At 51.7% G+C, this 52,083-nt stretch overlaps 4 protein-coding genes and 1 non-coding gene across 10 annotated transcripts; 3 read left to right on the top strand and 2 right to left on the bottom strand.

Moving 5' to 3' along the window:
• Positions 1-8,813: 8,813 nt before the first annotated feature.
• On the top strand, positions 8,814-17,469 carry ZNF629 (zinc finger protein 629). Of its 2 annotated transcripts, none has more exons than XM_069571293.1 (3): positions 8,814-8,974; positions 11,383-11,490; positions 11,646-17,469. In XM_069571293.1, exons 2-3 carry the CDS (start codon positions 11,418-11,420, stop codon positions 14,177-14,179), a joined length of 2,607 nt encoding a protein of 868 aa, XP_069427394.1. In that variant the 5' UTR covers positions 8,814-8,974; positions 11,383-11,417; the 3' UTR covers positions 14,180-17,469. The 2 variants fall into 2 exon arrangements, with proteins under 2 accessions (XP_069427394.1, XP_069427393.1); XM_069571292.1 differs by lacking the exon at positions 8,814-8,974 and adding an exon at positions 9,526-9,660.
• A 3,474-nt stretch (positions 17,470-20,943) lies between these two features.
• RNF40 (ring finger protein 40) lies at positions 20,944-33,532 on the bottom strand. The gene is made up of 20 exons (XM_069571291.1): positions 33,467-33,532; positions 33,155-33,358; positions 32,577-32,744; positions 32,017-32,158; positions 31,162-31,368; positions 30,516-30,637; positions 30,252-30,398; positions 30,079-30,153; positions 28,862-28,981; positions 28,586-28,765; positions 28,263-28,398; positions 27,324-27,445; positions 26,810-27,237; positions 26,606-26,723; positions 26,331-26,480; positions 25,930-26,142; positions 25,724-25,849; positions 24,492-24,632; positions 24,298-24,399; positions 20,944-22,210 (listed from the first exon to the last, which is right to left on the bottom strand). Exons 2-20 carry the CDS (start codon positions 33,284-33,286, stop codon positions 22,034-22,036), a joined length of 3,006 nt encoding a protein of 1,001 aa, XP_069427392.1. The 5' UTR covers positions 33,287-33,358; positions 33,467-33,532; the 3' UTR covers positions 20,944-22,033.
• A 103-nt stretch (positions 33,533-33,635) lies between these two features.
• On the top strand, positions 33,636-41,012 carry CFAP119 (cilia and flagella associated protein 119). 4 transcript variants are annotated; one of them, XM_069570754.1, is made up of 10 exons: positions 33,925-34,247; positions 34,577-34,608; positions 35,183-35,248; positions 35,425-35,594; positions 36,116-36,186; positions 36,381-36,497; positions 36,578-36,647; positions 36,725-36,814; positions 37,569-37,727; positions 40,708-41,012. In XM_069570754.1, exons 1-10 carry the CDS (start codon positions 34,044-34,046, stop codon positions 40,911-40,913), a joined length of 1,185 nt encoding a protein of 394 aa, XP_069426855.1. In that variant the 5' UTR covers positions 33,925-34,043; the 3' UTR covers positions 40,914-41,012. The 4 variants fall into 4 exon arrangements, with proteins under 4 accessions (XP_069426857.1, XP_069426858.1, XP_069426855.1 ...); XM_069570756.1 differs by lacking the exon at positions 40,708-41,012 and having other exon boundaries at positions 33,636-34,247; positions 37,569-39,407; XM_069570755.1 differs by lacking the exon at positions 36,381-36,497.
• On the bottom strand, positions 37,871-47,318 carry PHKG2 (phosphorylase kinase catalytic subunit gamma 2). 2 transcript variants are annotated; one of them, XM_069570753.1, is made up of 10 exons: positions 47,132-47,318; positions 46,616-46,728; positions 42,997-43,172; positions 42,685-42,739; positions 41,465-41,530; positions 41,218-41,381; positions 38,973-39,063; positions 38,719-38,872; positions 38,521-38,646; positions 37,871-38,423 (listed from the first exon to the last, which is right to left on the bottom strand). In XM_069570753.1, the coding sequence occupies exons 2-10, from the start codon at positions 46,708-46,710 to the stop codon at positions 38,130-38,132; spliced, it is 1,221 nt and encodes a 406-aa protein (XP_069426854.1). In that variant the 5' UTR covers positions 46,711-46,728; positions 47,132-47,318; the 3' UTR covers positions 37,871-38,129. The 2 variants fall into 2 exon arrangements, with proteins under 2 accessions (XP_069426854.1, XP_069426853.1); XM_069570752.1 differs by having other exon boundaries at positions 47,059-47,310.
• A 1,562-nt stretch (positions 47,319-48,880) lies between these two features.
• LOC138429807 (U6 spliceosomal RNA) lies at positions 48,881-48,987 on the top strand. Its single transcript, XR_011252897.1, has one exon. It is a non-coding gene; the product is annotated as a U6 spliceosomal RNA (small nuclear RNA).
• Positions 48,988-52,083: the final 3,096 nt, after the last annotated feature.

Here is a 52,083-nt window from a genome sequence, read left to right as displayed (position 1 = left end):
TGATTCCTTGGAGAAGGAGGTACAACAGATAGACGAATGAAATCACAATTTTCAAAAATGGGAAAAGATGTTAATAATACAAACCAAAGTCCAGCAGTCTTGATGTTTAACTCAGCTGGAATTCTCAATCAGACCATCCAGTGGATGACTTGTGAGTACAATGGCATGGTGTAGGGAAGAGGAAAGACATTGAATCCCATCAGGCTGCAATAATCACAGCTCTTACCTAACCAGGTGACCTTGGGCAGCTACTTCATATATTTCTGAACTTCTACCTCTTCGGCATAAAATAGGGGCAACCATAGCCACCTGCCAGAACAATGGCAAAAACTAAAATAACTCATGGAAATACTTGGCGCCGACTCTTGGGAGTTCCCTGGCAGTCCAGTGGTTAGGACTTGGAGCTTGCACTGCTGTCAGTGGGTTCAGTCCCTGGTCAGGGAGATACGATCCTGCAAGCCATGGCCAAAAAAAAAAAAAAAAGCATGTTAATATGGAAGGAAAGAGGTCAAACCTGAGCCCCAGACATCTGAGAAAAGAGGAAGAAGGCTGGACAGATAAGCTGGAGATTGAGTAGCTGGAAGCCAGAACAACTTGATTGCCCCTATAAAAGGCAGTCTTTTTCCAAATCTAGTGATCAGATCTCAAGTGTGAAAAATCAGACAAACAAACCTCCAAGGGACTTCCCTGATGGTACAATTGTTAAGAATCTGCCTTGCAATGCAGAGGGTGAAGGTTCGATACCTGGCTGGGGAACTAGGTTCCACATGCCACGGGACAACTAAGTCTGTGCACCATAGCTACTACAGCAAAGATCCAGTTTGCAGCAACTAAGACCCGATGCACCCAAATAAATAACTACTGAAAAAAAAAAAAAACCCTTCAAATACTGGTTTTGTTTTAAGCCATCTTCTTATCAGCTAGGATTTCTTTTTTTTTTTTCTTTTGGCCAAGCTGCATGGCATGCAGGATCCCAATTCCCTCCAGGGATTGAACCCAAGCCCCCCTGCAGTGGAAGCGCAGAGTCTTAACCACTGGACTGCCAGGGAAGCCCTATATGCTAGGTATTTCTAGGGCCACCATTTCATTTTTTGTGTATGGCCCCTGGAGCTGACAAGGAAGAGATACTATCTACCAACCCCAAAGAGCCAAAAGGCACATGTTGTAGCTAATCCCCTTATTGAGATTGTTTATGACTGGGATGTGTAATCTGTAACGGTGTCTTTAAAACTGGTTGAATTTACAATAGCCATGCTGTGTATCCTGCCCCACTGGGGCTTTGTTTGCCATCTGTCTCTGTGTTGGACTGGATCCAGAATTAGCGGATGGGGTGAGGGTAATATGACCCTTGGCATCATAAAACGTCACCTTGGTGAGCACTCACAGGAGAACTTTCTCCCAAACCTTATATGAATTTTTAAATTATTTTTGGATGTAGTGGGTCTTCATTGCTGAACACAGACTTTCTCTCTGGTTGCGGCAAGCAGGGGCTACTCTTCATTGTGCTGCGAGGGCTTCGCGTTGCGGTGGCCTCTCTTGTTGTGGAACACAAGCTTTAGGTACCCTGGCTTTAGTCGTTGCAGCATGCAGGCTCAGCAGTTGCAGCTCGCAGGCTTTATAGCACAGGCTCCATAGTTGTGGCCCATGGACTTAGTTGCCCCGTGGCGTATGGAATCTTCCTGGAGGAGAGATCAAACCTTTGTCCCCTGCCCTGACAGGTGGATTCCTATCCACTGTGCCACCAGGGAAGTCCTCATATGAATTTTGTAACCAATATTTGCTGGGGCCTCTAGAAAGCTCAGCAAATCTATAACCCACTTTTAAAAAACATTTTTATTGGAGTAGAGTTGATGTACTAAAACCCACTTTGAGCAATTATACAAACAAAACTTTATACATATGTATTGTACACCAAGCCTGGATTCATGTTATCATTTCTCCACTTATTTTCCGTTTGCCATTTTATTTTTTATCTTGATCATGATACTCTGCTACCACAGCTACAATTGGTAATGATGGCCAGCATTTTAATAGCTGGGAGGCTTACTAGATGCCAGGCACCTGCTGTAATACTTCAAGTCCTTTTTTGAAACCAAGCAAGGTACAAATAAAGAAACAAACACAACTGCCAGATTCCCTTATCTCCCTTATGGTTTGTTGTGATCCACACAGTTAAAGGCTTTAGCATAGTCAATGAAGCAGAAGTAGATGTTTTTCTAGAATGCCCTTGATTTCTCTATGATCCAGCATATGTTGGCAATTTGATCTCTGGTTTTTCTGTCTCTTAGAAACCTAACTTGTACATCTGGAAGTTCTCGGTTCATGTACTGCCAAAGTCTAGCTTGAAGGATTTTGTGTATAACCTTGCTAGCGTGTGAAATGAGTGCAACTGTATGGTAGTCTGAACATTCTTTGGCATTGCCCTTCTTTGGAATTGGAATGAAAACTGACCTTTTCCCAAGCTGTGGCCGCTGCAGAGTTTTCCAAATTTGCTGACATATTGAGTGCAGCACTTTAACGGTATCATCTTTTAGGATTTTAAAGAGCTCAGCTGGAATTCTGTCACCTCCTTGGACTGCAAGGAGATCAAACCAGTCAATCCTAAAGGAAATCAGTCCTAAATATTCATTGGAAGGACTGTGGCTGAAGCTGAAGCTCTAACACTTTGGCGACCTTATGTGAAGAGCTGATTCACTGGAAAAGACCCTGCTGCTGGGAAAGACTGAAGGCAAAAGGAGAAGGGACGGAAGAGGATAAGATTGGTAGATAGCATCATTGACTCAATGGACATGAGTCTGAGCCAACTCTGGGAGACAGTGGAGGACAGAGCATCCTGGGATGCTGCTGTCCATGGGGTCGAAAAGAGTTGGACTCAACTTAGTGACTGAACAATAACAACAACTCTTATGGTATCAACTTGAAAAAGATGTTGTTTAATATCTGAGGCCATAAATCTTAGAGAAAGGCTACATATCTGATTTCACAGTTCTCCCACATGAAGCAGTATTTGGAAATAAACAAACCTACAGAGCAAAACAAGGATCTCTCAGCAGTCCAAAGGCATCAGTTAGGGACTTTCACTTACCTGGTGGTCCAGTGGTTAGGACTCCATATTTCCACTGCAGAGTTCCTGCGTTTAATTTCTGGTCAGGGAAATAAGATCTTACATGCCATGTAACATGGCCAAAAAAAAAAAAAAGAGGGCATCAGTCAAGTGATAATAACTTTACAAAGCTCAACCCTTAAGGTTCCCATAGGACAGTGGTGATCATTAGGAGCCCACAAAGAACCATAGAACCAGACAACACTCATGTCACTTACCCAGTGAATACAAGAATAGGGATTGACAATGACACAGTGCTCATTCATTCTGAACCCTGGTCTAAAAGGTGTCATGCATGGTCTTAGCAATATCTTTCTAGATATGACTCCTCAGACAAGAAAAACAAAAGCAAGAATAAAGCAATAGGACTACTAAAGAGTTTCTGCACAACAAAGGAGACCATTGATACAATGAAAAGACAAGCTACATGGTTCAGTGATTAAGAATCTGCCTTCCAATGTGGGGGTTGTGGGTTTTATCCCTAGTGGGTGGCGCTAGTGGTAAAGAACCCGCCCACCAGTGCACAAGACTTAAGAGAAACGGGTTTGATCCCTGGGTCAGGAAGATCCTCTGGAGAAGGAAATGGCAACCCACTCCAGTATTCTTGCCTGGAGAACCCCATGGACAGAGGAGTTTGGAGAGCTACGGTCCATAGCATCACAAAGAGTCGGACACAACTAATGTGACCACACGCACACAGGGAACCAAGATCCCACGTGTTGCAGAGAAACTAAGCCTGCATGCACCACTCCAGAGCCTGTGTGCCACAACTAGAGAGCCCACACCAGTCGATTTAAACAACGGGCAGAGGAGCTGAACAGATATTTTCCCAAAGAAGCCGTACAGATGGTCAACAGGCACATGAAAAGATGTTCAACATAACTGATTATTAACGGAAAGCAAATCAATGCAACAGTGAGCTATCACCTCATGCCTGTTTGTGGCTGTTATCAAAAAGGCAAGAAATACTATAGTTGGGATTTTGCACTAGAAAAGTAGTATAGCCATACTAAAAAAATATGTGAAAATCAAATCATACACCTGAAAATCACACAGTATTGTAAGTCAACTGTACTTTAGTTAACAAATTAACTCACTCGTTTTTTTACCTGCCCCTAGTTCAACCATTTTTGCCTATTGTTATATTTCCTCCTTCTGTTTTTCTAAGCTTTAAAAACATAGTTGTCAGTTTTTGCTTCTTCATTGTCTTCACAGTCATATAGTTTAAAAATGGTTTTATTTATTTATTTTTTGTTGCTCTGGGTCTTTGTGGCTGTGCGTGGGCTTTCCCTACTTGCAACAAGTGGGGGCTATTCTTCCCTGAGGTGCACAGGTTTCTCACTGTGGCGGCTTCTCTTGTTGTGGAGCACAGGCTCCAAGCACACGGGCTTCAGTAGTTGCAGCATGCAAGCTTGGGAGTTGTGGTGCACGGGCTTAGTTGCTCTCTGCATGTGAAATCTTCCCAGACCAGGAATTGAACCTGTGTCCCCTGCATTGGCAGGCGGATTCCTATCCACTGCACCATGCGGGAAGTCGTTCACAGCCACACTTTTAATAGCTGTATGTACAATTCCTTCCATACGTACCACCTATACCATATTGTGCTGAGTTATTTTTCCTGTGGTTGAATATTTACATTGCCTCAATTTTGTGCTCTTACATGTAAAACTTTAATGAACATCTCTGAGAATACATGTCACCCAATTTTTTTTGTTGTTGTTCAGCTGCATGACTTTGGGGATTTTTGTTCCCCAGCCAGGGCTTGATGGGGAAATAGGTCCTTGCTCTCAAAGCTTCTCATGAATGCTTCTCCTCAGTCTCCCATCGCCTCCCTTTCCTAAGTAATAACTGCTTGAATCTGCCCACTGGAACCGAGGGAAGGTCATGGAGGCTGAATGAAAGCTGTTTGCTGTAATCAAAGAAGTGGGAGACACAGAAAGGCTTGGTGCTCAGGAGCCCCACAGGGCCCTGCACGCCTCCAGCATGCATATCTTGGGGGTGGAAGGGCCCATCCTTTTCGAGTGGCAGCGTCTGGCAACCTTTCTGCCTGTGGCTAGAAAGGTGTCCTCATGGCAAAGTGCCTGGGGTGGTGAGGTGAGTGGCCTCCTCTGGCTTCACCTTCCCAGCCCTTGCCTCCTGCCTTGAGAGCATCCCTATCCACAAAGCAGGGGACTGGAGTGTCTAGTCATGGCTCCACATCCTCCCAGATGACCCAGGACATGGTTTCCAGATTCCTGGCTCTCCTGCCCACCAGGCTGAGGGCTGGGCACTCTGACAAGGAAGACTGAGGCAGACCTGGCTAGAGTTGGTCAGCTCTGAATTCTAGCATCACCTCAGGTAACCCTCCCGTCCCTTGGAAAACAAGACTCATCCTCTTTCCAAAGAAGAGGTAGCTAAATCTCTAAGAGGCAAAGTGAGTTGCCCAAGACCCCACTGGCAGTGAAGATGGAGCAGGGTTTGGACCAGGATCCACCTCCAGGGAATCACAGGGTGGCAGCAGTGATAAAGAACCTGCCTGTCAACGCAGGAGACACAAGAGACCCGGGTTCAGCCCCTGAGTCGGGAAGATCCTCTGGAGCAGGAAATGGCAACCCACTCCAATATCTTTGTCTGGAAAATTCCATGGACAGAGGAGCCTGGCAGGGTGCAGTCCATGGGGTTGCAAAGAGTTGGACATGACTGAACACAGACACACACCTAACCACCTTCAGGACCTTACTGCTCTCAGCGTAACCTGGGCCTCGGGGCACAAGGCCGTGTATTAAGGGGCTGCACGGGAGGCTGGTGAGCTGCAGCCAAGAAGAACATGGCAGTGGGCTGTCCATGAAAGGCAAGGAGTCAGTCCTCATCCTTCCAGAAATTTCCCTGGCAGGAGGGTCTCCTTCGTGGCTACTGTGCCAGCTGACTATAGGCAACAGAACAGCACACCCCCGCCTTCAGAGCACCCTTTGCCTCCCTAGAAGTGGGACAGGGAACCACCCAGGGTGCCCCGCCTTTCCCAATTCCTCTCTCCAGCTTCTGGAGCTAATGGAGGAGAGAATGGTGGGGTTGAGAGGTTTACCCTGTGGTTCCAGACACACGCACACACACACAGACACACACACACATACACAGAGCCAACCTGAGTCCTGGTTAAGAGCCATGATGTTTCTGAAGTCAGTATGCCTGGGTTTAAATCCATCTCATTCCTAGAAAGTTGTGTCCCAGTGACTCACTCTATCCTCAAATAATAATAATAATGATTGCATGAGTTGTTGTGAAGGTTTGTGGAATTACTACATGTCAACCCTTGGGACAGTGCCTGGCATCATCAATGCAACCATGTCAGCAGATATCATCCTCCTATTTATTATTCTGAACCTGGTGAACCTAGAGCAAGGGGTACAGAATTAATAGCTACTATTATGTGGGTGCTGGAGCAACAATGAAAGATGATTAATATATTGAAACTACCTTTCAGTCTCACAGTTGGGGACACAATGGAGTGACAAGGACTGTGACAAACTGAAAAGTCAATGTCCTACTAAAGATGGACCCGACCACCCAGCCAGCTGTCACCATGTGAAAATTTGGGTGATGTTGCCACATCTTTGGATTTTCCAAAATTCGAATTTTTATATGAAATGTACCAATTTGGGGGTAATCATTTAAAAGTGCATTTATTTTTGGTTGCACTGGGTCTTCGTTGCTGTGTGGGCTCCTCTCTAGTTGCAGTGTGTGGGTTTCTCATTACAGCGGCTTCTGCTGTTGTGCACAGGCTCGGGTGCAGGCACTTCAGTAGCTGCAGCACATGGGTTTAGCAGTTGTGGCCCCCAGGCTCTAGAGCACAGGCTCAGTAGTTATAGCACACGAGCTTAGTTGCTCTACAGCGTGTGGGATCTTCCCAGATCAGTGTCTTGCATTGTAAGGCAGATTCTTTACCACTGAGCCACCGGAGAAGTCCTGAAATGTACCAATTTTTTAAAGGTAGCAATTTATTCAGTTAAAAAAAGAGAGAGAGAAAAACCTTGTAGGTCAAATTCACCTCTTTCTGTGAGCCTCTAGGGTACAGCTTTCCCGTCCACCATTGCCCCAGGGCCCTGTCAGACTTTTGTAGCCCTGGGAGGGCTGGAGAGAGCCTTGGAGGTCAGATCTGCCCACCAGCCTTTCTGATTCCATGTGGGCCTCCCTCTCACACGTCCCTCAGAGAGAGGGGGCGAGAGTGGGGACGTCTGCGAATGAATGTGACTGTGCCCTGGCGGATCTACCCACCTCTGCCCCATCTGTCCAGCTTGGGGATTGATCCAGAAACAGATAGAAGAGGCAGGAGGATGACTTCACTTTGTGCACTGGGCACCTACTACCTGCCAGTTACTGCTCTAGATGGCAGTGATGACAAGAGGCCAGGCTCCTGCCTGGATGGAGCTGATCTTAACCCCCATGCGTGCAGGAGAGGCTGATAGTGTTGGGGTGAAACATGCTGCGAGAAACACAGGGGAAGGGGGCTCAGGAGGAGCAAAGACCCTGAGGTGACAGCGAGGTATCAAAGGTGTTGGAAGCCAAGGATAAGATGGAGATATGGCTGCTAGAGAAGGTGGAAGATGACAGTGCTGATAAGGAACAGAGGCAAGCCCAGCGGGGCCTCCTGTCCTGCTGGCCACACTCTCTAAACAGCAGACGTAGGCCCAGAGAAGCTGCATCCACTATAGCAATTTCTGACAGTTTGTTCCTCCTCTTTCTCCAGCTCACTCACGTCTCTGAACAGACAGAACTCACGTTCTCCTGTAATTCCTTTGTGTTTAACACACACACACACACACACTCAAACCTTCTGAGTTCTTGAGGGTAGAGAGCCCAGCTTTTGTTCAGCTCCGAGGTCTCCCCACCTTTCTGTTCCCCACAGTGCCCAGAGGTAATAGGCTTCCATATACAAATGTGTTAAATTGAAATAGTGGCATGGCCTCACATCTCACACCTTAGTTTCCTGTCCTGTAAAATGGGGATGTTCGTGGATTGGAGTGAGGAGGAAAAGAGATCAAGGCTATAAACATTGGGAGTCCACATAAACTGGCCTTGGGAGGCCACCTGGGTTTTTCTCTTGCTCTGAGCTGGGTGCCTCAGGAGCTACTGGGAAAGGCTGTGGCCCTCCTCCCTCCCGCCACAACCAGGCCTCAGTTCCCTCCTGTAAGGAGAGCTAATTGGGGCCAAGGGGGTGGGCACACACTTGCCAGGGAGGCACAGGTTGCCACAAATCCCTCCTGGCTGTGCTGGTCCCCTCAGCCCAAATGCTTGCTGCTGTGACTTATTTCAACTAAGCCGTTTTTTTTGGTCTGTAGATGTTCCATCTCCAAGTGTGGCCGGCCAGCCCCTGCTCCCAACCCACAACCCAGGCATCCAAGCCCCTTTTGTGGGTCTGAATCCCAACAAAGGCAGGCCCCAGGGGACCAGCAGCCACCAAATCAGAGCTCGGGCTTTCTGGGAGCGGCAGGCGGAGCCCCTGCGAGATGAAGGGTGGCCAGAAATCCCGAGCCCCTCACTGGCATCTCGGTTCCCCCGAGAACCAGCTCCCACTGGAGACGGAGAGAGGGGTGCTGTCTCCAAACCTCCCGGCTTCCCCGTCCTCCTTTTTTTCCCAGGCTGTGGGAGGCAAAGGGTTAAATCCCATAGAGCTGATGCTCTGACTCCAGGCTAGAGGGGCCCGGGAAGCTGGGGTCACTTCCTGCTCCGTCCCAGTCACCCTGAACTGGTCCCCGGGTCCTCAGCTTGGGATCACCCCTTGAGAAGGACCCTAGAGTCCTCGGCATCTAGCCCGCCCCCCGAGGCAGGGCATTCAAGGGGTTAAGTCCCCTGGGGCTGGATCCTGCCTTCCGGCCTTTCCCAGACCCCAGAGCCGTGAGTGGGGGACGCCTGGGTTCCCGGGGGGGTGGCCTGGAGGGCCCGGGACGGCCGCTGGGGAACAATGGGGCGCGGGAGGCCGGGGGCCCGGGCCCGGGCGTGAGCCCCCTCCCCCGCCCCCCGGCCGCCCGGGGTAGGGGTGGGGGCCGGGCAGGGGCCGCGAGGGCCGAGGATTCTGGGAAGAGCGCGAGGGTCTGGCTGTGGGGGAGGGGAGGGCGTGAGCATTCTGGGAAGAGGGAATTCGGCCGGCGGGCCGGGGGCTGGGGCGCCGCGGGGGAGCCGGGAATCTTGGGTGCCCCCGGGGGTGGAGGGGAGGGGAGGATGCCGGGCTCAGGGTTGGAGAAAGGAAGGAGGGTCGCGGGGACCGGCTGGAGCCGGAGTCCAGGGTCTGGGCCGGTGCGGGCGTGGGGGGAACCGGGGCCAGGGTGGCTGCATTCCCGCAGCTGCCTCCATGTCAGGGTCACCCTGGGCCGCTCTCCACACCTCTCTGGGAGGCAGCCTCCTCCTCTTCTGCCCTCCCTCTCCCTTCGCAGTGGGGCTGGCCTGAGATCGAGGCCCGTGCAGGCCCGAGCACCTCTCACCTCCCTCGGTTTCCCCACTTTCCTGCTCCATGTCGGCCTTGTCATTAACCCTTTCCCTTCTACCCCGGACCGCTGAGTTTGAATTTCTCCAGAGACATCAAGGTACATGAGTGCTCACCTGTCCTCAGCAAACACAGCAGGCCTCTTCAAAATAGGCAGCCAGCCCCCAGCTTGGCAGAGGTCCCGGCTGCCACCTCCCCACAGACGCTTACGGATGGGGGTGGGGGATTCTCAGAGCCTAAGAAGCGGCAGGGATGAAGAAATTCATTTACTTCCTAAAATCTAACTCCTGTCTCTCCTGGGTTCAGCTAGCTCCTGCTTCACTTTGGTTACCACCCCACAGCCTCCTCTGGGGTCTTTGCACATGACCACCCAAAGCCCAGGCCCCCACAGGGTCTCTCTTAAGGGTCTAAACTTTGTGGGGAGTTCTCCTCGCACTTAGCTCCTGAGGCCCTGTTCCTTCATCCGGGAATCTTATCACCGTTTTGGGAGTGAGAGCTGACTGTGTTTCACTCTGAGCTCCTGTTCCTCTGCTGCCATCCTCTCCAAAGCACTGGACCAAAGAGGTTCTGTAGGAGCAAGGGGCATCTCATTCATTCATCCAGAATTTACCGAACACCCAGTACGTGTTAGGGATGGAGTACAGCAGCAACAAAAGAGAAAATGGATTAGAAAGGATGCCAGGATGGAACCATAGTGGAAGGCTTCAGCCGGGAGTGTTCTGTTTCTTGTTCAGAGCTCTGGGTTGTCAGGATCCAACCCTTTCTTTAATAGCCAGGGAAACCTTCTGGTCCCAGGAATTTCTCCAGCCCTTTCCCATGGCCAGTAGGCTCTGACTGAGCTGTCTTTCCCCATCTGCCCACGTTTGTGAGTTTCACATGACTTTCAAGGTCATCTCCCTCTCTTAGAGGCCAGGACATGCCAGACACAGAATCTTGCATTTCTGGTCTTAGCTCTGCCACTTCCCATCCTGTGACCTTGAAGAAATCTCACTGGGCATTGGTTTCCTAACCAGGAAAATGGACAACCTGATTCCTGGGTCTCCTCACAGGACTTGGGGGTGAGATGATGAGGATCATATGGCAGGCACTGCGTCTACTGGCACATGCCAGGTGGTCTGCATGCATTCATCCTGTCTCTCTTTTCCTTTCCATTTCCCTCTCAAAGTAGTTTCTGCAGAAGCCCCTGATGGCTTTAAACTGCCCCTTCTCCCTACCTCTAGCGGGAGCTTCCTCTTTCTTTCTGTGCTTAGATAACGGGAAAGTGCTCCAGTCTTTTGGAATGCCCTGTCTGCTGTCCCCTCAGGGAAATCAGGGTGGTTATTACTTTTTTTTTTTTTTTAACTCTTTAAGTGTTCCAGCTAGTCTTGGTTCTCTGTGGGGCTCATAAGCAAAGTTTATTGGTCCCAATTAGCAGCCCCATTAAGGAGGAAAATTAGAGTCTTAATGAGCTTCCTCTGATTAACAAAATAACAGGTTTCCCAGCCTCTGGGCATCCGAGGGGTGGGGTGAGTGCCTCCTTTTCCGAGGGCGTCAGATGCTTCTCCAGCCCCCAGTCTGGGTTCAAAGGGTTATGACTGACAAGCTTTTAATTACACTCTTAAATTCACCTACTTGCTTAGTGGTGATCTTAAGCTCTGGAGCAGAAGGCAGGCCTGCAGGGGGAGGGGGTTGCGGTGAGAACCGAGGCGCAGAAAAATGGGGAGGTAGGAGACTACAGTTCACATCAGGAGGAATAAGGGCTGGGGATGGGGCAGATAGGGGAGTGGGGGTGGGGGAGTCAAAGCAGGCCGGAGCTCAGCTCCCTGCCCCACCCCACCCCCAGGGTCCCTGGAGCACTGCACAGCCCTGAGTTCCGGGATGGAACCTGAGACGGCGCTCTGGGGCCCAGATCTGCAGGATCCTGGACAGAGCCCGGACGATGCTCACCCAGGTGAGGGACGCAAGAAGGGACAGCGGTCCTGAGGAGAGAGTGGCCCCATTCAGGGAGGGGCGCAGGCTCTGGGAAAAACCTGGGGAGGAGGGAAGTGAGGCCTGCCCCGGGTTCTGAAAGGAGATGGGGGCTGGAGACTCCCTTTCTCTCTGTAGGTGCAGAGAGTGGGAACGAAGAGGAGAACGCTCAGCAGGAAAGTTCTGGGGAGGAGGTCATCTTGGGAGATCCAGATCAGAGCCCAGAATTCAAGGACCCATCAGAGATGCCCCTGGAGACACCCTCCCAGGATGCCTCCGGCCCCCAGGATGCCCCGGCCCCGCTGGGTCACTCCAGCCCCTCGGACCACCAGACCCCTCTGGACACCCCTACTCCCGAGGTAGTCCCGACCCCGTCAGACTGGACCAAGGCCTGTGAGGCCAGTTGGCAGTGGGGGACTCTGACCACCTGGAACAGCCCTCCGGTGGTCCCAGCCAATGAGCCCAGCCTGCGGGAGCTGGTGCAAGGCCGCCCGGCCGGCGCCGAGAAGCCCTACATTTGCAACGAGTGCGGCAAGAGCTTCAGCCAGTGGTCCAAGCTGCTGCGGCACCAGCGCATCCACACGGGCGAGCGGCCCAACACCTGCTCCGAGTGCGGGAAGAGCTTCACGCAGAGCTCGCACCTGGTGCAGCACCAGCGCACGCACACAGGCGAGAAGCCCTACAAGTGCCCCGACTGCGGCAAGTGCTTCAGCTGGAGCTCCAACCTGGTGCAGCACCAGCGCACGCACACGGGCGAGAAGCCCTACAAGTGCACTGAGTGCGAGAAGGCCTTCACCCAGAGCACCAACCTCATCAAGCACCAGCGCTCGCACACGGGCGAGAAGCCCTACAAGTGCGGTGAGTGCCGGCGGGCCTTCTACCGCAGCTCGGACCTCATCCAGCACCAGGCCACCCACACGGGCGAGAAGCCCTACAAGTGCCCCGAGTGCGGCAAGCGCTTCGGCCAGAACCACAACCTCCTCAAGCACCAGAAGATCCACGCCGGGGAGAAGCCCTACCGCTGCACCGAGTGCGGCAAGAGCTTCATCCAGAGCTCGGAGCTCACCCAGCACCAGCGCACGCACACGGGCGAGAAGCCCTACGAATGCCTGGAGTGCGGCAAGAGCTTTGGCCACAGCTCCACGCTCATCAAGCACCAGCGGACTCATCTGCGCGAGGACCCTTTCAAGTGCCCGGTGTGTGGCAAGACCTTCACACTGAGCGCCACGCTGCTGCGGCACCAGCGCACGCACACGGGCGAGCGGCCCTACAAGTGCCCTGAGTGCGGCAAGAGCTTCAGCGTCAGCTCCAACCTCATCAACCACCAGCGCATCCACCGCGGCGAGCGGCCCTACATCTGTGCCGACTGCGGCAAGAGCTTCATCATGAGCTCCACCCTCATCCGCCACCAGCGCATCCACACGGGTGAGAAGCCCTACAAGTGCTCCGACTGCGGCAAGAGCTTCATCCGCAGCTCGCACCTGATCCAGCACCGGCGCACGCACACGGGCGAGAAGCCCTACAAGTGTCCCGAGTGCGGCAAGAGCTTCAGCCAGAGCTCCAACCTCATCACGCACGTGCGCACGCACATGGATGAGAACCTCTTCGTGTGCTCCGACTGCGGGAAGGCCTTCTTGGAGGCGCACGAGCTGGAGCAGCATCGGGTGATCCACGAGAGGGGCAAGACCCCGGCCCGAAGAGCTCAGGGCGACGGCCTCCTGGGGCTCGGGGACCCTGCCCTGCTGACCCCACCCCCTGGAGCCAAACCCCACAAGTGTCTGGTCTGCGGGAAGGGGTTCAACGACGAGGGCATCTTCATGCAGCATCAGAGGATCCATATTGGCGAAAACCCCTACAAAAATTCGGACGGCCTCCCCGCCCACCCTGCTCCCAAGCCGCCTCAGTTCCGGTCCCCCAGGCTCCCTTTTGGAGGGAATTCCTTTCCCGGTGCTGCGGAGGGCAGAGCCGACCCGCCCGGACAACCCTTTAAAATGCCCGACGGGCAGGAGAGTTTCAGCCACAGGCTGGGGCTGCCCTCCTCCAAGTCCTACATCTGTTCGCACTGTGGCGAGAGCTTTCTGGATCGCTCGGTGCTCCTCCAGCATCAGGTCACCCACGGCAATGAAAAGCCCTTTCTCTTTCCCGATTATCGGATTGGCCTCGGGGAAGGGGCGGGCCCCAGTCCCTTCCTCAGTGGAAAGCCCTTTAAATGCCCCGAATGCAAAAAAAGCTTTGCCCTCAGCTCAGAGCTGCTGCTGCACCAGAAAGTCCATGCCGGCGGGAAAGCCCAGAAGAGTCCAGAGCTGGGGAAGAGCTCCTCCGTCCTCTTGGAGCACCTCAGGAGCCCCCTGGGGGTCAGACCCTACAGCTGCTCAGATTGTGGGGCCTCCTTCCTCGATCGCCTGGCTCTCATTCGGCACCAGGAGACCCACACCCGAGAAAAGTCCCCCATACCCGAGGACCCCCTCCCAGAGCCAGCCACCCTGTCCACAAGCCAGGAAGGTGAGGGAGAGGCCCCTGCACCCACAGAGAGCAGCAGCCATGAGGAAGGGGGAAGCCCCAAAACCAGCTTGGAAGAAAAGCCCTATTTGTGCCCCGAGTGTGGAGATGGCTTCACAGAAGTCTCAGCCCTCCTCCTCCATAGGAGCTGCCACCCCGGGGTCACCCTGTGAACAGGGTCTGGGGACCAGAGGCCTCTCTCTCTCCTGAGAGGAACACTGGGTCTCCCCAAAAGTTATGTGGGGAAAGGAGGAAAACCCTATCAGATTGTAGAGAAGAAGAGGATAAAGAATTGTGGGTAAAAGTAGTGCTTTTACATCAGTGATGAATAACCCTTTAAAATTGTTGGTGGGAACCACTTATAAGGCAGTAGAGAAAAACTGTTGGGTTAGAAACCCTATAAATATGTAGGAAAAAAAAAAGCCCTTTAAGTCTGTAGCAGAAAAACCCTATAAACCATAGTGGATAAAAGCCCTATTAATTGTAGGAAGAGGTCCCAATATGTCTCTAGACAACCCTATAAAACTGTATCGAAAACCTAGTGAAACTATAGGGTCGGGGAAGCACAGGGAATCCGACAATGGCGTCGACTTGGGAGGAGTGACCCTTAGAAGGTGTAGAAGGACCTCCCATGAACTCACTCCACAGCGTTCTCTCCCCCAAGAGTATGGGAGGGAGCCCGTCTGCCAGAGCCGTGGACGATGACACCGAGGAAAATGCTGGTCTGGGGGAGGAGCGTGGGAATGAGGAGGAACCTTCTGATTCCCCAGAGGAGAAATGACCCAGGAACTAGGAAGAGAAGGTCCAGTTCAAGGCACTGGGGGTTCCATGGGGGACGAAGGAAGTCTTAGATGATTGTGTGTGAGAGAGGAAGAGGCCCATGGAACTCCTGATCAGAAAGAACCCCCAAAATGGGAAGAAAAAAACATGTCCAGCCTGTTTAAAGGCCAAAGTTTGGGGAGCATAAAAGTTTTAAGTGTAAGGAGACTAGGAAACCACCACAAAAATTAGGAGGGAAGAGCAGGGTAATTTGTTAGAGTGCTTTGAGGAAAGCGAACCAAGGTGGAGAAGCTGTCGAGATGGAACCCAACAAACCCCAGGCTGCCAGTCTTCCCTGTTTCAGAAGCTTGTCAAACTGCAAGTACAAGCAGATCCTAGCTCAGGCCACCAGAGATCCCCACATCCCCGAGCCAGGCAGGACTCCCCTCCCCAGCTGGGGAACATCTTCACTGCGAGGCCTCCAGGGATGGAGGGTCCCTCCTGCCGCATTCTCAGGTCTCACTATCGGGAGGCTTCTCCTGCAATCTAACTGCCATCAGTCCTGAGACTGTGGCAGCCCGTTTCCTTACATTCTGTCCTCAGAGAGGGAGAAGCCTTGCTAGTCGTCCTCCAAAGAATAAATCCCTTCAGAGACACGAGGTCTGTGTGTGGTCAAATTCTGGCCAGACTTCTCTTAAGAGCACCACCTTTGATTCCCTGGCAACAAGGGACAGCAGAATGGCCAGAATCGAGAGCCTGGATTAGCCAGCAACCTGGTTTTTAACCTCATTCTCTCATCTGAGCTGTTAGCAAGGCTGCGAGAGGACGAGCCAGCAAGAGGACACGTAGTGATGGGTGTCCAGATGCCCCACAGGCTGGACCGTGGATCCCTGAAGAGTACGCAGAGGCCTGACCACCTTCCTCACCTGGGTACCTGGAGCCTTCTGAGGTTGCAGCAGCCCAGCCCAATTGTGGTCTTGGAAAGAAGACAAGAGTCTACCCACTTGGCTCCTCTCCTCCTTAGCCAGAAACCTTCAGAGAGAGACAGAATGGTGAGAAACACACTCCCTGGCCAGGCGTGTCTCCTGTCCTCACACACCACGAACAGTGACATACTTTCATTAACCCTGCCAAACCTGCTCCCGTGGTGGGGAATGAGACTGTTGTCCTCTGAAACGGTTGAAGAGCCAAAACTCTTGAAACATCCATAACAAGAGCCCCACCCCCTAACCCCAGAGACCCTTAAAGGAGGACAGGACTCCCTGTCCAGAGCTGGGTCCAGAGGAAGTGCACACTGACACCACGTTGGCCCCAGTAATGCCTTGTGGTACAAGTAGAACTGAGATGCCAGGTGGGGAGTCACGTCCCTGGAGAGGGTGACCCGGCTTCCTACAAACCTGTGGAAGAGACCTCTGATTCCATTACCTAAAAGTTCAAAAGGTGAAAGTCCTTCACCCTTCGTCTGTCCTGTTCCCAAAGGGATGACCCTCAAATTCAAAGACTCAAATCTAGAACACTGTAGGAGGAAAAGCCTAGGCCTGCTGGGGAGAAGGAAAAGGCAGGTCTTGGGGGACTATGAGGAGACCTGATTAATACCTGCATAAAGCCCCACCCACCCAAGTGCCAGGTCAGAAAGCACCACCAGGAGGGGAGAAGGAGCCTGCCTGCCTCTACTGACAGCATGGACCAAGGAGGCATCCCTCAGGCTGAGGAAGAGGAGACCATTCTCCAAGCAGGTGTTTTTTTTTTTTCCTCTAAGATGGCAGGAGAAAGAAAAATCAGTTGTAGAGACAAACCCCTTGTAAAACTAGAAGCAGATCTTCTTGGAAATAGGCCTGAGGAATCAGTCTCCAGAAGGGTCTGGGAGAGCAGCTTTTGGGGCTCAGGGCCAGTCCAGGGGGAAGATGGGTGGTCAAGGCTGACCGAGGACCTTCCGAGGCTTCGGGTGTAGCATACATAGTAGGATGCTCGCATGTCATAGGGTGAGGGCCAGGGGTCTTGGCTGTGGTACCGAATGGACGATGTGGACACAATTAGTTGGGGTCTGGGGTTTCATAGCAAGAAAGGGGGCAGAGTCAGAGACCTTTGGGGTATGACCTGTTCTCTGTTGCCCACCTCCCCAAACTCCTTTAGCCAGCTGCTTTCCTCCCAGAGCGAGCTACATCTTGGGAGGAACTAAGCAGGGAGCAGGCTGGGTGGGGGAGGCGGCAGTGTTGAGTCCTTCTGACCAGGTCAGGCCAAAGCCCAGGGGATCGTGGCACTTTCCCACCTGAAGTGAGTCAGGAAGGCGGAGTGTAGCCAAACCCTCCTGTCCAACTCCACACAAGCCTGACTCTTTAGACAGGCCCTCATGGAGGAGCGCAGCACAGGGTCAGCGTCATTGGTGAAAGCAGAAGGGAGAGTAGAAACTGATCGAACTTAGGGTGAAACTTGAAACTGCTATGGATATGGAGGTCAGAAGGGAGCCTGGGAGAACTTGCCGTGAATCCTGAATGGTGGGGAAGCTCGAAACCATCAACCAAGAGGTGGGGTTCCATCACACCTGCCCCTCAGGTGAGCAGCCCCGACTCTTTTGCCCCCACTCATCTGACTTGTCCCCTTGGAGTGAAGAAAGGCCCCACTTTTGAGTATTGTGTGTCAATAGCAGTGTTGTGTCAGCGGTGGTCATGTTGATTAGTTGAAGAGAATAAAGGGAATAAGATTTCCCAGGTGTTTTCTATCTTCTCTTTCAAGCTCAGAGCAAGCTGAGAGAGCCCGTTCTCTGCCAGGGCAGGGTCCACATGTAAGTCAAAAGCTCAGCTCAGCCCTGTTCCCAGAGGCCGGAAATCTCCATCTGGTGCTTGCTGGTGGGAGCCTGAGGGTTTACAGCTTTAAAATCTATCCTCTTGGGAGACAGGGTGAGAAATGTGCTGAGAAGGTGGCAGAGCCAAGCAGCACAACATGCCGACTTCTGGGTGGCAGCCTGGTGACTTGCACTGGGCTGGTTCAGGGCCAGCTGTGCTGCCCTAGGGAGCCCTCTCTGGCCACGACACCCACACCCTCTGCAGACTGCCACGAGGCACAGCGCCCAAGATCTAGTTCCAGAAGCTGGCAGCCGCCTCCCCTGGTTCTCCTGGGTCCTGGACTGGGTCCAGCCCTTCCTCTGGACCAGAGCCTCCTAGACCCTGAAGAGAAGTGGGTGGAGACCTAGCTCGTCATCTAACTCTCAGGATGTAGCCCATGAGCCCCCAACGTGTGGAGAGGCTGAGGCTAACAGAAGGCTGCCATTTACCTAAGATCTACTGCAAGGTGGTATAGGAAACCAGAATGACCAGGAGCAAGCTCTGGGTACAACCAAGCCTCTCCTCCCCCACCCTGGGCCTGCCCGGGCCTGGCCTGGGCTCCACACTGTCTGGGTCAGGCGAGGATGCACCGCCAAATCCTCCTTGCAGGCTTACCTCAGCACTATGTATCTCCTGGGCCTAGACCTTGCCCTGGCCCAAGTGACTGCTTGAGGCAGCTCTAACCCAGTGCCTGCCTCTGCCCCAGTCTGCTGGGGGCCTCCTGCCCTAGCCAGGAAGCTGTCTCCACACCTTCCCTTTGTCCCTGTAACCCCGACTCCCAAGGCAGGCTCAATTGTCTCTCCTTTCCCTTCTCCATCTGGAAAGCAAGGGATGGGGAAGGGAGAGAAGAAATTGCATTTCATGAAGAAGCGAGTAATGAAGGCTAGTCTATATTTCCTGGAGACACTGAAGTCCATCAGTACAGGAGTCCTCTGTAAAATGAGGGGACTCCACAGGAAGAAGACACTGGAGCCCACTGATTCCTTTTTTTTTAGTTTACTGGGGTGCACTGGGTCTTAATTGCAGGGGGTAAACTCTTGGTTGTGGCATGTGGGATCTAGTTCCCTGACCAGGGATCGAACCTGAGCCCCCTGTCTTGGGAGTGCAGAGTCTTAGCCACTGGACCACCAGGCAAGTTCCCCATTGGTTCTTACTTAGCAGAAGAGGTTGGATCCAGGCATAGTACCTGCCACAGCAGCGGGGCAGGAAACTGGCTAGAGGCAGTGACCTGAAGGATGAGGGCGGCAGGAACAGGAAATAGTAAGTGTCGGGGTCAGGGGTGGGGTGGGAGAGAGAGAATGCAGAACAGGTGTCAGCTTAAGAGCATAGTGGGTGGAACTGAGAAAAGGCAAAAGAGCAGAGGCTGGACTGTGGAGTACCTTGTTGGAGTAACGGGGATGACACCATTGGGGGAAAGGGGAATTAAGGAGTGACATGATCTTAGCTCCATCCTCCAACCCTGGCCATAAATGGTGGCAATTTGGTAAATGATATAGCAGACTGTAGCACCAGAGAGCCCAAGGGAAGTGCTGTTTTTTTTTTTTTAATTAAGTTTCAGAGCTTTGCTTTTTTTTAGATGTAAACATTTAATGTATGCGTGTCACTCAGTCCCATCTAACTCTTTGCAACCCCGTGGACTGTAGGCTCACCAGGCTGCTCTGTCCATGGAATTCTCCAGGCAATACTGGAGTGGGTAGCCATTCCCTTCTCCACCAAGGGAATTTTTAAGAAGAGTGATTGAAGTCAAATGCTCCACTGGAACCTGTGGCCAGTCTCACTGGAACCTGACTAAAACAGGTACCTTTGCCACTAAGGCCAACATCTGCTCACCCACACAGGCCAGCCAAGATCAGGACTGGGCCAGGAGGAGCTTTGACCTCCCTGTCCCAAAAGCCCAGGGTGTCTCAGATATTGAGTTTACTGGTGCTTGGAAGGGATCAAGCACACTCCGGGGAAAGGGCCTGCCCAACTCCTACAGCAGATCTTCCTGGTATTGGGCAGGCTCATCCGAAAACCAACATTTGTGAAGAACTTACTGTTCCTCCTGCAGCATCTGTGCTTGCTCTTCCCACAATTCTGGGATTTTTATCCCATTCCCTTGGGCGCAAGCTTGAGAAAGTGGTTTGGTGTCTATTAAGCATGAGGACTCGGAGTTTTTAGACCCCCCTGGATATGGAGACTGCTTAGGAGAGATATTTGGGGAAGTGACGTAGTCACTTGGATGTGGTAAGGAGCCCACGTGAAGGTGATTCCTGGGAAAGATAGAGCTCACAAAGGATTGGCTGACCCCGACCTGCAGCGCTCCTTTCTGAGCCAGATGGCATCTCTATGATGCAATATGCTGCGCCCCAACCGCACCCCCCCCCCCCCCCGCCCCGGCCACCACTGCCGGGGGCCGCGGACACTTCCTCGGCGGCCCCATGCCATCCCCCGCCGCGGCTCGTGCTTCGGCGAGCGCACCCACACCCGGCAGCCCTACATCGGAAGTCAATGTAGCCCGCGTCTCCGTCTCGGGTCCGACCTGGACCAGCCGCTGCGGCCCCACCGAAACCTTGGGCGCCAGGTGGAGCCCGAAGGCTAACAAGGCCGCGAGCCCCAGCGAAGGTGCGACTCCTGATAAGGCCGTGGAATCGCGCAAGGCGCTGATTGCTGACACACCGGCGGCCGCTCCCGTGGCCATGGCTCCAGTTACAGCGTCAACGCCCAGCCTGGTCACCACCGTCCTGAGCGCGAGCCCCAGCACAGCCTCGGTGAAGGGTCCGGGTGCGGACCCAACAGCACACTGAAGCCACAAGCACCGCTAGACACGGTTCCCAACAACGTGGCCAGAGGACGGTGCAAGCCCCAATGAAGGAAGTCACCCGCTGAGGTGTCCTGTCTGTCCATCCGAAGGGGAGGGGTGGGCGAAGCCGCTGGGGAGACATGGCCCAGACTGGGTGTTACAGGCCTGGCTCTCCTCCGAGGACCTGCCACCAGGTGAAAACAGGACTACATTTCCCAGGATGCAGCTCGGAGCTCCCGGCTTCCCTGCAGCCAATGATCGCGAGCGGGGCGGGGGCATGTGGCAAGCCGGAGCTGCGGAGATCCAAGGAGTGTCGGCTCTTCCCGGTGGGAACAGGAGAGCAAGCTGGCGGCTGAGTGCTGCCCACGACGCTTTCTCCTTGCAGACATGCCCCTCCCACGGGCCCAGTCTGGGCCACGGACGACAGTATAATAAGCAGGTGCCGGGAGTGGGGTCTGATCTGTGCAGGCCTTCTAGGTTCACTCTCCAGCCAGGGAGGCGCTGGGAGTAAGTTATAACAGCCAAAATCGGGGACCCGCGTTTACCGCAGGAAGCCTGGCTCCGGACTATAGGCTGAGGGTTGGACATTTATTCGAAACAGCCTATACAAGACATCTCTAGAGCAGGGGCTGTGGGTCAGAGTGGACCCTTGCCCCTGCCAGCAGCTCCACCTCCCGGGCCCCCTCAGACTGCACTTATAGCCCATAGAGTTTGCTTGGGCAGACAGCACAGGAAACATCATATAGGTGCAGGCTCAGTCACAGGGCATTAGATGAAGCTCTTCTACCTGGAATGATTGGAAGTTGGCACAGCGGGCTAGTCTGTCCCTTTCCCCATGGGAAGTTCTGCCTCCACTAAAGTTAAGGCTACCCGGACGAAAGCAGGGTCAGGGTGAGGGACCCAGCAGAGACCTGGGAAACATGAGGTGGGTGTTAAGTCGGGCCTGGGAAGGGAGGAGAGATTGGGAGGGGTCTGATTAGGATAGAAACTGATGATCTTGGTTCAATCCCCAGATGAGTGCAAGGTGACTGCAGCAAACTTGGAGCCTCCCAGAAGAGGACAGTGCTCCCACCAAGGGGATGCTCTTAGCATAAGACCAGACCAAAGAGCCCAAGCAACTCCACAGAAGGGAAGGTCTGCTCAGGTCTGGTGAGCAGAGAGTGAAGGAAAGTGTCCCTGGGTCCCAGGGCCCAGTCTCAGAGCAAGGAGCTGGGGACCTGACCCAACCCTGGTCCTAACTTGTGGCTGTGTTAAGTAGGTAGTGAGCCTCCACTTGTGTGGGAGGTCATAGCCTGGGGAATTTCCACTTTTTGGCTGGGACAGGCCTGTAGAAAAAGCTGTTAGGGTTAAGAAAAAGGGTTAGGGCCAGCTGCCAGCAAGTTTCGTAGAGTGCTCTGGGCCCCTCAGGGCTCTCACAGCAGACCTTTTCTGCAGGGCAAGTGCCCCCTAGGCTGGAGTTCTGACCTTGGGGAAAAGGTAGAACTGAGCTTGGCTAATCCCACACCCACTAGCATGCACTAGGGCCCCTGAACCAACCACGTGGGGAGGGGCTGGGCCCACAGGGTCCAGAATGGAAGGTGGGGGACACTGGATGTGGGGTGGGGTGAGACTGGAGGCACAGCCCCCAGGGTCCATGGTGTTCCAAAGTCCCCTGAGTTACGTGTTCAGCTGATGTAGACGCGATGGAAGTCGTGGGCACCAAAGGCGGCGTTGCACTTGGGGCACTTCCTCTGGCGGGCCTCATAGCGGCCCCGCACACACTCGAAGCAGAAAACGTGGAAGCACTTGGTAAGGACTGCATCTTTCTTGCGGGTGTTACAGCAGGGGCAGGTCAACCGCGCCTGGGCCGGGCAAAGGTGTCAACTCAGGAACAGTCCTGACAGTGCCCAGATCCCAAGCTGACAGCAAAAGGTGGTTCACACTCAGACCACCCCACAGCAGGCTGCACCTAACTCTAATGATAACCCTGGCAGGTAGGGATAAGCACTTTCCACATGAGGAAACAGGCCGGGGAGCCCAGGTTTCAAAACTAGATAGTAACAGTCTAGACTGTAACCTGGTGGTGATGGCCAGTGGTCACAAGTCCCTGCTGAAGGTCAATCCCTGCTAAAGGTCAATGACCCACAGGCTCCAGCCTGAGCTCCTCCGCCCTGGGGCTTCATCCCTTGCTCCACTAGTCTTCTTTGGCAAAATCCCAATCCTGGCTTAAGCTGACTATTTACCTTCTACCTGCTAAGTCACAGCTGGGCACAGCAGTGCCACTAGAAATCTGCTGTTCTCAACCCTCAACTGGGCCCATCCCTGGTGCTGCCCAGAGATCCTGCTCTGGGCCACTTGATTAATTTCTCTCTATGGAGGTTTTATAAATCTCTCTTATCTTGAAAATTCCCACCTGTCGAAAGGTCTCACCTCCTACTCCAGATAGGAAATTCCCTCCACGCAGCATTCCCAATAATCTTTCTCTGTCCTGCCTGAAATCCCAGCCCAGTCCACTACCTCAGCCAGTCCCCACAAGAATCACCTCTTCTCTAGCTCTCAGAATCCTACCCACCAGGATTTGACAGGCTGCACAGTCTGTAACTTCTCCAAAAGTCCTTCCCTTCTCCCCTTTCAGCTGTTTCCACCCCTACAAGGCCAAACTGCTCCAAAAGGTTGTCTTTTTACTGACTCACCCTCCGTCCTTTCTTCACTCCCGGTGAGTCTAGGTGATCTGACCTTCACCTCTACCCAATAACCATTCCCACCAAGACTGTCAAACGCAAAAGGTGTCTTTCATCACTTGCTTCATGTGCCTTCTTGGCACTCTGACTCACTCACCCCTGCCTCCTCGAAACTTCCCCAGTCATCTCCCTCTACGTGGCTCTCCTTCCTTCTTTTTTAAAAAAATTATTTATTTACTTAGCTGTGCTGGGTCTTAGCTGTGGCATGTGGAATCTAGTTCCCTGATCAGGGATTGAACCAGGACCCCGGAATTGGAAGTATGGAGTCCTAGCCACTGGACTAACAGGGAAATCCCTCCTCTGTCCATTATTCAAGCTTTGAGGTTGCTCAGGGAAAATGACCCCTGCTTCGTCTCAGGCCACAGGCCCTCCCTGAGTGACCAGTTCCACGTGGCTTCTGCCTTTGCCTCTGCTGACAATCCCCCAAAGCCTCTGTCTTCCACATCAGCCCTTCGCTTTGTCCTCCCAGACAGCCTCCCCAGAAGTCCCACGAGTAAGTACCTCATCCTCAATATACTTGAGACATAACTCTCCAGCCTAAAACCCTTGGATGTCTCCACACTGACTACTGAATAAACCAAGAATCTCAACCTGGCTCACTAACCTTCAGGATGGCCCCTCCCCACCCCCCAGGCTTGTGACTCATCAAAAGCCCAAGTTCTGTCCTCTTAGCTACCGCTGTCCAGCTGCGCCTCCAGCACGCCTCGCTCAACTAGGGGCCTCCACCTCCGCCTCTCCGTTTGCTGGACCCTTTCATCTCCATCCCTCATGGCCAACCCTGACTCTCTTCCGTTTTCCCCTGGAGGCTATGCCTTCAGGAAGCTGGCTGACCGTGCCCCACTCCCCACTGTGCCCAGGGGCTATTAAGGGCTTCCCCTGACTGCCCCCAACCCCTCTGGCCTTTGCCATCACACTGCTCATCACTCAGAGGAAAGAATTACTTGGCTGCCTCCTCCACCAGACTGTCAGTTTCAAGAGACCCAAGGTCAGGTATAGGTCCCACTCCTCCCACACTCAGCACTCTACCTGGTATGGAGTATATGTGCACCACACTTGAGAGCTCTCTTGATTCTCCACAATGGATTCTGCCCAGGTTTTGCTATCCTACCTTATTTCTGGGTTCCCCGGACTACCCCCTGGAGCTCTCACCAACCCCCAATCTGAGATTTCCCAGGTTCACGGGGCAGAACTTAGCTCCACAGCCCTACCTTGTATTCCTTGATCTCCTCCTGGAGGATTTCATCAGCGTCTGCGTAAACTTCCACCTTCCTCTGCTTCTCCAGCTTGCGCCGCAGCCGGGAGATGTCCTCCTGGGGCAGGAGAGGGGGCAGGCTGAGTGCAAGGGTCCTCAATCCAAACCTGCTGGCCCTGGCCCTGCCTCCACCCCCTGCCGACCACACACCTGAGCCCTCTTGAGGTTGAAGCTCTCCTTCTCCCGCGCGGCCCGGCTCTCGGCCAGGCAAGGTTGGATCTCTCGCAGCCGTGTCTGCACGTGCTCCAGCTGCACCTTCAGGTCCTCGGCCAGTTGCGCTGCTTCCACGGCCTGAGGTGGGTGGAATGGGGAGGAGGGGCACAGCTGGCCTGAGCCTGGGGAATCAAGTGTGTGGAGCCATGGCCCACAGAGGCTTATGTCAACTGTCCAGTGGTTCCTGCTCTTGGGAGAAGTCCCAATATGTTCACTGAAACCGATTGTCTCCTGACCTCACCAGCCTCACCTCCTCGTCTTCCTCATTCCCAGCACTTCTGGCTCCTGACCTGCATAACCCTCTCTCCTGTCTCTGAGCCTCCACAGGGTTCTCTGCTCCCCTCAACTCCGCCAACACACAGACTTTTTCTCTGAAGTTCCCTGAAGCCTCAGCTCAAATGTCACCTCCTGAGAGAGGCTCTCCTGTTTTCCTTTCATACAGTTCTATTTCCTTCATAAGACATGCTGTGAGTTTCCTGGCGGTTATGTGGTTAGAATTTCGGGCCTTCACTGCTGCCGTGCATTGCAGCCAAACAAAGACATGCTGTGATCTGAAACAGTGTTACTTAATCTGTGGGATTATCGGCTTGCTCTCTGCCCCTCCTAACTGGAAGCTCCCACTTCCAGCAGAGGTGATTTGTTCTTGTGATCTCCCCAGCACTCAGTGCAGTACTGGTACACAGCAAGAGCATGACTAATGCTGCTTAAACGAATGGACCAAACAGAGAGAAGTCCAGGAGAAGAAAAGAGATGAAAATCCATGTTAAGCCTTTACCATGACCTGGAGGAGTGATGTCATTCCTAACTCTGTTCCCCTCAAAAGAACAACTACCACGAGCTAGAGACATTTCTTAGGGTTAATACAACTATGTAACAGAGACAGCTAAACAGTGCAGTGGTCAGGATATGGGCTGTGGAGTCAAGGAGAGCTGGGCCCAAACTCCACTTCCACTCTTTCTTGAGCAAGTCAACTACCTCCCTAAACCTCAGCCTTCTCCCTCACAGAAAAGGAGATAACAATGAAAACTGCTGTAGGATTACTTTAAGGCGAAACATGACCCAACAGGGAAAGTCCTCAGCACAGGGTCTGGCACACATTAAGTGTCTGAGAGTGAACAGGGCTGTGTAGGGCAGCAGAGCCAGGCCCTGGCCCAGGTCATCTGCCTCACCTTCCTCTTGTTGAGCTCCAGGGCCTGGCTGCGCAGTGTCAGCTCCTTCTCCACACCCCCAAGGCTGCCCTGCAAGGCTCGCTCCTTTTCCTCCAGCTTCTGCACGGTCAGCAGCTGGGCATCCACCTGAGGACAGGAGTGGGGCCTCAGTGCTAGGGAACCCCTGCCTCTCCAGTCCCACCCTACCAAGCCTGGGGCAGCCCTACCTGGGACTTGAGGCCAAGAACCTGCTCGCCCAGCTCATCCTTCTCCTCCCGCAGCAGCTTATGAATCTGGTTGGCTTTGATCCGCTCTGACATCAGCTTGAAGTTGGCATCGTCCTTTTCTCGCAGCTGCTGGAGCAGCCGCCCGTTTTGTTCCTGCATGTCCTCAAAGGCTTGGCCTGTCACATCCATCTCTGACAGCAGGGCCTCCTCCTCCTGCAGCAAGTGGGCAGGGGCAAGATGGAACGTGGGAGACGGACAAGATCAACTATGGGGAAACCGCAGGAAAACACGGCTGTACAAAAACCCCCAGAGTGGACCCAGGCCATGTGCTAGACCAGGAGGTTTAAGGAATGCCAACATTCAAAGCTAGGGGAGGGGTGGGGTGGGGTGGGGGGTCGCACCTGCTTGGTGGCACCCAACTTGCGCTGCAGGTGTTCGATCTGCTCCTCTGCCTGACGAATGCGCCGCAGGGCATCCTCGTCCGCAATCTTCTTGCTCTCCCTCCGATCCCTCTCCTCCAGCTCCCGGATGCGGCCCCGGAGTTCATCAACCTATAACCTCCAGGAGGGAGCTCTCTCATCACTGCTTCCTGCTAACCCAGGGCTCAACTCTGGTCACCGACTCCCTGCCCTGGGGCAGCCTTTTTGCACATCCCACAGACCCTACCTGTCCTCACCTCAGCCTTGGCCTTGCGTTCCGCTGCCATGAGCTGCACCTTATCCCGCTGTTCCTTGGGCGCAGACTTATACATGTCCAGCAGCAATTTCATCTCCTTCTGGCTTTCCTGGGCCTTCCTGGGGGAGGCACAGGAGGAAGGCTGGGTGAGTAGGGCTGGAGGTCACTGGGCAGGGGTGGGAGGGAGAAAAGAACAGGGCCTCACTTGAGCTCTACTCGGAGACCTTTGAGAAGTTCTGATTCCTTTCTCTTGGCCTCTTCCACTTTGGCCTTCTCCCGATCAGCCCTTGAGAGAGCCGAGGCTACAGATGGGGGTCCCAGAACAGGCCCTTCTCGCTCCCGAAGCTCCCGCTTGGGTCTGGCCTCAGGTTCTCGGCCCCGGGAAGAGGGTCCCTGGGCCCCCGGGGTCAAGGCCTGCGTCTCTTCCTCGGAGGGCACCAGGTCTTCCTTCTTCGCTGACGAGGTAGTAAGGGCAGCGCCAGGCATGGAAGCCATCTCCTTCCTGGTGTCGGGGGCACCAACAGGGCCTGGCCCACCCTCTTCTTTCCCTGGGACTGGGGCACTGAGGCTGGAGTCCTCTGGGTGGCCCAGGCTGGGGATGGAGTGAGTAGAGCCACTGGCCTGGGCCCGGAGCTGCAAAGCAGAGAGAGAACAGGGCTGAGGTGAGACATGCTCACTGGGGCCTAGCCATGACCGTCCCCAGGCAGCCCGCTCCTCACCTTGGCAATTTCGGCCTGTACTTCGCGCAGTTTCCGCTTGTATCGCTGGGCATCCCCCTTTAGCTGGTGGTTGTGGTTCTGTAGGCTGCTGATCAGGTGGCGCATCTCGCGGTTGATGGGCCCTTGAGGAGCAAAGGAAACCAAGGTCAGACTGGTCCCTGGGTTAGGGGCCCAACCCCTCCGTGAGGGGAGAGGCAGGGCCAGAGCCGTCACTCTCACTACAAAGAAGAAGAAAACTGAAGCCTTATACAGACAGAGTGAGCTCAGCAGATAACTGAAAAAAATTCACTCAAATGTAATCTGATGCTGTGTGTTATTTTTGCTAATGCAGATTTCGCAAATATTTCCAGATTTCCTTCAAAGGAACATATAACTGAAAACTCACAAAAGTAAGTTAGTCCACTTCCTTTAGCTTTTTAAACAAATGTCATCTTCTTAGTTTCATGTCCCTGGCATTTCTCCTAATACCTCCTTATCTTCCCTGCTTGCTTTACTTTTCCTGGTATACTTGTCACTACCCAACATACATGTTCAATTTTCCCTTTGTTGTCTGTCCTCTCTCTCTGTAACATGGCTCCACAACAGCAGGGATTCTTTGTATTTTGTTTGCTGGTATAATCCCAAAGCTTAGAACTGAGCCTGGCTCAAAAGAGGTGTTCAATAAACCTTTGTAAAATGAACTAGTAGAGAGGCACCCTAAAGGCCAGAGAATCATGGATGGGGCTGACAGCTCCTGTTCTGGCAGAGTTGGCACCATTAGCCACCTCAGGCAGCTGTAAACCTCACTGCATCTTTGAGCCATGTGGTGGGGTCCCCATTTTTCACAGAGAGATGAGGCTCTGTGAAAGGAAAGGACCTAACCTCTGGACAAGCATCTGGCCACATCAGAGCCCAGCAATCCCACAAAAGGCCCCACCTAAAACTTGTCCTCGCACATACCCGCCTGCTCATTGGCCGCCAGGTTCTGTTCAAACTCGATGCGCAGCATCTCGTACTCCTTGCGAACCTGGGCCAGCGTGTCCTCCAGCTGTATAACCTCGGTGCGTAGCTTCTTCTGCAGCCCCAGCTCATCACTCTGTGAAGTGAGGCATTAAGGACCCACACAAGCCCTGGGCTCATGGCAAGCCCACCTTCAACCTCAGAGGCTTAGGAAGAATTTATTCCCAAGGGATCTCTGGCAGGCACCCCGGGCTCTGACACACTTGACCCAGGAACAACCTAACCCAGAGGGCCTGACCCTTACCCCTGTTCCACGGGCATACCTCCATGTGCTCAATGTGCCTCAGGTGGGAATTCTTGGTGGCCAGCAGCAGCCCACGGGCCTCATCCAGCTGGGTCTTCACTTGCAGAGACTCATTGTAGAGCAGTGAGAACTGTGCCTGCAGCATCCGGTACTCCCCTGTCTCCCGGACCACCTCCTCGGGAAGGCTCCGCAATGCTACCTAGGGGCAGGATGTCTGAGCTCACTCAGCAAGAGGAAGGAGAGCTCAGCGCCCACCCTACAGGGTAAGGCCTTCCCAGCCCCAAACACAACTCACCTTGAGGCGCTCATTGGTCCGCACGGCCCCCTGAAGTTCGGCCTGCAGCTTCTCTAGCTCTGCCATGCGGCTATTGGCCAATTCCTGATTTTCCTCCAACTCCGCATTCAGCATTTCAAACTGTGGAGTGAGGAGACCAGTGGGAGGCAGGGCCAGGGCATGAGGCGTGCATCCCTCACAGCCTCACCATATACTCTGCCCAAGCTCCCCTATATGGAGCAGTGATGGATTCTGAAGGCTCAAGGACAAACCAGACCCAGGCACTTTCCTAAGTGTTCCCAGTTAGGTAGGAGAAAATGTAATACTGCATGGTCAGTGCTGGGAACCAAGGCTTGCATCTGACAGGGGGTCAGGGAAGCCTTCCTGGAAGACCTGAAGAGCAAGCTGAGAAAAGGAGGACAGGGAACAATGACTTTGCAGCACCGAAAAAAGAAAAACAATGTGCAGCGACAAAAGTGAGAGCAAAAGCAGGACATGGAATGGGACAGTGGCAGCAAGGCCCTTTTTCAGCTACACAACGAGAATGCCAAATGCCTCCAACACAACCAACACCTCTTTCCTCAGTGGTACTTTTAAGCCCTTGGACAGCAAGGAGATCCAACCAGTCCATCCTAAAAGAAATCAGTGCTGAATATTCTTTGGAAGGACTGATGCTGAAGCTCCAATACTTTGGCCACCTGATGTGAAGAACTGACTCATTTGAAAAGACCCTGATGCTCGGAAAAATTGAAGGCGAGAGGAGAAGGGGACAACAGAGGATGAGATGGTTCGATGGCATCACTGACTCAACAGACATGAGTTTGAATAAACTCCAGGGGTTAATGATGGACAGGGGGGCCTGGTGTGCTGCAGTCTATGGAGTTGCAAAGAGTTGGACACGACTGAGGGATGGGACTGGACTGGACTGGACTCTACTGACTGACCGACTTTTAATCAACTGATATACGATTTACCTACTTCTTGTTAACGCCCCAACTAGAACTTAAGCTCCAAGATAGGTTTCTGTTTTGCTCTCCAAAATAACTACTTTCTACACAGTAGCTAACATTCAGTATTCAACAACTATTTACTGAATACAGATATGAAACAATAAAACAAAGGACACTGTGAGTGACAGGCAAAGACCTCCAAGACCCCAGTTGTCCTTAATTCTAAGGGGGAAGTTCAAGGGTAGAGAAAAAGTTGCAGGAGGGACCAGGAAGAATGCTGCTGCTCACCTTCTGCATGCTGAGTGTGATCTGGCCCCCCTGGAAGCCTGAAGAACTCCCAGACACATAGTAGCCAGAGTTGAGCTGTGGAGAGAAGAGATGGACACGTGCGTGTGGAGAAGAGAAGTTAGGGCCCCAAGTACTCTGTTCAGGCTCCATCTGACCCAGCGCCTGAGCCTCACCTGCTCTAAGGCTTCTGCCAGGTGCTTATTAAGTTTTTGCTCTCGCTTCCGCAACTTCTCAATGTCCCACTGCAGGTCCTCTACTGTCGTCTCCATCTCCAGCACTTTGGTCTCTGCAGATGTCACTTTATCTTGGAGCTCAGAGTACTGGGGACAATGAAGGGGACAGAGGCTTAGATGACAGACTTGGCTGAGATCCTTGGGTGTCCAACTAATCCAAACCCTGTCCTGGTTCCAATCCCGCCCCAAAATCCCAACTCCCACCTCCAATGAGATGCGGTGGTGCTTCTCCTGTAGTTGGGTGGCCAAGTCCTGCAGCCGCCGATTCTCACGGCCCAGTTCTCGGGTGCGTGCCCGAGCCGCCTCACCGGGGGGCTCACTGTCCCCTGGGAAGGCAGGGCTCAGATAAGAGCCAAGTCCAGGGCAGTGGGTCAAAGCACTAACTCATTCTGGAGTCTGCTATATGCCCAGTGTGATCCACCAGCTGTCTTGCCACTTTCTCATGACAAAGCCAGGAGTCTTTATCCCCACTGTACAAAGGAGGAAACCAGCTCAGAGAGGAGAGCCATCTGCCCAGGACACCCGGGCAGGACTGACAGAACTAAGGCTGGGCCCTTGATGCTATGCCTTAGATGGATCAGTAACTGCCACTAAGATTTGTGAAAAGTGCTCCCAAGAAGTCTCCAGCCCTAAGGGAGGAGGACCCCCTCCCCCAGTATCAAGAACTCCTTCCCCCATCTCTCTAGATCTCAACTCCAGAAATCACAGCCAGATCCCCCACTGACAGATTAACCCTTCTCCTGAGAACGTGGCTGATTTATCCCTTGGGGAACTGTGGCTGCCTCTGGGCTAGGAGCACTGAGGAGGGGATACCACGGGCACCTTGGGGGTGGGGGCATAAAGAACTAACCTCTGCTGTATACTCGCTGACAGAGTTCTTCCACCCGGCGCTGCAGGCGGTCAGAGGCCTCCACAACACGGGACACAGCTGCCTTGGAGAACTCCATGCGGCCCTGCAGCTGCAGCTCCACCTCCTCACTACTGCTTGCACCAAGGGCTACCACAAAAGCCAAGGCTGGCTCACTGAGAGGGGGCCGCAACTGCATTGGCAGGGGTTCTGGGAGGGACGGACAGACCCTCGTGAGGACAACAGCAACAGTCACCACTGCTCTGTACCAAGTTCCAGACTGAACCCTTCAGCACTCTACAGCTTACTAAAGCAACACAACCAACACCTGCAGGACTGTGTGATCCCCATCTCAAAAGTGAAATAACAGAAGTTCAGGGAGGCAATGTCCCTAAGGCCAGAGAGCTACCACATCACTTCCTCGGGGAAGCCTTCTCTGCCTTCCCCTATCTAAACTAAAGTGCACACACACTAACTCCCTTTCAGCTTCCCCGCCCCCCCACCCCCACTTCTTTCTTGTGGTTTTAATCACTTCCTTCGCTAATGGTTGGGGCAGTAAGTTATCTCTTTTTGGTTATTTTTGTCTCCTCCAAATCTACAACAATGCCAAATACACAGTCAACATTTAATACTTTTTCGAACTATAGGTGTCAAGACGTGAATTGCACTCTTAACCATATCACTCAAATTTCAAAGCCTGTGTTCTTACCCACTGCCCTTTGTGGCCTAGATATGAAATCAATTGTGTGTGTTAGCAGGCAGGGAATTCAGCAGCCTAATAATATCAAAGTCCCCTCCTCTCCAGGACCTTTCCCAGACCTTAATTAAGCTTCCCAGATCCTAGGGCTCTGGCCCTACCCCTCAGTTCCGAAGTCCCTGGCTCTGTGAGAGGGGTCTCATCACGTGTCGGCCCCTCCTGGGTCCCAGGTGCCTCTGTCCCTGAAGACAGCTCCCCCTGGCTCTCATGGTGTCGGAGAAGGGCTTCCACAGTTTCATCCAGCTGAAGGGAGAAAGCACCAAAAATGTTATGAATCCCTCAGGTGCTTCCCAGCCTGATAGTCCTTTCCTAGTAGCTGCTGCTGCTGCTAAGTCGCTTCAGTCGTATCCGACTCTGTGCGACCCCATAGACGGGAGCCCACCAGGCTCCTCCGTCCCTGAGATTCTCCAGGCAAGAACAGTGGAGTGGGTTGCCATGTCCTTCTCCAATACATGAAAGTGAAGAGTAAAAGTGAAGTCGCTCAGTCGTGTGGACTCTTAGCGACCCCATGGACTGCAGCCTATCAGGCTCCTCCACCCATGGGATTTTCCAGGCAAGAGTACTGGAGTGGGTCGCCATTGCCTTCTCCATTCCTAGTAGAGGGGTCTGAGGATTGGCAGCTGGATCAAGGCCAGGTCTTCAACAGAAGAGCGGCATCCACCTGGGCCCAGTAGCGATTGACAATGAGGAGGGTGGCGTCATCTGTGGCCTGCCGCTTCTCCAGCTTCTCAATTCGTTCTCGGAGTTCGTCTTCACATGCCTGTCTCTGTTCCAGCCGCTCTGCAAGTTTCTTGTTCTTGAACTGCAGAACCTTGAGGTCCATCTCCTCCTACCAAGGAAATAAAGGGGCCAAGAAGAGGGTCAAGCAGGGCCCAAGGACCCAATCACAAAGACAAGAAAAGCAAATGCAACGGACAGGAGTGGAGAGCTTCCCCAGATGAACTGCCATTAGGATTTAACGAAGCTCAGTCACCCACAGAGAAAGCGTCTCGATTGTGAGGCGGATCATGTTCTGCTTCTGCCTCTTCCTACTGAAGTTTTTGACAAACCACACGCCCTGTGGGAACCCGGTTTCTTATCTGTAAAGGGAAGGCTGACGTTGTGTCCTCGGTTTCCTTCAGCAGAGTGTTCTGTAAAGTGGATCTTGCTAAGCTTGGGGAATTGGGAGTTAAGTTCAGGACGACGTGGAGGGAAAACAGATGAGAGTTCTAGCAAGTTTTGAGGCAGGAACCCACGAACCGTGGAAGAGATGCCTCCCAGGCGAATGGGCTCTATGAGCGTGGTGGTGGTCTTCTCCTCGCGGCTCAACTTCTTCTCCGGGGGCCCCGAACCCCCATCCCCAGCGGCGCGTTTGTTGCCGGGTCCAGACATGGCCGCGGCAGCGAAGAGAGGAGCAGGGTCTCCCGAGGGACGTCAGGCAGGTGGAGGCTGCACTCCTATCACCTGCAGAAGACAGAGCGCAAAGATGTGGAGGCGGCCAGAGCTCCGCAATCACGCAACTCCCCCTCACCTACCAGAGGGTCCCCGCCCCGCCGGCCCTAAGCCCCTCACCGGCAGCAGGATCAGCCCACGGGCGCCATCTTGGACTCCACCGGACGTCACTAGCCTCCCCAGCACAGAGCGCAGGCGCCAGGGGCAGTCCCGGATGTGGCGAAATAGTCTTAATTTCCTGTTTCTATTGGTCTCGCTTTGTCCCGCCTCTCGGGTCTGTTTGGGTTTCCTTCCGAACCCTCTTCTCTCCGGGATTGGCCAGTAAACAGTTCCCATGGTAACCGATAACACAGGTTTACTTTCCAGTCCTAAAGACAACGCCTGCCCCAGATTAGCAACTTTGAAAGGAGGCTATGAGGGCGGGGCTTGCATCTTATTACGCTCGCGCACTCTCTTCTCACTGATTGGAGAGAGCCATACACTTTTCCCCGGCTCCAGGAATTCCCTTAGCAACGGTCACCGTTGAGACCAGGGAGACGCCGCCAGCGGATTGGCTGCCCCGGGCATCTCTGCATCGCAAATTGGCTGGAGCGTCGATAGAGGGCCAGGCCTTGGCAGTGGCTGCCTGAGAACCGGCTGTCCCAGAACCGAGACAAGACAGATTCTGTGGTGACCCCCAGCACAAAAGAGCGACAAGATGATCCGCCGGAAGTCCAGCCAACTCCAGGGACTAAAAATGCAGTCGGAGCTTGTACAGCACTACGAACTGCGGCGAGAACCCCAAAAAGACTTCAGCTCATTGGATGAATCGGCCACGCGTATGGGAACAGGTGTGCGGACCGAATCCGGGACCGTGGCTTCGGTGGATGTCGATATCGATCCTGCAGCCAACTTGTTCCCGGTGAGGACGGGACAGTGATCCGATCATGGATGTTTAAAGAGGGTTCCCCATCTGGGCGCCACCCGACGTTATGTTTACTAAAGTTTAAGAAGTTTCCCCGGGCTGCTTTGGTGAGGAGGCAGAGGTGTGTGACCCCGCTTGTTAATATGCTCATGAATAGTACTTAGGGATCGCTGAAGCCCAGCCCGCCAGCATTGCTCCTATCTAGTCCTCAAGATGAGAAGGCAACTTAGCACGTTCTTAGGCCGATAAGAGATTCGCAACTTGCCAAGAACTAGGGGCCAGAAACAACACAGCCCTGCCTTTCCCAATTCGCTTTCTCTCCGCAGCCACCGCTGCCCCAGCCCCGGATCTGTATATGGTGAGTATAAAGTTTTGGGGGAAAGTTACCCTTCACACTTGTATTATTACTTTAGGGCTTCCCAACAATCCTGTCAAACAGCACTGGTATCCCCATTTTACAGATGAGGAAACTGAGGCCCAGAGATGCAATTACCTAAGATGACTATAAGCCAGGTCTCCTGCTGTCCCAGTCCAAAGACAGAGTGTGAGAAGAAGGTAGCCAAAGACTGAGAATGTAAATGTATCGTTGCCTCTATGGAGCATTGTACAAATGGGGACAGCGAGGCTCACAGAGGGAAATTTGCCCAGTTAAACAGCACGGGAGAGGCAGAACCCAGAACTCAAGTTTCCTAACTCTAGGTTTTATAAATGAAGAGGATTCTAAAAGTTCATTTAAGCCATTTACAGATGGAAAAAGTGACGCCCAGAGAGGAAAGTGACCTACTTAAAGTGACACAGCAAGTTAGTGGAAGGGCCAAACCTCTAACTCAGGTCTCTTGGTTCCCAGTCCAATGCACTCACCACCACAGTCGTATCATCAAACTAATGCATGATGGACACCAACACGTTTTTTCCCTCTTTTCCTATGACAGGAAGTACCTGGACATCCATTCCATGCACATGCTGGAGAAGACAGCCAGCACTGAGGAGATGAGGGAGTATGGGCGGGGGTTGGCGGGGAGTAGGGAGGGGAAGAGCTAGCTTTGGGGGACAGCTGAGGGGAAGGTGGGCTGGGAAGGCATGAGGAATGCCTGGCTCCAAAGCCTGTTGTGCACTAGTGTGGAGCAGGGAAGGGAGACTCTAGTTGTCACTGATTCCGTCTCTCTCTCCCAAGGGTGCTGGCTGAGCTGTTGGGACTAGGTTCCCCTGAGAAGAGCCTGCGGGATGCCATCACTCTGGACCTCTTCTCCCATGCACTCATCTTCTGCCGCCAGCAGGGCTTCTCCCTGGAGCAGACCTCAACAGCTTGTGCCCTGCTCCAAGATCTTCACAAGGCCTGTATTGGTAAGAGGAGGGGGCTCCCCGAGGGCCTGAGTCCAGGGCAGAGGAGGAGGAGGCTGGCACAAGTGATCAGGGGAAGTAACAGCAGGATTACCACCTGGAATCTTTGTTCTGTCATCACAGAAGTTATCACACACAAGTTACTTCACCTTTGAAATCCTCTATCTCCTTATCTGTAATCAGGCTACGACACTAAAGTTATTAAACTGTTCCGAGAAATGTTATGTGTAATATGTGTAAATATATGCACAGTGCTCAATAAAACAGCTCTTTATTCCTGAAACCCATTTTCTACAGAATGTTTAATGAGAGCTAAATTATGCTTTCCTGTCACTTCCACTGGAATATATACCTCTTAAGGGCAGGACCTTGTCTGTCTTGTTTAGTGCCTAGAACAGTGCAGAGTGGGTACTCAATATTTGTTGCCTAGATCCTAAAGCTTAAGATCAGTACGTAGCTGCTGAGTGAGTAAAATGTGATTATCAGGGAGGGGACTCAATGTCATATCTTGCTTTCCCTCCCAGAAACCCCCTTGGGCAACGTGGAGGAATGTTACCGCTACTTCACCAGTGTTCTTTTTTGCCACGGAGTCAGGGTCAGTTTCACTCTCCCCATCCCCCCACCCCCATAAGGTCCAGCCCAGCCTCCCACCCTCTCTCAAACTCATTACCCTTATCTTCCTCTGAAGGCCCTAGTGGGCTCTTCCTGCTCCTGGACCGCCAGGCACTTGGAGAAAAGGTGATGGTTTCGGGAGGTGGTCAGTCCTCTAACTCCCAATCATCTCCACAGCGCCCCCCTTTCAGTATTGACCTCTTTAAGGAGGAACAGCTGCTGGCCCTGGCGGATTATGTGGTGAATACCTACTTCCGCCATTTCAAGCTCTACAAATATGTCTTCACACCCCAGGTACTGGGCTAGGGGCTACAAGAGGCCACTCCTCGTCTCTCCTCTTTCCCCAGTGCAGTTGATTTCCTCCCTCTTCCCAGGTGCGGCTGGATCTCTCTTTGACTTACATGGGGCTAAAGCCACCCAGCCTCTGGTCAGAGGATGAGACAGGTAAGGGAGAATGCCGGGGCGAGAGCTGGACTGCACTGGGGCTGGGGCTGAAGCCTCCTCCTGCTTCTGGCTTACAGAGAAAGAAAAGGGAGGAGAAGTGGAACAGCAGGCAGTCATCGCACAGGAGGTGGAACCGGAAACAGTGGTCCAGCCAGAGCCAGAGCCAAGTGAGGACCTGGAGGGGTTGGGGCTCCCTGTGACTTTGGGCAGGTGTGAAATGCAGGGTTTAGATCACATCAGGACTTCAGATTTTTCGTTTCAGTCATGGTGTCCTTTCTCCAAATGATTCCTTATGGAGAATGCATGTTCCAAGATGTTCCAAGATGCCACAAAATAAAAAAGCACAGCTGCTGGGAGTGAGGCAGAAGCTCCAGAAAAGGATTATAAAACCAACGACAGTAACAGCCAGCACACATCTGGCAATACTATGTGCTAGGCAGGCCTTGTTTTAAGCATTTTATATACATATATTGCCTGTGCCAAGTGGCCTGTGGAATCTTAATTCCCCAGTCAGGAATTGAACCTGTGGCCCAAGTGGAAGCATGGAATCCTAATCACTGGACCACCAAGGAATTCCTGCATTTTACACATATTAACCCGTTTACTCCTCTCTCAATCCTAGTCGCTAAGTGTTATCACTGGATTTTACACAGGAGGAAACTGAGGCATAAAAATGTTCAATCACCTGCTTGAGGTCACACAGCTGCTAAAGGAGCAATTGGGAAATGCAGCGTACACAAACCCTCTGCCCATCTTTCTCTTCTAGAAGGGCTGGCTGACATTTCCTGAATTGAAGAAACACTGCCAGCTGGGTCACTCCTGGGGTAGTCCCCCTTGAAGGTCATGCATGCCTGGCTAGGGGGCAGTCCCTCAGCCCCATGGCCTCTCCCCTGACCCGCCCCTTCTTCCCCGCCCCTGCAGGCCAGGTCTCCATCCTTCGAGCCTACATCAAGACCCAGATGAACAAGGAGCTGCGGCAGCTCCAACAACTGGTAGAGGAGCGACTCAAAGCCAGTGAGGAAAGGCTCAGCAGCAAGCTGACCACCCTCGAGCGGCCCCTCCAGCTACCTCCAGGCAAAGGCAAGAACAAGACCAAGTGACTCCCTGCGTTTTCCCCAATAAAGGCCTGGGCCAAAGTGGCCCCAGCACGCCCCACCCCACCCCCTCCTGAACACCTTCTGAGCTTCCCTGCTGAAGCCAGACACGACACAGGGGACTGGCTCTCTCAGGCATGTAGCAGGTTTTATTGCATACGTGGTGCAGGCAGCACAGATAAGGCCAGGCGTGCGCCCTGGTGGCTCTCTTCCACCCCAGCTCTGATCTCAAAGCCCTGGCTGGCGGGGATAGGTATACCACACTGGTCTCTATGATAGTATGATTAGTGGTGGGCCTGGCCAATGGTGGCCTGTGGCCAGAGCCCAGAGGGGCTGGAATGATAAAGAACCTTCTCCTGGAGAGTTCTGCATCCTCCGGGATGACGTGCTAGCCCAGCACTAGCATGGCCTCATCCTCGGCGATAGCAGCCGAGTCCCCCTCCTCTTCAGGGCCCATCATGGGAAAAGGCCCTGGGGGCCGGTGCTGGAAGAGGGCTGCCCGGTTCTGCTGCTCACCCTTCTTCACCCAGTGTCCGTAGAGCCGGAAGGCACAGTTGTCAATCAGGCGCCGCACTGGCCGCAGCGCGTAAGGGTCCCTCAACAGCGCACTCTTGGTCAGTGGCCGGATACGGTGGGCACTTAAGGCCACCCGTCCAGCGGCCAGCACGGTCCACACTGCCACCTAGGAAGGGGGGTGGTGTGAGCTCCACTGGCACAGTCACCATAAGAAAAATCCTGGGAAGAGGAGCAGGCCTAGACCCTGACACGCTCAGGCTTACCCGAAATCGCTGGCGGGGGGTGAGGTTCCAGGCTTGGCTGCCTTCACAGCGCTCAAAGAACGGGTGCTGTAGGGCTTGCTCAGCTGTCAGGCGCTCCACAGGATCCACCTGCAGCAGCCTGGAGATCTAGGGGAAACCCCAGAGCATGAGGGGCAGCTCTTGGGCCTCTCTCCTTGCCCACTCGCAGCCCCAGCTCACCAGGTCTTTCACAGTGTCTGAACGGTCGTCCCACTCGGGTGAACTAAACTGGTACTGGCCCTCCATGATCATACGTAACATCAGGATCTGGCGTCGGTGCCAGAATGGTGGGGAGCCCGCCAGGAGTGTGAACAAGATCACCCCGCAGGCCCAGCTGGGAAAGAGGAGTGGGGAGGTGGGGACCAGGTGATAAGCAAAGGTGTTGAAGAACAGTACACAAAGGAGGAGGGAAGGGCGGGGAATGGGAAACTCACAGATCGACCTCCTTGCCGTAGCCTGGGTGAGTTTCATCCATGGAGCACTTAAGGATCTCCGGTGCTAGATACCCTGGAGTCCCACACAACTCTGGGGAGAGAGGCCTGAAATGGATGGGGTGTCACCAGCCCCCTCAAGGACCCTTCACACCAGACTTCTGCTCGAGCCTCACCACCACCAGGGCCACAGGTGTTTCCATCCTGCACCTGCCAGCCTTTTGCCAAGTCTTAGTGTTAGAGCCTCACTTTGATGAACAAGTACCTACCAAGGCTCCTGGTGGCCTTCCTGGGAAAACCTGGTGTTTAGGTTGACTTAAAAGCACTATCCAACTGTATCATTTGCTTCCTCCACCAACCCTCACCTCACACAACTTATTACCATGTTTTATATACATACACACATAGAAAACTGAAATTAAATCTTTTTTGCATTCCTTTCTGCCCAAATCTAATCCTCCTCCTAGAATCTCTACTGCGGTTAGTGGAACCACCACTCAACTCAGGGGAGTGTATAGGAATATGGGATGTCTTAAGGCACATTCTGGCTGTGTCCTTTGTTGAAAACCCTTCTCTGGCTTTCCATCATGGCCTCAGGGCCAAGTCTAGATTCCTAAAGCACAAAGCCTTGCATGACTTGATCAAAGCCGGTATTTTACTTTCTTCTACCACTTCTGGCACCAGTTCTTCCACTCTAGCAGGTGCACTGTGATCCGTGGCACACTTCCAAGAGGTCTTAAGAGGCCTGAACTGAGAAACTGACTTTCTCTTGGCAAATTCCTTCCTGGATAAACTATTTACTGAACACCTCCTGTGTGCCAAGCACCATACTAGACACAATGGCAAATTCAACGTGCCCTTAGTAAGCTTACCATCTACCAGGAAGCACATAAACAGCGTAAGACGTGTATCATGAAGGGGGGGAGATCTAAGAGCAAAAAGCCGCGGCTCTACCCTGACCTGGAGCTTTCAAGTAAAAAAACTGAATTATCCAAGCCATGGGAGATGGTGGAGTGGGAAGGGGCAAAAATGATTCAGAATGGAGAAGCGTGTGTGGGAGCCCAAAGGGAGAAAAATACCTGCACGTGGAAGAGTAAGTCCACAGAGTAAGAGCATGAGCTCTGGAGTCATACTGCCCAAGTTCAAATCACACATGACCTTGGGCACGTCACTTCACCTCATTAAGCCCATTTATAAAAGAGAGACACAGATACGATTTCAGAGTTAAGAGGATCTAGAGAAACAAGCCATATAAAGACTCCATGTGCTGCCTGATTCAGAGCAAGTGCCCAGTGAAGGTGGTGGTTCAGTTGCTCAGTCGAGTCCGACTCTGTGATCCCATGGACTGAAGCACACCAGGCTTCCCCGTCCTTCACAATCTCCCAGAGCTTGCTGAAACTCATGAAGGTTAACCAGTGAAGGTTAGCTGTTAAGAAGCCCAGGGCAGAGCCACTGAAAGAGAGGAAACGGCCTATTAAAGGCTCTGGGGAGTCCCGCAGTTAATTTTGTCTAGTTCGCCACTTGCCTTAGACATGGTTGTCACAACAAATGTGTTAATGTGAGGGGACCCTGAGTCCCAAGGGATCAAGTGAGCAGCACTGTCGGGCCACATCAGGCTCCTCATGGCATTTGAGCAGCACACCGTGGCCCTGCCTCTGCCAGACCCCAAAGGTGCAGCTGAGCCCTTCTGTCACTGAGTGTGTGCTAAGTCACTTCAGTTGTGTTCCACTCTTTGCAGCCCTATGGATTGCAGCCCACCAGGCTCCTCTGTCCATGGATTCTCCAGGCAAGAATACTGGAGTAGGTTGCCATGCCTTCCTCCAGGGGATCTTCCCAACCCAGGGATCAAACCCATGCCTCCTGCATTGGCAGGTGGGTTCTTCACCACTGGAGTCACCTGGGAAGCCCCACTGTCCCTCTCTCCCCATCTTTTTCTTCCTATGACAAGCCCAGCCTCCCCAGGTCCAGGTCCGAGCCCCTTCCTCTGTGGGTCCCCACATCTGAATCGGTGCTCCTTCCTCCTGGCTCTCCGGCATGGCCCCCTGCCTGCTGTGTGCCATGATCTATTCACTCCATCCTCCCCAGGGCAGGGAACCCACTTCCATTTGCACACTAAGCTTTGCACCCAGTGGGTAGCTGGCAAGCGCTCACTGACTTTCCATGGGACCCAGTTCTCAGACTCAGCCAACCAGTCCCAAGCCTGAGCACCCATCCCTCCCAAGCCCCTCAGAGCACCAGGTCCTTTCACCTCGAAGCTTCTCGCCTGGTTCCAGGTGGCAGGAGAACCCAAAATCTGAAAGTCGGATCTGCATATCGTCATCTAGGAGAATATTCTCAGGCTTCAGGTCTCGGTGTACGATGTTGTTGTTGTGGAGAAAACTCACTGCTTCCAGCAGAGACCTCATGATGGACCTGGGGGAGGCGCAGTCTCCTCTGCTTCTCCCTGCCCTGCCCCACCCCCTGCTCATCCCACGGGCTGCAGGCTCAGCCATTACCTGGTTTCTTTTTCTGAGAGGGCCACCTTCTCTGTGAGATAGTCAAACAGCTCTCCCTTCCGCATCCTAAGGGACAGGAGGGGTTGGGAGATGGGTGCAGCTCACAGTGGAGGCTGAGAAAATAAGCCAGTGCTCACAACAAATACCACGGAAGAGGCCAGTCAAGGAAGATCCCTCTGTAAGCAAATGAGAGGGCCTAGAGACAAAGCACTCCAAGAGTGAACCAGATGTCAGGGGCAGTTTGGTCCAATGTGCCAGCGGTCATAATCTCTGCACTGTGGGATGTCCCTAGCAGTTCAGCAGTTCAGAAACTGTGCTTCCAGTGCAACGGCTGCAGGTCTGATCCCTGGTCAAGGAACCAAAATCTCACAAGCTGCATAGTGTGGCTACATTACAAAAAAAAAAAAAAACTGCATTGTGCCACAAGGGGGCTATTTTAGCAATAAATGATCATTTACAGGAAGTCCCTGTTATCTGACAATACATTAAAAAAAAAAAAAAAAGCCTTTTGAAGTGAACCTGTTTAGACCATGGGCCAAAATTTCACAGTTAATAGCAGCAAAAAAGTTGAATAGGACTTTACTTTGAATTTTGCTTACTTTATGTCTCTTTAAAAACTGAGGTTATAATTGCAACTCTGTATCAATTCTTGAAATAAAGAACACATCAGATTCTGCAACACTGTTGCATGGTGGTAAAGCAGACACTTCCTACTTGCCCTCCACTTTGGCAGAGGTCATTTCTGTCTGAAGACTGTAAATTTCTCCCAAGTGCCTTTCTTAAACATCTGGTATCGGAACCATTCTCTTTTGAATTTCCTTTGTAACTGGCTTGCATTAGAGCACTGTATAATATCTGACATTCAGATTCAGACCAACCAGAAAAAGAATTGATGGGCAGAGAGATTCCAGTGGTGAGTGTTAAAGATTGAAAGATGGGTGAGGGAAAAGTCTGTTTACATGGTCAGTTCATGAATGAACACCTTCCTCTTAAAACAGAGTCTCATGAAGACCCTTTATATTTAGTTGGTCACTAAGACTCTTGAAGAACTTGCCTCAATCAGGGCACCTAGGAAAAAGGGCCCGCACCCTGGGCTGGCAGGTCTGAGCCGGAGCAGAGGAAGGTGTGAGCAGGGTGGTCTTCAGCCCACTGCGCTGTAAGGCTGGGGAAGTGCGAGGAGGAGAGGAAGAGGCTTTTTGGTCAGGGAGGGGTATACTCACAGGTCAAACACCAGGAACATGAAGCTAGAAGACTCGTAGGAATCGATGAGAGTGACTGGGGAAAGAGGCAGAGAGGCAGAGAGACAGAGATGGAAAGGAGCAGCTGCACACCAGAGGGCCTCTTCCACCCTGAGGCAGCAGGGGGCCGTTCCTGGGAAGGAAGGAGAACCGGAGGAGGCAGGAGGGGCCCAAAGGCTGGCCACACTTTGATGAGGTGCAGCAGAGCCAGGAACAAGGGAGCAGAGTGTGGAGGCAGTGCTGGGGCAGGTGGGCGGTGGGCTGGGCTAACAGGAGTGGGGAAAGCAGCCTCACTGATGTGGGGGTGGCCGGCGACCTGGCGAAGGATATGCGTCTCCCGCCGCGTGGCCTCTCGCACCTCCTCCAGCTGCTCAGGACTCAACCGCTCGGCTGTCACCTCCATGATCTTCACCGCAAACTCCTGGCCAGTAGCCCGATGAACACAGCGGCGGACCACAGAGCTCACTCCTCTGCCAGAGTTGGACAATGCACGAGTCAGGGCCTCCTGCCCTCTCGTTTCCATGCAGAGTGGAGCCTCGGCAGCCTCACATCCTCTGCACCAGACTCCGGAGACCCAGCTAGACAAGGTGACTTCCTAAGGAGCTCACCTTGGCCTACTGGAGCTTCACAGCAGCCTCAGTCAGAGACCTGGGCACAAGGAGCAACATCGAGCTCACAGGGCAGGGAGGCAGGGGTCCAGGCTCTGCCACTCCCTCTGGATGTGAGCCCAGACACTGAGCCCCTAAACCTGCCCCATGCCCCTGAACCCCACAAGGAGAAGGCGGGAAGAAGTGACCTAAGGCCCCCTCCAGATTTTACCCACTTCCATGGTTATCCCATCTAAATCCCAAACTTCCCCTACAATACCTCAGGTGAAATAAACATTGGGCCATTGACTAGAAGACCAAAGTTGAGAGGCAGATCTTGGGTTTAGGCCCCAAATTGCCACTAATTAACCTCTAAGTGACTCCCTGACATAAGGTCTCTGGGCTCCCACTTCATCAGCTCTGAAATGTAGCCAACAGCATCCTTAAGGGATGCTGAAAGGCATTAATGAAGCAGAGACAGGAAAGCCCATTTGGCTTTGTAAAGACAAAGCCCTAGGAGACTTTCTTGGTGGTCCAGTGGTTAAGAATCCACCTGCTACAGCTGGGGACACAGGTTTGATCTCTGCTCTGAGAAGATCCCTCATGCCAAGGGGCAACTAAGCCCAGGTGCCACAACCACTGAGCTCATGCTCCAGAGGCTGTGCTCTGCCACAAGAGAAAGTCTGGGTGCAGCAATGAAGAGCCAGAGCAGTCAAAAAAAAAAATAGACAAAGTCCTAGGGAATTCAATGGTGGTCCAGTGGTTAGGACTCCACACATCCACTGCAGGGGACTCAGGTTCCATCCCTGGTCAGGGTATTAAGATCCTGGAAACCGGATAGCACAAACAAAAGAAAAGAGAAGAGACAAAGTCCTAGACAGGGATTTCCTGGCTTGGGCTCTGTTACCAACTCCGTATGACCCTACAAGTACTTCAGGCTAAGGTGCAAATCTCTCCAGAATCTGTCCTCATACCACATTTCACATTCTGGTTCCCTGGCTGCCCTTCACATAACCTCATTTCTGTGTTCCCAGGGCCTCCCTGCATTTATGGAACTCTTTTGCTTGAAATGCCTCTCACCTGCCTCTCTGCTTCAATCAATGGATACAAACTATTGGTCCTCCAGCTTAACACAGATACATTACACTGTGACAAGGGCACTGTTCTCTACAAATCTGAATTCACATCTCTTAGGTGGCTGAGAACCCTCCAGCTGCCACAAGGCTCAACCACTTTCTACTCTTTTACTCTTGGCCACTTCACAGTTTTAATTTCCTGCCCAAATAGTAAGGGCATTGGAGTTTCAGGTCCTTGGTCTAGTTATTATTCATCTTTCAATGAACCTCTGAGAATTTGTGAAAAGCTGCAGACCTCTGCCACACATACCCAACATTTTTATAATTTCAGGGGATGAGTCAAAGATCCTCTGAAGCCATTCCTCGAAGAATCTCTGCTTTAAGACTCAAAGTAAATGCAATGTCAACCAATTCTTCATTTATTCTCCAGGAAGAAGGGAGCACTCCCTTCTCTGGTATCCTACAGTATTTTACCTGTAGGAGCATTCCCTTTTAATTAAGCCTTCCTATTATATGTCATGACCACCAACTTGGAAAACCTGAGTCTTTGGACTCAAACTCCAAACTTTTCCTACTGATACAGCCTAGTATCTTGTTCTCTGAAAGTGAAAGTGTTAGTCACTGAGTTATGTTCAACTCCTTGCAACCCCACGGACTGCAGCCCTCTAGGCTCCTGTCCATGGAATTCTCCAGGCAAGGATCCTGGTGCGGGTAGCTACTTCCTTCTCCTGAGGGTCTTCCTGACTCAGGGATTGAAGCTGGGTCTCCTGCATTACAGGCAGATTCCTTACCATCTGAACCGCCAGGGAAGCCCTGCCCACCCCTTAAATGTAAAGACTTCCCCAAGATCCCATCCTTGGCCCTCCTGTTCTCAGGCTACGTACACTCTCAGTAATCTTATCCACTTCCATGACTTCAACATTCATACCCAGATGCTACCCTCCCCTCCTTTTCTTTAGCTACATCACACAGCTTGTGGGATCTCAGTTCCTCAACCAGGGATTGAACCTGGGCCATGGCAGTGAAAGTCCAGAATCATAACCACTAGACCACCAAGGAACCTTCCCCCACTCCTGCCCCATGACTCCTTAAATCAGGCCAACATATCTTACTGAATGAATTGCTTCCCAAGGTCCTAGAGACATCCCTCTGTCATCATGACCTTGTGAGTATAGTCTTAACCACTGAACTGCCAGGTGGGTAGTCCTTCTTCCAACTTTTCCCACTCTTAACACACTCTGGCCACTATAATCTTCTATCTATTGCTTTAATTGGTTCTTTGCTGTGCTGAGCCTTTGCACTACCCTTCCCTCTGCCTGGAATATATCCTGCCTCAGTGTATCATCTGTTCATTCTCATTCTTCAAGTCTCAGCTGCATTAATTACTCTTGTTCCATCACCTTATTTATTATTTTCTCCCTAGCACTTACACTGAACTTTAACTTGTTTTCATGTTTATTGTCTCTCTCCACACTCTAATATAGACTCCAGGAGAACAGAAATTTTATAAGATGTAGGATGTGGGTCTCACATCTCCAGGGCACCCAGCACATTGTACATGCTTTGGAAACCTTGATGAATAAACGTATTAGCCACTGCCTTTACAGGTGAAGCTTTCCTTCTATGTGATGCCTGCTGAACTCCTAGTCATCCTTCAAGACCCAAATATCACTCCTTCTGGGAAGCTGTGGTTTTCTGAGACCCAACAGTACTTTTTACACAGCCTAATGCTACTTGAATGTTCCTGTGTCTCTTTCCATCACTTTACTTGGAGTACCTCCAGGGCATATATGGTCCATGGGGTCACAAAAAGTCGGACAGGACTAAGAGACTTTCAGTTTCACTTTCCAGGGCATAAACATCTCTTCTAACCTCCCCATGTTTACCTTTGTGTCTGGCAAACAGTAGGTGCTTGAATTATGTTTGTTGAACACATACATGAATGAACTGGTGAAAAAATAGGGGCTGACTCAGAAAAAGAGTCTAGTCACCAAATGTTTCTCCACTCACCACTGAACTTTCCCATTTAGAACTTTCAAGGGAAATGTGTTGGAGCAGGAAATGGCAACCCACTCCAGTATTCTTGCCTGGAGAATCCCATGGACAGAGGAGCCTGGCAGGCTACACTCCATAGGGTCGCAAGAGTCGGACACGACTTAGTGACTAAAGTAAGCAAGCAAGCATGGGAAATGTGTATCCTGGCTAGGACCTGATCTTTCTGGACCTCTGTTTCCCTAGACGTGGCCTTACCTGCCAATGACGTCTTTAGGGTCGTACTTCTGATAAAATTCTTTGGCCGCAGCCCAGTCGGGCAGCTCATCCTCTGGCCCCACGTCCAATGTCATTCTGAAAGAGGTGGGGGCCTGTGAGGAGGAAACGGAGGGCAGTGAGGGCAAGGAGGCCCACAGGCTCTGAAAGGACGCACATCGCGGCTCGCGGAGGCGCAGCCCTTGTGGCTGGGGAGCCAGGATCCTGGGGGATGGGGACGGGGTGGGGGAAGGATCGGGATAGAGGAGACCCCAAGAAAGGGCCTTAGGGATTGGGATGGGATGGCAAGGCAGGGAGGGGACGGGGGAGGGGGAGGGAAAAGGTACGGAGGAAGAGGGGAAGGGGCACCCGGACGGGAGGCTGTTGCTGCGCAGGCGCACTTGGGCGGGCGCTGGGAGGGGGCGCAGGGTCTCGCGCGGGCTCACCAGCGGGGGCGGAGAGAGAAGCCAGACTCGATCAGAGGCCGCCCTGTCGCGGGGTTCGCCCCTAGCCTCCTACCTTACCCGCAGGCTGTGCCGGCGAAGACCTCAGGCCCCGCCCCCATTCTGTCCGCCAATGGATAGAGCCACCCAAAGACTGAGGTTCAAAAATCCTTCGGATTGGAAACTGGTAGTCCAATAGGAAGCCGAGAGTCCCGAGGCTGGCCCCGGAGGTCGAGCTCTGAGTTACCTAAGGCTGCGACGCTAGGGCGGGGCTTCAGATACGGCCAATCAGGGCACTGTATCTGCCGGGACCAGCTTGTTCAGCAGCGGGCCTAGTGGCCAGAAAACAGACCCGGAAGTTAGGTTTACCGGTAAGTGTCACCTCCTTGTACCTGGTACGTTGGCTTTTTTGGCCTTCCGATTCCCACCCGGACTTGGGCATGGTCTCCTCAGTCGCTCAAAATCACTGTCTGAACTTGGGTGTTAAAAATATTAGCAGCCTTGTCCAAAGCGCCTGCTTTAAGCATGCAGCCTGGTGCTGAACTTGGCTACTTGTATGAGCCACGGCCTTTCAGCCAGAAGAGGCTTTCTCATCCTGTGGATGCTCTGACTCGGATACCTCTAAATCCCTTGTTCAGGGTCTCAGTCGTGTCCGACTCTGCGATTCCATGGACTGCAGCACACTAGGCTTCCCTATCCTTCACTCATCTCTTCAGTCGGTGATTCCAAAACCCTAGTGCTATCTGGAAGACCATTTTTTCCGGTTTCCCACCACCCCCGCCCCAAAGTCTTGAGGAATATCACCCTTTAAAATACATTTTTTTATTTGACTCCGCTAGATCCTAGTTGTGGCACGTCGGATCCTTGGTCTTTGCAGCATGTTAGATTTTTGTTCTGGGGCATGTGGGATCTAGTTACCTGACCAGGGAATGAATTTGAGCCCCCTGCATTGGGAGTATGAAGCCTTAGCCACTGGACCACCAAGGAAGTCCCTCGCTCTCTGTTCTAAGCTTACCAGGTGATCACTTTGCCAGGAGCGACTTGCTCCGCAAGTTTTCTTAGTGCAGCTCAACCCTGGCATTCACTTAGTCATTCAATAAATATTTGTTGAGCATCTAAGCGTTAGACAACAGCGACAGAAAAAAATTAGGTCCCTACTCTCGTGGAGGTTATATTCCAGATAGAGGCAGAGAATTAACTCATTTAATTTTTTAACACCTATCTTATTAAGAGAAATATAACTTTCGGATTGCAACCAAATGAAGAGAAAAGCGAATCCAAGTAACTTTTTAATGGAGTACTTCGACCTTATAGCATTTAAAGACAGATAACTCAAAGAAATCTTGTATTTAACTTGGTAGATTTGCTTGGTAGTATAATGGGACGATTATTTTGAAACTGAGCAAGAGAATAAACACATTGATGTAGTTGGCAGTCTAGGTTCTTACTGTGGGAATATTTGGAATGGGGAGAGAATCTTGTGACTGAAATTGGAGGTTAGATTTTAAGAATGATTTAAGTTAGATAACATTAGCTATTTTCTAGCTCTAATCTGTGAAAGGGTCAAGGACCAATAGAGCCTGTCCAGTAGTGAGCACAGCTAGTGTCTAAATACTGATTTCAAAGCTAAAGCAGAGAACGTACAAGATGAGCTTGGAACAATTTGTGCCAGAAAGTAAGTGAAGAAAGATGGGAACTTAAACACAAGAACCAGGTTGAAATCAGGGACAAAAAGGATAATGACACTGAGAGAGCTATAAGGGAGCCTTCTCACGTGCTAGAAATGTTCTATTCACCTGATTACACAGGCATGTTCATTCACCTAGTGCTTGCTTCAGCAGCACATATACTAAAATTGGAAAGATACAGAGAACATTAGCATGGCCCGTGTGCAAGGATGACATGCAAATTTGTGAAGGGTTCCATATTTTTAACAACAAAATTCAGTAAAGCAATTATCCTTCAATAAAAAAATTAATTAGAAAGAAAAAAATATATTCACCTATTGGCACAATAAGATCTGTGTACTGTAAGTAAATCATGCCATTATACTTCAACAAAACTATTTTAAAAGTTTAATGGTAGTAATGGGTATAATAAATTGAATTTAAAAACAAATCTGAGGCCATACTAACACTTAAAAATGACGGGACTATGAAGAAGGCTGAGCACCGAAGAACTGATGCTTTTGAACTGTGGTGCTGGAGAAGACTCTTGAGAGTCCCTTGGACTGCAAGGAGATCCATCCAGTCCATTCTGAAGGAGATCAACCCTGGGATTTCTTTGGAAGGAATGATGCTAAAGCTGAAGCTCCAGTACTTTGGCCACCTCATGAGAAGAGTTGACTCACTGGAAAAGACTCTGATGCTGGGAGGGATTGGGGAAAGGAGGAGAAGGGGACGACCGAGGATGAGATGGCTGGATGGCATCACGGACTCAATGGACGTGTCTGAGTGAACTCCGGGAGATGGTGATGAACAGGGAGGCCTGGTGTGCTGCGATTCATGGGGTCGAAAAGAGTCGGACACGACTGAGCGACTGAACTGAACTGAATAAAATGCCAACTAATAAGTGTAGAAAGAATGATAAAGTTAAACACCAACATTTTGTAAGCTTTGTAATAAATGACTTGGGCAAAACAGGCATTAAAGTTACTGGGGAAAATTTGGTGAGGTATTTAAACAGATAACTTTAATTACAAAGAAAAAAATTATCTTTACCTTGCAGAAATCTGACACTACCTTAGAACCAAGTTGTCAAGTGTCACATCTGCCATAAAAGAGCCAACTGACACATGCCTCTTGATGTGATGTATTCAGGGCTTACAACTTATGCAATATTTCAGCCAAAAATGTGTAAGCCTGAATTCAATCACAAGAACCCAAATTAAGAGCCATTCTACACACTGGCCTCACCTCAAAAATGTTATGAAAAATGAAAGAAAAGGATGAGAACCTACTAAAAATTGAATGCTGAAGAGCTGACAAACTAAATGCAATCCATGTTCCCACACTGGACTCTATAAAGTAGAAACTGCTATAAAGTATGTTACTGGGACATCTGGCAAGTTTGAATATAGACTATTAGAAGATAATATTGTACTGATGTTAAACTTCTCTGAATTAAATATAATTGTACTATAGTTGTGTGAGAAAGTATGATACAGATCACAAGGTATTTCCCTCAGTAGTTCAGCAATAACGAGTATTTAGAAAGAGGCTTCCCAGGTGGCACATGGGTAAAGAATCTGCCTGCAGTGCTGGAGATGCACATTCAATCTCTGGGTTGGGAAGATCCCTTGGAGGAGGAAATGGCAACCCACTCCAGTATTCTTGCCTGGGGAATCCCCTTGGACAGAGGCGCGTGTGTCCATGGGGTCATAAGAGTTGGACATGACTTAGTGACTGAACAAGAAATTTAGAAAGATACAAAGCAAACGTGGTTGTTAAAAATTATAAATCTAGGTTAAGGCTACACAAGAGTTCATTGTACTATTCTTTTATTGTTCTATAGACTTGAAATTTTTTCAAAATAAAGAGTTAAAAAGTAGCAAGATCTCATGTAATCAGTTTGGGGGAATGGGATATTCTAGTAAACTGAAGCTGCTGATTAATCAAATACTAGATTTAAATTTTTGTGTGTGAAAAATCTCCTTAAAATGAGTTCTCCTGATGCCCAGGCAGTGCCTCACATGAATTAATTCAGAAACTCAGGGCTGGGGCTGGTGTGGGGGGGAGGGGAGGGGGACATGGGGGAAGGGAGCAGGTGGTAAAGCTCAGGAATAAGTTACTTTTGAAGGCTGCCCAGATTACATTTTGAAGGCAAGGTTCAGAACCACTGCTTGTCTATATAGCTTCTACCCATTGTTACAGTCCTAATCTCTGGACAATGGAGTTCTTTTTTCTTTCCTGAAACACTTTAGAACACTGAGAAACACAATCATGTGCCCCTTTTTCCCCTTTAATCTTCAGTGTACAACATCAATAATTCCTGTAGGTGTTCTGCTGGTCTCTACTGGTGAAATAAATTCCATTCCCAGGGTATATGTACTTCAAAAGACATGTATAAAATTGTCTATAGCAACATGATTCATAATATCCTAAAATGGGAAATGTTCTGAAAGTTCACTTACAGAAAATGTGTTAATTGTAATATAGTCATATAATGGAATGTGTGTGTTAGTTGCTCAGTCATGTCCGACTCTATGCGACCCCATAGACTGTAACCTACCAGGCTCCTCTCTGTCCATGGAATCCTCCAGAACACTGGAGTGGGTTGCCATTCCCTCTTCCAGGGGATCTCCTTGACCCAGGGATTGAACCTGGGTCTCCTGCATTGCAGATGGACTCTTTACCACTGAGCTACCAGGGAGTCATATAATGGAATACTATAGAGTAATAAACACTACAGTTACACCAAATATGGATGAATCTCACAAGCAGTGTTAAGTAAAAGAAGACATAAAAAGAATACATTTAATTTCATTTATATCCTATTCAAATGCAGGCAAAAGCAAATGACATTGTTAGAAGTCAGAATACCTGTGGATAACAAATACAAAGTTACCTGTGGAAAGAAAGGAAGGCAGAGTGATGGGGAGGGGTAGAAAGGAGATTTTGGAGTTTAATTTCTTGACTGAATAGCGCTTTTTTCAGATGTTTTGTGTTAACTTACGAAGTTGTATATTTGTTTTGGATCTTTTATATACCTCACAATTTTAAAAATGTTTAAAATATTATCATGAGACCCAAGATAAAGGGTATGAAAATTCATTATAATCATACAGGTCTCCACATACTGGGTGGTGGTTGCTGTTATCCAATCCTTTCACACCTCTCTCAGCTCTGGAACTAAACTGCCTACGTTGAATTCCAATTATGCCACTTACTAGCTGTGTGACCTTGGAAAATCCATGCCTGTTTCAACTATAAAATAAGAACAACAGTACCTACCATTGAGTGATTTTGAGGTGTGAAGAAATATAAAATGCTTAGAACACAGCCTGGAATATAGTTAGCACTTGATAAA

The sequence above is a fragment of the Ovis canadensis genome, chromosome 24 (genome assembly GCF_042477335.2).
Source record: "Ovis canadensis isolate MfBH-ARS-UI-01 breed Bighorn chromosome 24, ARS-UI_OviCan_v2, whole genome shotgun sequence".
Taxonomy (NCBI): Eukaryota; Metazoa; Chordata; class Mammalia; order Artiodactyla; family Bovidae; genus Ovis; species Ovis canadensis.
Note: the sequence above shows the minus strand (reverse complement) of the source record. Positions and strands in the feature narration are given on the sequence as shown.

Coding starts and splice junctions, on each gene's coding strand:
- ZNF629 (XM_069571292.1), top strand. CDS start 9,588: ATGTCGGCCTTGTCATTAACCCTTTCCCTTCTACCCCGGACCGCTGAG. Junction 9,661..11,382: donor ATTTCTCCAGAGACATCAAG/GTACATGAGTGC, acceptor CCCCACCCCCAG/GGTCCCTGGAGCACTGCACA. Junction 11,491..11,645: donor CCCGGACGATGCTCACCCAG/GTGAGGGACGCA, acceptor TTCTCTCTGTAG/GTGCAGAGAGTGGGAACGAA.
- RNF40 (XM_069571291.1), bottom strand. CDS start 33,286: ATGTCTGGACCCGGCAACAAACGCGCCGCTGGGGATGGGGGTTCGGGG. Junction 28,982..30,078: donor TCACACTCAGCATGCAGAAG/GTGAGCAGCAGC, acceptor CTCACTCCACAG/TTTGAAATGCTGAATGCGGA. Junction 25,850..25,929: donor TTCTTGGCCTCAAGTCCCAG/GTAGGGCTGCCC, acceptor TCCTGTCCTCAG/GTGGATGCCCAGCTGCTGAC.
- CFAP119 (XM_069570754.1), top strand. CDS start 34,044: ATGATCCGCCGGAAGTCCAGCCAACTCCAGGGACTAAAAATGCAGTCG. Junction 34,248..34,576: donor CTGCAGCCAACTTGTTCCCG/GTGAGGACGGGA, acceptor TTCTCTCCGCAG/CCACCGCTGCCCCAGCCCCG. Junction 37,728..40,707: donor CCAGCTACCTCCAGGCAAAG/GCAAGAACAAGA, acceptor CACTCTTTGCAG/CCCTATGGATTGCAGCCCAC.
- PHKG2 (XM_069570753.1), bottom strand. CDS start 46,710: ATGACATTGGACGTGGGGCCAGAGGATGAGCTGCCCGACTGGGCTGCG. Junction 41,531..42,684: donor ATGTTCCTGGTGTTTGACCT/GTGAGTATACCC, acceptor CCTGTCCCTTAG/GATGCGGAAGGGAGAGCTGT. Junction 39,064..41,217: donor ACCAGGCGAGAAGCTTCGAG/GTGAAAGGACCT, acceptor CTCTCTCCCCAG/AGTTGTGTGGGACTCCAGGG.